Source organism: Lygodium microphyllum, chromosome 21 (assembly GCF_053477565.2).
Source record: "Lygodium microphyllum isolate KBCC chromosome 21, Lygodium_microphyllum_v1.1.10, whole genome shotgun sequence".
In the NCBI taxonomy this organism is placed as follows: domain Eukaryota; kingdom Viridiplantae; phylum Streptophyta; class Polypodiopsida; order Schizaeales; family Lygodiaceae; genus Lygodium; species Lygodium microphyllum.
Window position 1 is genome coordinate 134,984,869 of NC_141155.1, and position 72,089 is coordinate 135,056,957.

The following is a 72,089-nucleotide window of genomic DNA, read 5'->3' on the forward strand; positions in this document are numbered from 1 at the left end:
TGGTGTATGCATTAGTTCTTGGATATGGGTGCTTACTAGAGGTTTGAATGATCATACCGATGTATTTGAAGATTTTCAAATGCTTCTTTTTGGTTCCGAAATGCTTTTGAGCTTGGATTAGGCTTCGACTTGGTCGTCCTTCATTGGCATTTGGCTTCAGTTGGCATGCTTTGGACCGGTCTATGCCTATTGTTACTGCTTGACATTTAGTCTTCTTGCATTTATGCTTTGGTCAGATATGGATGCCACTTGGTTTGCCCATGCTTGATAGTTACTTGGAGCTTCGTCTTCAGATATATTTGAGAATTTTGGACCTACTGGGCATTACATTTGGTTGCCGATTACATGCTCTTTGAATGCTTTCAGGCTTATGCTTTACGGGTTTGAGATAGCTTGGGATTTATGCTCTGGATATATCCTACTGGGATTTGGCATGTCTAATGCTATGTACTCCATGTATTAGAGCATTTCTTGCTCTATTTGCATCTGAATTTACTTTCAGTGGGAGCCTCTTGGTATATTCGAATGTACACAGAGTCTTACTTAGACTTGAGCTTGAGCTTGTGGGCCAGTTACATGCATTTGCTCTCTTGAGAGCCTTATGTCTGTAGTTAAGTCTGTAGTGGGCTAATTTGATACGCCTATTGGAGCAGGCACTGATCTCTATCATAGGTTTGTCAATTTTGTATGCATCTTGGATGGTTATGCATTGAGCTTCTTGCTCTATCAGTTGTGCTTGTGCTTGCTCTCTTCTCTTACCCCAAGACCCATTACATGCATGACTTCTAGACCTATGAGATGTCTCTTGCCTGTCAGGTTATTGGTTTAATAGTTCTTGGTACCTTCTTGCCCCTTGGCACTCATTGTTGGATGTATCTTGCTACTTGGCAGTTACAATGCATATGTATTAGCAATTGCTTCACTTTGGGACAATCTTACATATTGATGTCATTTATTCCAGCAAGCTAAAATCTAGAAATTTTGAGCACTTCTATGAGGGTAATGCTTACTATTTGATGTTATCTTGGTCATATTTGGTGGACAGGTGGTTCTCTTGGTGATATCCACTCTTTTAGCCAATTTTAGCAGTGGTTTTAGTGCATTTTTTGCTAATTACAACAACCTACAATTTTGCCTTTTTGCATTGATTTGGGACAGTATGGCTGGTCATCTGAAAGACAACTCTCTTTAACATTGCCAAGTTGGATGGTACCAACTATGGGTATTGGAAGTCCCAGATATGGTAAGTTTTGGTGTAGAAGTTGCAGATTAAACCCTTGTGTTTCAAGGTTGTTAAACCAAAGGATATGGATGATGATGTTTGGATGGAAGTTGATGAGCTATGCAAGTCTACCATTGTCTTGTCACTCTCAAAAGAGGTCCATCATAATATTGTTGAAGATGAGTATCAAAGTGCATGGGATTTATGGGAGAAGATTCAGGAGCTTTATGCGCAGTAGAGTCCTGCGTCATAGATGTATTTGCTGAAGCAGTTAATGGACCTTCCCATGAAGGAGGGGACATCCCTATCATCTCATTTTAGTTAGTTTCATGCTATCGTGAAGAATCTATTGTCATAGGGTATTTGAGTTCAAAGACAACTTGCACTTGTTGTTTCTGCTTTGCACCTTGCCTGAATCATGGGATCTCTTCCGTACTGCCATATGCACGAACAAGCTTGATGGGCTGAAAATCAAAGATGTTGAGAGTGCTTTATTGACTAGGAAATCAACAAGAGAAATAATGATGCTTCCCACTCTTCACATGCATTGACCGTTAGAGGTGGCAGACATGGCATGCATGATAATGATCATAAGGGCAGGGACTCTTAAAAGTCAAGGTCCAAGTCACGTGGTCACAATAAGTCCCGTGGACTGAAGTCTAATCTTACCTGTCATTATTGTGGGAAAGCATGGCATATTAGGCCGTAGTGCCATAAGATGCGCGATGATAAGCGCAAGGAAAAGGGAAAAGAGAAAGTGCAGGAAAAGTCTTCTGAGCGAAGTATTGTACCTGCAAAGTCCAATGTGAAGATATAAGAGGTTAATGTCATGCATGCCACTAATTCAGATGATGATTACATACTTGCAACTTCTTCATGTGATGCCTTACAGGCTTCTAAGATACATTCTATGTATGCATAGTGCTGGCTTTTGGATTCGGGTGCGTCATTTCAGGTGACACCATGTAGAGATTGGTTTCATACCTATCGTACCATGTCTGGTTCTGTGCGTCTTAGTGATGACAGGTCTCTTGACATTGTGGGCATTGGAGATGTTTGGCTATAATTTCCTTTTGGCAGTTCTTTTGTTTTGCATGATTTACACCATGTACATGCGTTGACTCGCAGCCTTATGTCAACTGGACATCTTGATGATGCAGTGTATTTTGTGTCTTTTGGAGACTCTGCATCATGGAAGATTATTCGTGGCAGGTTTATGCTTGCAAAAAGAGGTGCCAAGTCTAGCAGCCTCTATCCCTTACTTGTATCTGGAGCTACATTGGATCATGTTTTTTCTGTGGGTTCTATTCCCCATGTATCCCTCTGGCATGCTCATTTGGGGCATATGTCCCTTAAAGGAATGAAAATGCTACGTTCTTTGCAGTATCTTCTGCCTTTTGACTCTTTGCATTTTGATTCTTGTAATCATTGTTTGTATGGCAAGCAGACTAGAAATACACATAAAAAGTTTGGTAAGAAACGTATGGGTGAGCCCTTGGCTCTTGTGCACTCAGATGTATGTGGGCCCATGCCCTGTCAATCACTTGGTGGGGCAAAGTAATTTGTTACTTTCACAGATGATTACTCACGTAAGTTTTGGGCTTATCCCATAAAGAGAAAATCCAATGTCTTAGACACATTTCAACGTTGGCTTGCATTAGTAAAGAACCAGTTTGGGAAAAGGCTAAAATGCCTAAGGTCAGATAATGGGGGTGAGTATGTATCACGTGCTTTTGAGCAGTTTTGTGATAAGCAGGGTATTAAGTGTCAGTTGACCGCCCCTTACACCCCACCCCAGAATGGTATGGCACTGAATGCATGAATAGGACCATTCAGGAAAGGGTCCATAGCATGCTTAGCTAGGTTGGCTTATCGCAGCACTTTTGGGCTGAGGCAGTTACTACTGCAGTGCATCTCATTAACAGGTCGCCTAGTAGTGGCATTGGCTTTCGAGGAGGTATGGGCAAGCAAACCCCCCTCTTATGATCATTTGCGTGTCTTTGGATGTGAGGCATTCTGCCATGTGCCCAAGGACAAATGCAATAAGTTGAATCCTAAAAGTGTCAAATGCATTTTCATTAGCTATGGAGATGCAGGAGAGATGGGTTATAGTCTATGGAATCCATAGGGTGAAATGTGATCCGTAGCCATGATGTCATCTTTCATGAGGACAAAATGCATATACAGCCTGAGAAAGTGGTTGAGGTACACAGAGTTATCTTTCAAGAGGAACCACCTGCTCCTGTTCAGCTTGCTCCACGGCTAGCTAGACAACATGTAGCATCACCTGATGCTCTTGGCCTAGATGTTAGACATGCTGATGTTAGATAGAATGTTGTCAAGCAATAGAGCCTGGCTTGAGGCATTCTACTAGAGATAGATGACTTCCTGACCATTTTGCGCCCTCTATGGATTATGCATTGGTTACAGATGCAAGAGAGCCTCTCACTTATGATGAGGCTATGCACATGTGTGATTGTCACTCTTGGGAGAGGGCTTTGCAGTTTGATCTTGACTCACTGCATAAGAATTAGACTTGGGATTTGGTTTCCTTGCCTCAGGGTAAGAAGGCTTTGCCATGCAAGTGGGTGTACAAGTTGAAAAGTACCCCTGGACACACCAAGCCAGCATACAAGACTCAATTGGTTATTAAGAGTTTTAAGCAAGAGCATGGTGTTGACTTTGATGAAGTCTTTTCTCCTGTCATCAAGATGACCACCCTACGCTTAGTCTTGGCCTTGGTTGCATAACTTGACCTGGATTTGTACCAGATGGATGCCAAGACGGCTTTTTTACATGGGGACTTGCATGATGAGATTTACATGGAGTAGCCTAAAGGCTTTGCAAACCTTGTCAGGGAACATCTAGCGTGCAAGCTAAAGAAGAGTCTATATGGCTTGAAGCAGGCACCTAGGGAATGGCACCATAAGTTTGATGCATTTATGCAGTCACAGGGCTACACCCGCAGTGCTATGGATCTGTGCTTGTACATGAAGAAAGCCCGTGACGGTATTTTGGTACTCTATGTGGATGTCATGCTTTTAGTAGCAGGGATAGCTCATGAGAAGCTAGATGCCCTTAAGGCTCAGCTCAAGAAGAGCTTTGAGATGAAAGATCTGGGATAGGCCTCTCATATACTTGGTATGCGCATTATGCGCGATGGATCTCAGGGACTACTCTATCTGTCACAGAGGGAGTACATTCATAAAGTCCTTGAATACTTCCGCATGCAGGATGTTAAGCCTATTGGCTGTCCATTACCTTCTCATGTGAAGGTTTCCCAGGTCAATTGTCCGCAGATAGATTAGCAGAGGGCCGAGATGGTCAATATTCCCTATGCATAAGCCATGGGCAGTCTTATGTATGCCATGATAGCCACCCATTTAGATATTGCTTTTGCAGTTGGGGTTGTGGCACATTATATGGCTACACCTGGCAAGAAACATTGGGATGCCATGAAGGGTATCATGAGGTACCTTAAGGGCACATCAAATGTGTGTCTTTGCTATGGCAACCAAGATACAGGAGTCGTGGGGTACATTAACTCTGATTATGCAGGACATGCAGACAGTCGGAAGTCCACTTCTGGCTATGTGTTCACTTATGCTAGAGGGGCTCTCTCTCAGATGTCCAAGGCACAAAAGTGTACGACCCTTTCTACTATAGAGGCCGAGTATATTGTAGCCACAGAGGCTTGCAAGGAGGCTATTTGGTTAGGTTGTTTGATTGAAGACCTTGGTATGACAGATGCTATGCCTACACTGCATTCAGATTCTATGAGTGCCATTTAGTTGGCCAAGAATCCGGTCTTCCATACAAAGATGAAACATATTGAGGTGAGGTATCACTTCATTCAGGAGGTCGTTGAGGACAGGTCTGTTGACCTTGTCAAGATTTTGACTAAGCAGAATCCTGCAAAGTTTCTCACGAAGAGCCTCACTACCGAGCGCTTTGCCTTCCTCAGGAGATTGATGGGTATTGGATGAGATGACGTCTTTTTCCTCATCCTGTTGTACATGTGTACATGTTGTACTATCTTTTCTTTTTTCTCTCTCACTAGGGCAAATTCGCCTTTAAGTGGGAGGTTGTTGGGGGTAAAGGCACCTCCACCTAGCCACCCGTGTATTACTACACTGACAGTACCCGCCACTGCACACTACAGGTGCACTTTGAGTTTTACTCTCTCTCTTGCTCTTGCTCTCCATCTGCCATAGCTCTCACCGCCAAGCTTCTTCCTCCTCGGTTCCACTTCCCTTTCAAGGACCGAATCCTCCAAAAGATGGTGATGTTGGAGAAAACACCATTGCACCAATGGTGAAGGTGCAAAGCATCCAATTGCTGAGAAGCTTCTTGGAAGGAAGAAGGACTTTCAGGTCAAGAAGAGTAAAAAGACCTCACCTCGAGTGAGATGAACAAGGAGGAAGTCATCTCCCTCAGCAACTAGCTACTCCCTTGATTACTCAAGTTCGTCCTCCTCCTCCTCATCTTCTAGTTCCTACTCTCTTGGTTCTAAGTCTCGTGCAATCCTCAAATGGACAAAGAGGGACCATAAGAGGAGCAAGATTAAGAAGAGTAAGACTTTCAAGTCTGGGGATAAGGACATAAAATTTGACTCTTACTTTAGTAAGAGAGATCCTGCTAAGGCGTTAGCATTTGTCAAGCAATTTGAAGTTGCTTTTTCTTATGGTAATTTCTCAGAAAAGTCCAAGCTCAGGAATGTAGGCATGCACTTGAAAGACACCGCTAGCAATTGGTGGTTGACTCTTATTTTGGAGGAAAGGAAACGTATGACTTGGGAAAAGTTCAAGAAGAATTTTTATGCTTAGTTCTTGCCTCCTGATTTTAAGAATGATGTCAAGAAGGAGTGGGATTGGCTAGGCCAGAAAGAGCATGAGAAGGTCACTAGTTATGTGGACAAGTTTTGGTCTACTCTTCTCAAGGTTACTCCTTTCATGGAGATCAGCGCAATGAAGAGAAGAAAAGAAAGTTTGAAGCTGGCCTACTCCCTCATTTACACAGAACCATGAAGGTGTATCCATATGAAACCTTATCTCACATGATGGAGTCTACCATCATAGCTAAAAGTTTGCATATAATTGGCACATCTCAAAAGTTGGAGACGAGTTCTTATAAAGCTAGACAAGAGAAGCTCTACGATCAATCAAGAGACAAGATTAATCGAAGAAGACCTACCTCTACCCATGACCAATATTCAAAGTCATAGGGTAACAAGAAGAAGCACAAGTATCTCATGACCAATATTCAAAGCCATAGGGTAACAAGAAGAAGTGCAAGTATCTCTCACCCTCTGAGATACAAAAGTACAAAGAGGAAGGAAGATTGCTTTCTTTGTGGTGAGTTAGGGCATATGAAGCCTGATTGTCCTCACAAAAGGAAGAAAGAAAATGTGGTTAAAGATCCTCCTCTACCATCCTCAAATTCTATTCCGAATGTGCAAGCTAACACTCAAATGAGAAGAAGAGACAACTCTTAAAGGGTTGGGGGATACTCAACAATCAATGAGTTTTGATACTCTTTGATCCAGGGTCCACAGATAATTTTGTGTCAGCAGATACGATTGAAAGGCTACAAATTCCACCAGATCGGTTGGGAACACCAATTGGATCAGGTTGGGAGGACTTACAACCAATTCTACTCCTATCCAAGGGAAGTTGAATCTTAGAATTGGGGATTACCGTGACCAAGAATCTTTTCTACTTGCACCCATTGGTAACTATAATGTTCTTTTAGGTATGCCTTGGCATTACAAGATTAGACCTCTTCCCGATTTTGTTAAGAAGACCCTTGCATTTCAATTCAAGGGTCGGAACATAATATGCATTGTTGGTGCTGGAGATTGGCCTGTGCCAATGGTTAGTCATGTGAGCATTTCTAAAGAAATGAAGAAAGATATTTCTACGTACATGATTTTTGTGAGAGAGTCAAAAGAAGCTAATGATTCAAGGGCACTTAATGCCTCCAATGAACACACAATACCAACTAATGCTTCTAAGTCTTAGACTTTAAAAGAACCCCTCTCTTTAATTGATCAAGCTAGACATGATTTTGTTAAACAATATGAAGATTGTTTTGGTGATTCACTCCCATGAGAGTTACCTCCCAAGCGCCTGGAAGATCACACAATTAATCTTATCCTAAGCAGTTCACCACCTAACCAACTGCTTACCGAGTGAGTGCAAGTCAGCAAGAGGAGATGCTAAAACAAGTAAATGAACTGTTGGAAAAAGGGTTAGTTCAACCTAGCTCTTCTCCATATTGCTCTCCAATCTTACTTGTTCAAAAGAAAGACGGTTCTTTCCGTATGTGCATAGACTACAGATCTTTGAACAAGATCACAATCAAGAATCGTTTTCCTATCCCAAGGATAGATGATATCTTGGATAAGTTACAAGGGGCTAGTATCTTTAGTTGCATTGATCTCAAGAGCGGCTATCACCAGATACGGATAGCACCTGAAGATGTTCATAAGACAGCTTTTCGTACAGTGTTTGGACTATAAAAGTTTTTAGTCATGCCATTTGGTTTGACTAATGCACCCGTCACATTCAATCAAATGATGGAGAGAATTTCCAGGCCTCACTCAAAGTTCACAAACGTCTTCTTTGATGACATTCTAATATTTTCACAATCTAAAGAAGAGCATAGAAAACATCTATCTATTGTTTTTCAAGAGCTTTGCAAGCATAGACTACAGGTCAATGCTAAGAAGAGTGAAAATTTCCTTTCAAAAAGTCATTATTTGGGCCATATTGTTTCTCACAATCTGGTGAGAATGGATCCTAAAAAGATTTGAGCCATTGTTGAATGGCCTACACCTACTTCTGTACATGAAGTTGGAAGTTTCTTGGGCCTATGTTCATACTACACGAGGTTCATACGAGGTTTTGCATATGTTGCATCTCCTCTACATGACCTTACTAAGAAGCGAATGCCTTTTTCGCTGGGGATTAAGGCAACTACAAGCCTCTGAAAGAATTAAGTTTCTTGTGACTCAAGAGCCAGTTCTCATAGTTTGGATCTTCAAAAACCTTTTGAAGTTCACTGTGATGCTTCTGGGGATTGCATTGGAGTTGTGCTTAACCAAGAGTATCATGCAGTAGCATTTGAGAGTTGATGCCTCAAGGATCATGAGCTACATGCTCCAGTATATGAGAAAGAGCTTATGGCAGTGGTACATGCTCTTCAAGTATGGAAACACTATTTACTTGGTGCATATTTTGTTATTAAAATAGATCACCAAAGTCTAAGATACTTCCTCACTCAGAAGAAGCTCTCAGAGAAACATATGAATTGGGCAAATTTCTTATCCATGTTTCACTTACAAATCCTTCACGCATCTGGAACTAAGAATGTGGTAGTAGATGCTCTATCACGGCGACCTCGACTGAATGCAATCACAACTGTTTACCATAATGGGTTCATGGATTTACCCAAAATATATGCAACTGATTTCAACTTCTCAACCATATGGGATCAGCTTAACTCAGGTCAGTCGGTTACACCTTACTTAATTTGAGATGGTTATTTATATCATCATCAAGCAATTTGTGTAGCATTACCATTGTGACACAAGGTAATGGATGAAGCACATGCATCTCCATATGCTCGATATAGGGGTATTCTATCCACTACTCAAGCATTGGAAATATATTTCTTTTGGCCTACTCTTAGAGCTGACATTGAAAGATTAGTCCGCGATTGCAAGATATGCCAAAAAATAAAGTATGACAAGCAAAAACCACCTGGTCTACTGAAGTCATTACCTATTTCCAATGAGCCTTGGGAAAGTATAGCCATGGACTTTGACATGGAGCTTCCTTGCACACAAGCAAACAACGATGCAATATGGACTATCATTGATAGATTCAGTTAGCAAGCTCACTTTATACCTGTGTGAAAGACAATCAAAGCCGATCATATGGCTAAGCTATTCATTGCTCATATTTTCATGCATCATGGCATGCCTAAGTCCATTATAAGTGATCGAAATCCCCGCATGACTAGCCTCTTTTGGCAAGCTCTCTTCGAGAACATTGGGACTCAGTTAAAGTTTTCATCCTCTTATCATCCTGAAACGAATGGGTAGAGTGAAAGTGCTAATTCTACTATTCTAGACATTTTGAAATCCTATGTCTTTGATAATCAAAGAGAATGGGAAAAGTATTTGACTTTTTAGTAGAGTTTGCATACAGTAACACGGTGCACTCTAGTATTGGTAAGGCACCCTTTGAGATCATCTATGGTAAGCCTCATTTACCACCCATTCTTCTTATGAAGGATAAGATCTTTGCCAGCAGATGAGTTTGTTAAAGACATTGATACAGCTTTCACTCAAGTAAAACCTGCTATCCAAAGGACATAAGAGAAGCATAAACATGAAGCTGATAAGCATCTTGTCGTAAGTTAGATCTCAAGTTGGGATAGTATGTTTTTCTTAAGTTTGAGAAGGCTTGCTTGAAGAAGCAGAAAGGTCAAAAGGGTAAAGTGGTTAAGCTTTCTAATCACTATTATGGCCCTTTCAAGATCATAGATAAGATAAACAATGTGACTTTTTGTTTGGATCTAACAAGTCATTGGAACATTCATAATGCTTTCCATATAAGTTTGCTACGTCCCTATATTGGATAACTTCTAATGGAACCAATCAAGGAAGGCGAGTTTCTTGTGCCTAAAAGAATTTTACACCATCAGGACAATACTCTAACGTCAGGTAAGGTATTACGAAAGTATCTGGTTAAGTTTAAGAATTATCCCCCATTGGACGCTCAGTTTATGACTAAGAGAGAACTACAAGACTTTCCAGATATTCTTAAGGACTATGCATCCCCTCTACAGTTGAGATCAACTATTTAGAAGCCAGAGGGATGTCACTAAATTGATTGCTTATTACGCATTCTCTATTTAGTAAATTTATGTCAATAAAATAATGGCTCACTTTTCTTTAAGTGTTGAAGATGATTTAGCATGGCCATGAGACCATTTAGAGACTAGTATTCATAGTGCATCACTTAATGGGGTGATCAGAGCACTGTGATGGGGATATCTGGTACATGCAATACAAGTTATGAAGGGGGAAGGAAGTGTGTGCCAAGTGTAAGAGTGTACACAAGAATCAAGGAGTTACACATAAATGAAGATGGATTGAGTTATAAGAAGAGGAAGTGCATTAGCATTGTGTATGCAGAGTAGGTCCTGGAATAGCCACATCTTGCATGAAGATTGACCTTTCCAATCTTGGCACTCAAGTCTCTCTCCAAGAAGAGAAGCTCTTGAACCCTATAAAAGAGGAGGCTCTCCTTGGGTGTGGGAGAGGTGAAGGAAGCATCACTTGGCATGCATCCAAGAGGAGAAGAGAAGGAGCAAGTGCTATGGAAGCTCTATTGAAATCAAGTTCCAAGAGGAGAAGAGAAGGTGCAAGTGCTACGGAAGCTTTGCTGAAATCAAGCTCCAAGAGGAGATCCCTACACGTATTTTGTAGGAGAGAAGGTGTAAGTGTTGCGAAAGCTCTACTGAAATCAAGCTCCAAGAGGAGATCCCTACATATATTGTGTAGGAGAGAAGGAGAGACTCAAGAAGGATCAAAAGGTGCCAACTTCCAAGTTGTGCAAGTGTTAGCTGGTTGTATACTGTGCAAAGAACCGTGATCTTGTTCACAAGATCTACATGTAAGAACTAGGTTATGTGTAACGGAGGAGCTTGGTCCTTGTCAATAATATAACTCCACAAGGGGGGGGGGGGGGGGACTGGCCCATCTTTCAGTCCCTAGTGTGTTGTCAATCTCTCTCTCTCTCTCTCTCTCTCTCTCTCTCTCTCTCTCTCTCTCTCTCTCTCTCTCTCTCTCTCTCCCCTATCTTTCTTTTCTCTCATATGTTCTCTCTCCACGCCAGCATAATATTCACCATATATCTTAGTTGTTGGTAGTGGCATGTAAACTTATCGGTTGCAAGTGGGCCAATGTATTGTTCTATTCTACCACAACAAAACAAGAATAACAACCAACACAAAAATCTACCATGAATACTTATAATCTAGTCCATATATTATTAAACTAGAATATGATAAAAAATAATAAATATTATTCAAAAAAATAGTATAAAAATGCAAGTTATATCGTAGACAATAAAAGGAAAATGCTTTCTTGAAAATACCGTTGTCTACATTCTTCTTAAATGAGAAAATGATAGAAAACAATATTCAATTTTCAAGAAATTGGTACAAGATTTTAGGTCGCATCATAGATAGCCAAGAACAACCACTGTCCTGAATATTACTGATTACATATTTCTTAAATGAAGAAACCATAGTAAACAACATAAGATTTTCAGGAGACAGAGGTAGACATTTAGGTTATGATCTCTACAACCCTCATAAGGTGCCATTCTGAAGGATTTCGACTATACATCAAAGATAGATCCAAAAAGAAGCATACAAGGAATTACACCTAGGACATCCACCCTTCACATGACTTTACATGGCATTCAAGGGTTGTTTCATATACGGTAAATAAGACACCTACATACATACTAAGGTTAAGAGTGTATTGGGAGCCTCAAAAGCCAAGATGGTCATTAGCATGTCAATTGAAGCAACACAAGTTTTCCAATGTGTTCAAGCATGTTATCTAGAAATCCTTTGTTGATAAGCTTGAACATTGCTATTGTTGGGTGAAGCCCACTCACTAGGGAGCTTGCTTTGCATGTCAAGTACTCAATGTGACAATGATGGGCATGTTAATTGGATTTGATGCAAGGTGTCACATCATGTTTAAGATTTCCTTTATTCTTAAAACCTTTTTTTGGCTAAATGAGTTCTCTCCTCAAATACTACTCCCTCAAGGACTTGCTCACCTAGAATGCTTTCTACGTTTTGTGGTCATGTGACTTCTTAAAACAAGCAAAAAAGACACCCATGCCTTGAAGGAACCAAACATGAGGTAAGGAGGAAGATTCATCCAATATGGGAATAGAAAAACTCATGAGAGATAAAGCTTCCAAGTCTAACATGAAAGAAAATAGATCATTGTATCTAATGGATACAAACAAGATCAAAGTCCCTCTAGTTAAAGAGATCTAAAAGAAATGGCTCAAGTTCCCAATCAAGAGCAACAAGGAAACATCCTATAACGAAAGAAGAGTTCAAGGTGAAAAATGGCCAAAGGAAAAGGCAATCTTTCACTCTTGAAACTTATTAGGATATCTCCAATTAATCTCAACATATTTGCAATGTTGGCTCATGAACTTGGTGAGTTTTGGATCCCAATGTTGACATTTTAAAGGGATAACGTCATTTAAAAAATGTTGAACGACTACTTAGAATGTGAGAGGCTTGTGCTTTGAAGGTAGGCAGGTGATGTGCAAATAAGGGCATCTAATGTGCTTGTCAAGTAAGCTACCTCTCTGTTGATATGCAAGTTGGGCCTTTCATCATTGTGCTAGCTTTTTAGCATCTTCTACTAGAGGCAGAGGAAGATCCTTGCTCGTGACATGGAGATCCTCATATTGTGGCTCAAATGGAAGGATGATGATGGGCATATATGGGTTGCTTCAATTATGGTAAGTGGGGTGGATCCGGTCACTATCTTAATATACAACTTAGTCTCCTTTGTGAGTAGGGTTATGTTACAAGATTTCATTCATGAAAATGTATCTCATGAATGTACTCTCCTAATAAAAGACTAGAATACGACTACTAATGGTGGTGACAGATCTCACACATGGACAAAAGATTGAGTTGGGACTCTTCTTATATCTAGATGTTGTTGTGGTTGTAGGGTATGATCTAATAGCTATTGATTCATAAGACTTCACTTGGCACAATTAGCACAAGGATTAATGATGGTGGCAGGCAGCGAGTCGAGATAGAACGAAAGTACTGATCTCACGTGCTTTCAAGTCCCCCATAACGGAAACATGTGGTATAAATTTTTGGAAAACTTTAATAGTCCTATTATAAAAATTGACACTTTTATTTAATGTTTTTTATATGCACTCTTTCTCCCTCATATTGAAGTTAACTCCCCATTTATAGTGTATATATAAACATATCCACTAAGTATTTGGAGGTCATAAAACATTCAACTTATGTCATAGGGTACAGAAAGGAAAGAGGCCATCTCAAAAAGTTAAGAACAAAAGCATGGCTCTTTCAAAAAATATCATAGCTTCATGAATAAGTTGAATAATTATTGGTGAATAAAGAAAATTAGTGCCAAGCTTTGTACATTCATTAGTTTTTGGAAGATTTGTTCAGGATACCCTAAAGATTGTATACACATGTGACAAAAAGAATGTAGTTAGTCTTCTATTAACCAAATATAAAACTCTCCTTAAGGTAGGCCCTTTGGTATTTTGGGGGGCAAGGGGGGGGAGTAGGTGTTGTGAGAGTCTAAAACTTATTCTCGAGTATCGAAATGTTCTTTCATTAGTCTTATCGCCTTGTCTTTTTCATTTTTTTCGAAATTTGTTCATATCATTGCTCACTTCCATGGGCATGGTGTAAGATTATGTCACACCTTTAAGCAAGTAACACATGGAAAAAGCACCTAAGAGTTATACAAGAGTGCCACAATCTTAAAATGAGATTACATGCTACACGATAATGGGGTAGGTCAAAAACATACAAAAAGTTTTTTGTCAATACTAGAAAAGCATGGACTTTTCTTTTTGATGTGCCATAGGCCGTCCTTAGTGTCCTTTTCTTTGACTAGATAAGTTTTGGCCTTCCAAAAAGAGCATGAGCTTTAAGTTTGTGCTTATAATGGTAGACCTTAGTACTTCTAAAACCCATGTTTATTGCTTCACACATGCAATGTATAAAGACCTTGTGATTTGTTAATAAAGCAACAACAATCATTAGTAGCAATGAAACTTTATGAGATTCTAGCAAAGCAAACTATAACCTCAAAAAGTTAATCATTAGTAGCAAGGAATCATTCTAAAAAGAAAGACTAATAGAACATCCTCTTTTTTACCAAAATTTGGCATATGGGTAGGAATAGGCAAGTACTCTCTTTTTTTGGTGGATTATAAGTTTAGGGGAGACTGCCGCCCATTCAACTTTCATTGAGTGGAATGGAGCTCCAATAGTGTCTTCATGTGCATTCATAGGTGTTTGTTCATAAATAAATAAATACACTCAAATTCAACACCTTTTCCCAAGCATGTGGTAAGCTTTACCTTGCTTGTGCATCAACATGGCTTACTTTGTTGAAATTAAAAAAAATAAGTTTGCATGCTCACTTTACTAGTTCCTAGCTTGAAAATGTCAAATATGCTCCAGCAATGTAGGAATGAATGTAGTGTTCTTACTTTGGAATGAAAACTTTGAAGAGAAAAGCCTTCGGTGCATTCCATTCTATCACGTGCATAAGCATGCCCTAATTGTTAATTCACATCAAATGTTTTGGATGTGCAAATATGAGTGAGAGAGAGAGAGAGAGAGAGAGAGAGAGAGAGAGAGAGAGAGAGAGAGAGAGAGAGAGAGAGAGAGAGAGAGAGAGAGAGAGTTATATTAACGTCTTCTAAAGACCAAAACTGGCCTATGAGACAAACTGTGATACAACTGATGAGGTCCAGCTATCCAAAATAAAAGTGCTGAATGAAAAGCTAAAAACTGGAAACTGAAAATACGGTGCTGTGAGTGTGTGTGTGTGTGTGAGAGAGAGAGAGAGAGAGAGAGAGAGAGAGAGAGAGAGAGAGAGAGAGAGAGAGAGAGAGAGAATGTGATTGTGAACCAGTAGATAAGCACCAAACACGATCACTACTTGGGCTAGTTATTGAACTGCCCACCATTCGGGAGGGTACTCCACTCCACTCCATTCACTTCCAAAAGTTCCCATCTTTGACATAGGCAGATGAAAACCAAGTCGAATGTCTTAGTCATGCAAGCTACTGACTTGACTGAATTGACTTGCACAAGTCAATGGACCTAGGCGTGGGCATGTTGTGGCTCTTAAGTAACTCATGGAGTTGTTTGTGCTCGTGAAGGAGAGGAATAGAAGTTGTACATGTATAGTGTGTACGCTAGGCCTATAGGAGGCGTACGTGTACGGTGTGTATGATAGGCCTATAGCAGTCCTGTGTGTATAGTGTGTAATATGTATGATAGGCCTGTAGGAGGCGTGGGACACATGATTCACATGGGGACAACAAGAAGAGGAAAGAATAATGAGCTAGACTAGATATAGCCTACCACTAGAAAATTTCTATGGTTTGGTGGGTGTAGGGGTGTGGGGCCCAGGCTTTTTCAAAGTGGCAATCACTCCGAATCATGAAAGGTGTGTCACTTCTTGTCGACTTCACAATCAAAGTTGCGGGGGCGAGTTCGATTCACGGGAAAGGAGCCAATCAGGGTCGACCCTCTTTATATAATATACATCTCAAATCAGCAGCAAACTAATTACAATAACAAAAGGCGATATTATTCATAGCTGGATGTACCCTTATATATGGGTGTGGAAAATTTCAAGGGCGGATGGCGATGGAAGAGAACCTGGGACCAGAGAGAGAGAGAGCGAGAGATGCACGCAGAGATAGAGAGAGAGACTGATACGCTTCAGACTGCGGCAGCGCACTGTAGAGACAAAGACTCCGCGAGAGAGAGAGAGAGGGGGGAGGTCTGACGAAGAACAAGAAGAAAGACACAGAGTGAGAGAGAGAGAGAGGGGGGAGTTCTGACGAAGAACAAGAAGAAAGACACAGAGAGAGAGAGAGAGAGAGAGGGGGGAGGTCTGACGAAGAACAAGAAGAAAGACACAGAGTGAGAGAGAGAGAGAGAGGGGGCAGTTCTGACGAAGAACAAGAAGAAAGACACAGAGAGAGAGAGAGAGAGAGAGAGAGAGGAGGCACCGGCCTGCTTTATTATATTTTTTCCTTTCCGTTTCCGTTTTTTCCGTTTTTTCCTTGCCCTCTTCCTTTTGCTGGTGGGTTTTTTAACAGCTTGGGGCGCCGGGGAGAGTTTTTTTTTTTCTTTGCCCCCGACGCCCTTCTTCGATTTCTTCTGCTCCGCCTCGTCAAGCCACACTCGTCATACCTCAAGCGCATACCTTCCTTGTAAGTGCCCCTCTCCATCACTCGAATTACATTCTTCTGGCAACTGCCGGATACGTTTTTTTTTTTTTTTTTTTTTTTTGCACACTTGAATTGCATTGTTTACCAGTGAATTAGCACCTGCCGAATGCTTTTCTTCACTTGAATCACATTGTTCACTGGTGAATCAGAACCTGCTTTTTCTTCACTTGAATTACATTGTTTACCAGTCAATCAGCACCTCTCTGACGTTCTTCTCTAGTACTTAGCACCTGAATTGCATTGTTTACCAGCCAATTGGCACCTCGGATGGTTTTTCTGAGTACTTAGCCCTTGAATTACATTGTTTACCAGGTAATGAGCACTTCTTTAATATGTTTTCTCGGTACGTAAGATTCACCACCCTAATTAGCAATGCATCAGTTACGTTCTTTTAGTTAGCAGTTAAATTGGCAATCCTTACGTGCTGTTTCATAAGTACATAGGCTGAAGATCCGGATGCTTTGCCTGACACACAGCCCTGAAGACCCCAATCGTCAGTATGTTGTGCACTACATTCTCTTAGCAGTTAAATTGGCCCCTCTTCAGTCTTTTGCCTAAGTGCATGGGTTGAAGGCCCTCACTTGTCTGGGATCAGATCTTTTAGCAGTTCAATTGGCTCCTCTTGGATGTTTTCAGGCTGAAGCCCTCGATTAGGACTTTATGCATCACTTGAATCACATTCTTCTAGCAGATAAATTGCACACTTCGGATGTATCTTCTAACAACAGAGGCTGAAGATCCACAATTAGCAAACACACCTTGAATCATAAGTACACAGGCTGAAGACTCTGTTATTCCCAATAATCTATGCATCAACTTGATCACATTCTTTTAGCAGTTAAATTGGCACCTCTCAAATGTTTGCCAATAGCCAATACACATTGTTTAATGTATTTCATTGTCGCCATTCTCATTTTGACGACTTTATATCAGGCTCCTTTATCCCTTCTTCCAACACAATCAAGAAAAGTCATCACCCAAAGTGAGCACACATGGCATCAAGCCTTATATGAGAGAGAACTAATCACTATGAAGTTTGGTACCACGTGCACATCAAGATTGGGCCATCCAGCCCCAAATTGAATGAAACATCCTGCTTCACCTGTCCATGAGTTGCTCGTAACAGATGCCATGCCATGCTTCTATTAGAGATTGAGGGATCAGCACTTGTTGCACTTGTTCGGCTCTAGTTTTAATGTATTATCTCAACTCCACTTTCTAGAACTCTATATTAGATTGGTCAATGGATGATAACATTCCTATTGATAAGTAAATGCCTTAGGTAGCACTGTACTTCTTACCCATTAAGAAAACTTAGTTTCAGATGATGTGTATTGGCATTTTACTTCTATTATTTGTATCGGAGATCTTTCTAGCTACCACAAGACAATATCAATTCTCAGTAGAGGTGCCTTTTAGCTTCTTGCCAGATTATCCACATAGAGACCTCTCCTAGGCCCTTGGTAGTTTGTACTTTTGAGTAACATGGTACTTGCCAGGCACCAAAAACTTATGGGATGATGCTTGGAGAAAAAGACACCTAGACAAGCTAGATAGAGTCAACACTATACCTTGCCAACACTAGGCTGGATATTTCCTCCCAAACATTCACATGTGCTGGCTGGCATGAGGGTGCTTCAGTATCTCAGAGGTACCTCTTCTCTTGGCATTCAGTACCATTGAGGCACCACTTTACAGGATCACTGAGATTCAGATTTGGCTGTTACATTGCACCAGGCGATTATTTGGAGGTTTTTGTTCCTCTTGGTTTGGGACTCATTTTTTGCTCCGGTCGAAAGTGGCCTAATGTTGCAAGTTCTTCAGCAAAGGTGGAATATCAAGCTTGCTATGATGCTACCCTTGAGGTCATGTAACTTCAACAGCTGCTCTAAGAGTTAGGGGACTCCCAAGATCACCCTACTAGAGTCTTCTCTGACAGCCAAAATGCCATTGCCCTTGCTTGGAACATGGTGTTCCATTTGAGGACCAAGCACATTAGGGTTCATTATCATCTTTTTCATGAGCAGATAGAGCAGGGTTCTCTTCGATTGGAGTTTATTCATTTGCGGGACAGTGTCTCATGTGGTGCCTTCACCAAGGCTTTATCATCAACAACCTTAGGGATCTTTTATATTGAGTAGGCATAATGCATCGTTTGCCTTGTTGTGTTTAGAGCTCTAGTGCTCTTCCCTTCCTTTTGGTAGTATTGCTAGACTCCAAAGAACCTTTTCTTGCTAAATTGTGATGCGCCTTGTGTGTTTTGGACTAAAATGCTTTTGCCATTGCTATGGAGATTAACAAACAATTGTGGGGACAAGGGGTGGGATGTGGTTTTGTTGGTCTATAAGCAGTCAATCAGAAGTTCTTGCATTTTTCATGTTTAATGAGGTGAGGTTAGGAACTAGCGATCAGGTTTTCTGGCATCTTTTACTTCTAGCCTTTAAGCCAACTGTTGTTTTGGCACATTTTCAGCTACAAGTCTTTGCTTCTATTTTCTTTAACCACAGCAGGAGTTACATCTAAACACTAAATACTTGGGTATTAAAAGTGGTAACATATGCTGTTCAAGCTTGAAAGTTGATCAGCTAAGAGTTTGCACTTATGTGTGTATAGGTTTCCTCTTCTCACAGGCGTTTGAAAAGGAGAGAGAATGGGAAAGTACCCAAGTGGCCCAACTATTTGTTCAAATGATCCGTCCTGCCAAGTGCTTGTTGAGAGCCTCACAAATTGGGTCCCTTTATTGGTTTTTGCATTTTGGGGCTTCTCAGCAGTTACTTGTATTATCTATCAGCTTTTGAGATGGAGATGGGTTGTTAAAGAACCTATCAAACCTTTGTTATATAAGGAAGCTACCATGCAAGATAGTACTAATGGATCTGGAGGAGAGTTGTCCCTTGCTGATAAGAAGGAAAAAAAGCAAGTGAACATCAATATAGAGGGAGACCAGACACTGCAAATCACAGGATACTTGCATACTCCATTTGGAGAGTTCTGTTACATCTTATGTTGCTTGGTTTCTGTCCAGTGGATAGCTTTATTTATACTAATATTATTTGACACATACAACCAATGTGAAGTGGGTGGCATTGACAATATGTGCTTTTACGGGAATCATGTCATATTTGGAACCTATTACTTCAATGCTGTGGTAAGGCGGCTTACCCTCTGTACTTGTTTTTTTAGAGAGTATTTTCCATGTAGTGTCAACAAGATAGCAGGCTAAACATTTTTTAGTTTTGGTTTGTAGATATTTTTTGTTATATGGTGGCTTGCAGCAATATGGTTTACTGGATGGGTTCTCAATCGTGATAGGGTTCACAATTGGTTTCGGATCCCATGTGAAATATCTCAGGCACATGTTCTGTACATATGGGCCAGAGATAAGAAAGAGATTCTTTCTGTAAATGTGTCGTATCTGGTTGAATTGGCTCGAAAGATTAAGGTACTTTTTTCTTTTGGCTGTTGAATTTGAGAAAGGATGCATTCCCCAAAGAACTAATTTGGAGACTTCATGTTGCAGGACAAACTTATACCTCCTGAAACTCATGGTCACTATGAGATAGTTCCCATTGAAAGGACAGGTGGTGCTCAACGTTTCTTTTTATTTCAGGGACAACGCTACCTTATCAAGGGAAATTTAGTTCAAAGAGCTTACATCAATGTAGGATATACATTAGCCGACTTTCACCAGGTGATTGCAGTTGTCCTTTTCCAACTTCAAAGAAATAACAATGCTGATCCATCTTTACCCAGATAATTGACTGAGTTTTCTTTGTTGTGTTCTTACTTATGGTTTATTGATCTTAATTGTAGCTTGGAGGTGGACTGACTGTGGAAGAAACAAGCCGTCGTTTTGAAGTTGTTGGGCTGAATGAGATACCTTTCAAACCGGAAACATTGCTACAATCTGTCTATGCAGAACTATTCTCACTATTCCACGTTTATCAGCTCATTATGTACTTATTGTGGTTCTGGAATAGCTACCTCTTTGTTGCCGCTCTCATGTTTACAATTGTTCTTCTTAGTGCTTCTATCACTATTTATACACGGCATCGTAGTCAGCAAACCATAGCGAAGGTGATTTTGTCGCTTTTTTTTCAAAATTAGCACCTTGATGTGCTTTCAATCTATGCTTCTTAAACTTAATGTCCTGGTTATGGCAGCTTACTGAATATACCACAGAAGTTGAGGTCCTACGTAATAAACGCTGGATCAAAACTGACTCACGCAAGTTGGTTCCTGGGGATGTGTTGAAAGTCACCAACAATTTTCTTCTGCCTTGTGATTTGTTGATTATTAATGGTAAGAGCTTCTCAGATTTTGTTGTGCAGGGTACACCAGTTTTCACCAGCCAATATCTTTAGACACACAAGTTTCTGTGCTTAGTTGAAGCCTATTACCTTACATTTGCAAAGTTCATGATTACCTGACTTCACTGCCAACATTGTTTCAGGATCATGTGTTTGTGATGAGAGTTCTTTGACTGGTGAAGCGACACCAGTTCAGAAATATGCTGCACCAAACACTTCTGTAGTGTACCAAGTCGAAGGGCCGGGTGTACGGCATACACTTTTTTCTGGATCAAGAGTACTTCAAGCTGGCAGCCGACCAGGTGATAATGTGCTGGCTGTTGTTACAGCAACAGGTATATCTTCTGAACACTTACAGTATGTCACATACAGCATTAAACTCTTGAATGGTTGATGAGTTCAGGTCATGTCTTTTGCAGGCATGTCTACCTCCAAAGGGAAATTGTTAGCAGCAATTTTATATCCAGAGAAGATGCTTTTTAAATATGACGAGGAGTTGACAGTGGTAGTCTTCCTCCTATTGACATATGCAATTGTCTGCTTCACGATGTCAATCATTTTTCAGGTAGGATGGCTTGTAAATGTCTTCTACTGGATGCAATGCAGTTAAACTTTACACAACGACTAGACTTATGCTGAAATTTTGATTTAATTGATGCAGAATATCACCGGCTCTCAAAGTATCTGGGTGACAAAGTTTAATTACTGCATGGCCATTATCAACCAGATTATGTCACCGCTGTTGCCAGTAGCTCTTGAAGTGGGCCAGTTGCATGCAGTTGAGCGGCTGAAGGTTGTGTGCTGTTTTTGATTTCGTGTCTTGAACATTTACACTTTTGCATGGGAGCTGTTTGTGTCAAATCTCTGATTGTTGCTTCTCTAAAATGGGGCTGGGGGGCTGGGTGGGTGTGTGGTCACTCTTTGTAAGCTATTTAAAAACAGTGGTCTTAGAAAGGTGTGTTTCTGGGGTTGTGGTGTGTGCAGAATCAAGGAATTTTTTGCCTCAATCCCAAGCGCATAGCCATTGCTGGGAAGATTAGAGTGTTCTGCTTTGATAAGACTGGAACGCTGACAAAAGAGGGCCTAGATTTCATCGGTGTTCAAAGTGCCAGTATAACTGAATCTGGTTCAGTATTTGGTCCTGTGTTATCAGTACAAAAGGGAGATAATATTGGCGATTTAGCCTTGCAGGGTCTTGCTACATGCCATGCTGTTTCAAAGTTCAAAGATCAATACGTTGGAAACCAAGTCGAGGTACAGTTACACTGCTTTCAACAACATCATGTTTCGACGTTTATTTTGGGAAGGGATCCATGACGTGCTTCATCTTTGATTGATGATTTCTTATAAGCAGGTGAAGATGTTTCAAGCAGTAGGATGGGAACTGATAGAAGGCTTTAATCAGCCAGATGTTATCTCGGATGGCATAGCTGAAAATATTAAAATTTTGAAACGCCATGAATTTGATCACACTAGAGCAACGATGAGTGTGATTGTTCAAGACAGTCAGGGTGCTGTACATGTGTATTGCAAGGTATAGTGTGCTGTATGATGGCGTTTGTTTGCCTCACAGTATCAGATGCAATCTTCCTTTTCTGTAGCTCACATGGAACAATTGATGAATTGCAGGGATCTTTTGAGAGAATAAAAGACTTGTGCCTTCAAGATGGCTTGCCAAAGGACTATTTAGAAGTCGCACAATCTCATGCCCTTGATGGCTGCTATGTTCTTTCATTAGGGCACAGGTCTTCAAAGTGGTTTTCTGTTGGTTAGGATGGTCATAGTTTTGAAACAGAGGATTCTTCTGTTTGGAGTGTTAACCAAGGGAATGGTTGTTTCTTCAGGAGCTTAGGATCTGATCTGGAGTTACAGAATATTCTAGAAACCCCTCGAGATGAATTGGAGACTAACCTGCAGTTTGTAGCTCTCCTGATCTTCCGCAATGAGCTGAAGGCTGAGAGCCAAGTGGCTATCAAGGCCTTGAAAGAAGGGGAGGTGAGTGTATTCCCATAGCAAAGCTCAGAACTGCTGTAGTTACTCCTGTCAAGAAAGTAATGCTTGGTCATTTTCTGAAGCTCAGTAGCTAATATTCTACTTTATTACAAATTCTGCAGGTGCGCCCTGTGATGGTCACTGGTGATAATGCACAGTGTGGACACTATATAGCTCGAGAATGTGGTCTGGTGGCACCACATGCACACATGTTTTTGGGTGATTTGAGTGATGAAAATGGGTGTGTATGGGTTTGAGTTTCTGGGGTAGTGCAGGTTTTCCAAAGAGTTCTAGTTGACATAATAAATCCTTCTGTTTGATAACTGATTTCTCTGCTGAAATTTGTGCTAGCAGCCTGTCCTGGGTATCAATGAGTACAGCTCCAGATGTTTGCAAACCTCTGAAGTTAGACGAGCTTTTACAAGAGCATCAAAAAGGCCTTGAAGCAGGACTTGTTGAGCTTGCTGTGACAGGAAAAGCCTTCAATGTACTTAGAAGCATTGGAATGATGGATACCCTTCTCTTTTTTACACGCATTTTCGCACGCTTCACCCCTGAAGACAAGGTGAGTGATTAACTGAAAATGGATGATGTGCTGTAATTATGAATAAAGTCAGTCAAAGCTTAAGGTTCACAGCTCTTTACTAACAGAATTGTGTATTATTGCTAAATGCTTGCACAATTCTGAGATATGACAATGGCACATTGCATCCAAGACTTGATAAGTAATGTGGGGGAAGCCTTTTTGTACTTTTAACTGTTATTTGGAGTTTCTTGTAGGTTTCCTCTATTCCCTCTTGCTTGATCACAAATTGTGCAAATTGAGGAATAGTCTGAGTAGGAACTCAAGCCTGGTTATGACATTTGTGCTCTCTCAACACTCTTCTTTTGTACGAAGTACTCTTTTCATTCTTGTATTTACACGGGAACTGTAGGTAACGGTGGCTAAAATGTTTCGTGATCATGGACTTATTGTGGGCATGTGTGGTGATGGTGGCAATGATTGTGGTGCATTAAGGACAGCTCATGCTGGCATTGCCCTCAGTGACGCAGAAGCCTCTGTGGTGTCTCCTTTCACATCTAGAGAGAAATCGGTAAATATCAAAGTTGTTTCGTGCAAGCTTGTGAACATGAAGTCAAGAATTTCTCAACATCCCAATTTTGAACCCATTTTTTATCATTGATGTAGGTTTTGTCAGTTGTTGACTTGCTACGAGAAGGACGTTGTGCCCTGCATACCTCGTTTGCTTGCTACAAATTTCTTATCATGTATGGCCTGATGATGTCTGTCCTCAAGCTTTGTTGCTACTGGTACGAACCAATCTCTATACTACACTGCTCTGGACTCCCATTTAGTAGTTAATTGTTTAGACTTGGTGTCTGTGAGCTATAACTGATGTTGAAACATAATTACATTAGCAATCTCAAATTGATTTGATAGTTAAGCTCAGTGATTTTTGAATAGTCCACCATCATTGGATACTGAGGTGTACAAAGTTGTGCACATTTTGTAGTCAAATTCCTATTGAGTGTGTCTTACATGTTGCTACTAATCCAAGTCTTGCCCATTAGCACAGTTATGAACTCATTTCTTTGTAAAACTTGGGAAGTCGTCTTTCAAGGTTATCAATATATGATGGCTTGTGAATGAATAATGTAAGAAGTGTTGATATAGGGGCTTCTGTAATGGTGCTATAAATTTTCCTGACAGTTCATATTCAGACAAGTGCAGTGCTAGGTTTCAGCTTAGCCCCAACTTTTGTACTTATTCTATTCCATGTAAATGTAGTACTAACCTTCAACTTGGAGGTTGGTCTGCAGCATCAGGTTGCACTATAAAGGTATGACTTTCAGCCTATCAAGGGCTCCCCTTCCTTTTGTAATGGACGAGTGAAAGAGACTAGCTGCTCAATGCCAATGAAAGACCTGAGACTGACAAAGGTGTTCAGCTAAAATGCATTACAAACTGATTGGCTCTTTAAAACAGCCCCAAAACATGTAATTACTAAAATTTTCTTTAAATGGTGCATGGTCCTAGAGAGTTAATATATTGCAAAAGAAAAACCCTAATTTGGGAGGATCCTTCTACATCTATAAATGGATAGGCTGCCCACCATTCAATCCATCCTTGTCTTGCAGGTTTCGATTATCAACCCTCTTTCACTAGCTATCCAGTCCCCAACGACTGCTACTACCATCATCTTCAATCAATTAAATCGTCGTGTTTACCAGTTCTAGCCCCAGAGACTGCTGCATTTTGGTTTTCAGCCTGCTACCCTCATTTCCAGCATCAGCCTGATTTGCAGCAGGTCGTTTTTGTGTTTTTCCGATTGGTAGTTATTGCAGTCAGGATCGATCTCTGGTGGATGACACACATTAACACCTCCCCTAGCCCACTCCCATGAGAGCCATCAACAATTGGACAGCCTGCCCTTGAGCATTTTGTACATTCTCTCATTCATTTACAACATTCATTTATTTACTTCAGAGTTATCTTTCTTCTCTGTTTGTGTTTGCATTTGTGTTTTGCATTTAGGGCTTGCGCTTATTGTGTTACTATTTGAGTTATTGTGTTTCAGCCATGTTTGTACATTCTATGTTTTCTTTGTACAAACCCTAGCATATCTTCACAGTCGTGGCCGTAGACTTAGTGTTTTCTTTTGCAAAACCTAGAATATCTCCACATGGTATCATAGTCAGCACTCTTCTGAAGAGTTACTTGAGGCTATTGTGGATTGCTTGGTTTCTTCCTAATTACACTATACATCATGTGGTGATTCACAATGGCTCAAACTAGTGCATCTTCAAATCCTCTAAGGCTTTCTTAAGCTACTCCTTCAATGGAGGATGTGTTGAGGCATTATGGTCTTGATTTGGAGGAAAACACTCTATCTACCAAACCAACCTTAGCCCCTTTTGGCAGTGGTAGTGCCACACCAAGGAGGTTGAGAGGGGGTCTTCCTAGGGAGGTAGCATAGTTTCTCCACCTCTTGGTATTCGTGGTCATTAGTGGCTGGCCACCAATACAGTGGATCCTGGATCTCCCCCTCAGTCAGTGCCTTGTAGTATCTCTGACTGGTTTGGTTCTTGCCTTGCCCTAGGCTAGTCTCTTAGGATTCCTAGGTTAGCCTTAGGCACCTTAGGGCAGTTAGGCTACATTTTCTTTACGCTTAGCCATATTTTTGAAGTATTCTGTTGCAATCTACACTCACTTTAACGCTCTTTTAGTATAGCATCCAAAGCATCTCAATATGAAACATCTGGTATGTAGGTTTCTTTCTTGATCTTCTCATGTTGGGTTTTAGAGCCAGGAAAATTAGTCACCTAGCATGTAGGGATGAACAGATCTGGAAATGAAGATGTTGAACAGCAAAATCTAGTTAGTAACAACATTAAATGCAGGCTGTATAACAATCAAACAATGCAGGAATTAAAAACACAGACAGTTGTAGATAAGACACATGCAATAGAGGGCTGTAGACTGAATGATTCACAATAGACAGGTGTCACTTGGGCAGCAGCAAGCAGAAGGCTGATCAGCAGCAGTAGAAGAAGTGGGTAGACTTGTAACAACAGAAAACAGCTCTCCAAGACTTAACATGAAAATTTGGTACCATATCAAAAGTGATGGAAGCATAGAAGACTGTATAATAGATTGCACAACACAAGAGAAAAGAGAAATGGAAGAACATTACAAAGAAAAGCTTGGAGGAATACTCAGGAAATGGAATCCATATACTAAACATAAGATAGTCGCGTACAACAGTGAGTTATGGGCTATGTGAGCATTGGCACTGGCTCCCTCTCCAATGTCCCACTTTGGAAGATTGCAAGTGAAAGGTAACTAAGGAGAAGGGAGGCCACAAATAAATAGGCATAAAATAATGCCTAAAATGCATGTACAGACTCGCTCATGAGCTGACCAATCTACTTACATCCTTTTGCCTTGGGTTTTCGGAACTCTTCAATGATGGCTCTACCGCGTGTGTAAACTGTCCATTTTTCTTGTCTTCAGGCTTCATGCACTTTAGCCAAATCTTGCTTCCTGTTCTTGAGCTCACTGGCCATCCTGTCTTGGTTCCTTGCAAGAATCTAGTTTGCTTCTTTATTGTCAAAGAATAACTAAGAGACCAAAGAGAGTAGGGTTTGCGGGGAGAAATGCAGGGTGTGTATAGCAAACATTGAGAGAGAGGAAAAACTTAACAACACAAAAAGAACATGGTGATGATGCACTAAATCAATGCTGTGAGAAGAAAGTTGATACAACGGAGTTGAAGCCGAGAAGATGACTGCACTGTCCTGTCTGAATTAGGCAGCAATACTTGTGGGAAATTTGCACAATGAAGGGAGCGATGCGTAATCTTCCGGGGAGTGGGTGTCAAAAAATGACTAAGAGACCGGAGAGATAGTAGGGTTTGTGGGGAGAAACATAGAGTGTGTTGAGAAACCCTTCACCCTTCACCTATAGTTTGCGTTTTTGCGTTTTTGTTTTTAGGGTTTGCAACCCCAAAAGGGGCGCCACCCTAGATTGACTGTGCCTATTTATAGGCCACTCTCTCACTCATTCTTTATGGCTGATTCATTCAGTCTGTCACCTCTTCTCTCCAATCTCTCCACTGCCCTCACACCCCCTCAGGAGGACATTGCGGTTCGTGGTTCGTGGCTGTCTTCATCATCTTCCTTGTGCTATGGCACCCTTGTTCCCTTGTATCACATTCACTCCATGATTCAGATCTTCATCATTCCATTCATCAGAGTTTCTTCTCTCTTCTCTTCTCTTCTCAGTGTTTACTGAGTTCACTCCGTGTTCCTTCCCGCAAACCCTACTATCTCGCTGGTACGTCATCTTTTGACATGGTATCAGAACTGGATCTGCTCAAACAACGGCAAAGATCCTCCACTCCATTGATGGCAAAGACCGGTGGCGGGTTCGGCATCCACTTCTCTTCTTCCGCTGCATCAAAATCTCGTTTTTGCGGGATTTTGGTGTTTTCAGCTTGTTGCCCACACCCCTTTCGCGGAGGACATTGTAGTCTCAACTGTCCCTTGTTGTCATCTATAGTCTGGCGCCTGTTTCCAGCCTTTCACCCACAGTTTGCAGCTGTTTACAGCAAAGTGACTGTCGCTAATTACTCTCCTTTCAGAAAACAATCTCGTTTTTGCAGATTTGAGGTATTTCAGCTTGCTGCCCACACCCTAGACGTGGAGGACATTGCAGTCCAAGCTGGCCCATTGCTGTCTACAACAGTTTGGCGCCTGTTTCCAGTCTATCACACATTGTTCGGAGCTGATTTTAGCATGTTGATTGCTGCTGCTGGTTTTTTCTTGCATTTTTAGTCTCTCTCTCTCTCCAGGACACCGAGGCCTTTTGCAGAGGCAGCTCAAAGACTTCTTTGCAAAGGAGACTCAGAAGACTTCAATACAGTTACAGCCACAATCCACACGAGAGCCTCTCCCACCGCCACAGTCCACACATAGAAAAGGAGTATTGATTGATCGAGCCATTCAGCTTAGCCAATCCAGACATCCTAGGCCTCGACACAAACACCGACGACACCTTCATAGGCGGATACAGGGGATTATTGCTCAGGCTAGAGCTAGGCCCTCCATACCCACATGAGATTGTACCATTTTGAGCTCATTGTTACTAGATAGAGCTCTATGTTTACACATAGTCATAGTTAGTTTCCTTTCTTATTTTGCTTTGTGCTACATATTTTGCCCAGACAGTTGTACCATCATACATATGATTGTAATTCATAGTCTCATAGGTCATTTTGGCCTTTTGTAGACGTTAATATATCATTTCATTTCATTTCTCTTGTGGCCTGCGTTTGCTGTTTTCTCTCTCTTGCAGCTTGCGTTTTTATTCTTTCTCTCTCCTCACCTGCCTTTTTCTACTGGTTGCAACCTCTTACTATCGGTAGCATCCTCCTCCCATTGGCAGCTTACTTCCAGCCCTTCACTGCCCTCCCACCCCTTGCAGCGGGGACATTGCTGTTCGCGCTTCACACTGCCCTCACATCCCTTGAGGCAGGTATTGCGGTTCGTGTTTCGTGGCTTACCTCTTTCATCTCTTCCTTCTTCAGCAAGGCACATTGGTACCCATGGCTTCTTTACCAACAGATGACCAGACTACTGGGTGCTCCTACTGTGGCATCACCGGACACACCACCGAAGATTGCCAACTTCGACCTTTGCTCCCTACCTCCTCGGAGTATATACATCTCCCACCTGGCACTTCTTGTGTCACCTCTCCTTTCTGGGCCATAGAGATCGAGCAGGTGGAGGATCTATTGGCGCTACGACCTCTTGGAGATCATCGCAATGCTAGTGGCAGTCTTCTCCCACCTATTTTCGGGTATAGTGGCTACCACGGCCCGCGCTTCTGCAATCGGCTCCATTGAGAGACTGTGATTATTTGATACCGTCTCCTCGTCAATCCACTCCTTCAAGAGACAGTGGCTGCTCGACTCCTTCCTCTTCTTCGGCTTTCCGGTCCGCTCCATTGAGAAGCAGCAACTATTGCCCATTCATTGCTCAGTCTTGAGCCCCACCCATCACCCTCGCCTACTCAGGTTCGAGAGGCCACCTCTGGGAGTTCTTTACTACCCTTGACACATTCGGTACGATCGATGGCACTTCCTTCATCCTTAGACATTTCAAAGTCCGTGATCCATGAGTTTTTGGATTCCCTATCTACCTCCGAGGGGGACTGATCTTTCTTTGCCCTCCGAGGGGGCATCTACATCTACTGCGACTTCAGAGGGGGCTCCTATTCCTCTAGTTTCAAAGGGGGTCCCCACCCACCACACTCAATCCTTCGCACACACTAGCAGAGGCCTTTTATCTTCTTTTTCTACCCTTGGATGGGATAGCTTCCTTCCAGCGGTCATCTCATTTATTGATACCCAAGATCTTGAGAATCTATCTAGATCGGGGCCTAGGAGGTTCAGCTGCGACTTGGTGATGAGGCCTTCGTATTCCTTTTTGCATGGATGCACGAAGCTAGTGGCTTCTCTCCTGAGGTTGAGTTTTGGATTCTCCAGTTCACTCTGTCTACTGTTCTTTATTGTTGGTTACCTTTTAGGTGGAAATCTTGGATCTTAGGGATCTTCTACATCTTCTTCCTCCTCTCCTTCTTGCCTTGGTCACTTGGTCAGCATGGAGCCAACTCCTGAGATCGAGTACGGGCATATCCTTATGGTTCTCAGCACCACACAAAGTCCGACATTCCTCCTCTGCATTGCATGTTTTCATCATCTTTGTACTAGGGTGCTTAGGCAAGCGAACAATTTCTCCACGAGGGACACTGTCCTAGTGGCACCTGCTGCATGAGCATTCTTCAGCATGTAGCATTCCATCTCCACCTCACTCTTCTCTTCTTTCCCTTTTTGGGTCTAAGAGGGGGTGTTGAGAAACCCTTCACCTTTCACTTGCAGTTTGGTGCAATCATCCCTCGTGACTCTCTAGTGCCAGAGGAAATGTGAGAGATTGGTGAGATGGGGTCGGTGAGCCTCAACTATACAGGTATACAAGTTTACAAGTTCTAGAGAGGGACTTCCCTAATGTATTGATTGAAGTTTGGTTGGTTTGAAATCTTGGAGTTGGGACTGACATCGAGGTTTATGATGGGTTGTTTCTTGATAGAGAGCGGGCTTGGCTCCTCGTTTGAGCTCACATGAGGGGACAATTTGGTAGTCTAGTCGAACGTAAGGAATCCATGGTTACATATGTTCAAGGCATTTTTGATAGGATGGTCATGTAGGCTACTACAAGACATTGTTGAGAGACACATAGAGCTATTATGATTCTTCTCTATTTTCAGGTTTTAGTATGAGTGACATTGATTTGATCACATTTATAGCATTATTTTGTGCTGTTTGTTTGGGCTCCTCCTCCACAATTCATTCGTTTACCGCTTGTAGCTTCTAGTGCAAGGTTCTGAGAGAGGGTGTTGGTGCCAGTGCCCACACATCCAGTGATTCATTGTTGTATGCGACTGTCTTGTGTCTGGTATATGGATTCAATTTCTTGAGCATATCTTTGAGTTCTCCTTTTGTATTGTTCTTGTGTTTTCTCTTCTCTCTCTTTTGTCTCGTGTTTAGTAGTTTATTTCAGAATCCTTCTATACTTCCATGGTTGCATCCACATCTTGACAGGGGGTAGGACAAGATAGGAGGGTGATGTAGATGCAGTTAGGGTGGAGGCAGAACAAGGCAGGGCGGATGTGTTATAGTGCAGCGAATGCAAAAGTGTATAGACAAGAGTGAAAGACAATGAACATGAGAGAAAGGGAGAGAGAAAAGAGTCAAAAGAATGCCGAAATCTACAGTCAATGAAATGCCGAAATGAAGAGGGAAGATTTACAAGAGCTATGGATATATCTCCTTGAGCCGTATCTCTGCCACCAGCACTTGAAAAGCAAGTGAGGAGGGTAGGCTTCCACCTGGGGCTAAATAGGAGGAAACAATGCCATAAAATAATGCATGTGGCCAACAAAATTGGTCAATTTGATTAGAAAACTGTCCAATGCACCACAAATGAATAAAATAATCAGCGAATAATTTTCCAATTGCCCCGTGGCATCATTGCCTGCCTAATAAACTACTAGTACACTGTGCTTGCTAAAAATGCCCACTGACTGACAGGAATAATGAACTAATCTCTAACACCCCCTCACAGATCTTGGGCACGGCATAAGGCTTAGGGAGTTGGAGTGCTATTAGAGAAGAAGTTGAGGAAGGGCCTTTGTAAACAAATTTGCAAGATTATCCTTTGTCTTGCAATAAACTGCATCAATGGTCTCATCCAAGATCTTCTCTCGAATGAAATGGTATTGAATCTCAATGTGCTTTGACCTAGCATGAAACACTAGGTTTCATGCCAAAGCAATGCAACTCTTGTTGTCACAATGAAGTGTATCGTAGGACTAGTTTGGGAGTAGCCAAACTCTCCTAATAACCTCTGAAGCCATATCGACTCACATGTGATAGAAGGTGCCGCTCTATACTCCGCCTTTGTGGAAGAAAGGGCAACAGTGGGCTGCTTCTTGCTACTCCACGAGGTAACACTCGCACCTAAAGTAAAACAATATCCTGTCATTGACCTCCGTTGGTCAACATCTCCGGTCCAATTTGAATCCGTCTAGCTTGTAAGAATCAAAGGCGAATCTCCAGGACCAACTAGATAATGAATACCAAGATCGGGGGTCCCCCCCAGGAATTGTAAAATCCTCATAGCAGCCTTCCAATGTACAATCTTGGATTCACTCATGAACCCGGCCAATAATCCTTTAAGAAAGCACTAATCAATCCAAGTGTTAAGAAGACAAATCAAGGATCCAATCAATTGCTTGTAGTGGGTAGCATCTGTCCCGTCAGAGAATATGCATAGGCCATAGCCTTCTAGTTCGGATCCATAGGAGTAGAAATGGCCTTACATCCCTCCATTGCAAACGTGGCCAAAAGCTCTTGCACATATCGCTGTTGGGATATAAAAATCGCCCTCGGAATCAAGTAAATCTCATGGCCCAGAAAGAAATGAAGAACGTCCATATCCGTCATCTTGAATACCTCATCTAGTATTGCCTTAGTTTCCTTGACCTTCTGGGCATGGTCACCTGTCAAAATAAGATCATCCACACAAAGCACAAACAATGTGTGCCCTCCAACTGAGGTGTGGACATGTAACTAGGGATTGGAAGAGGAACTTTGATACCCTAGCTTACTTTGGAGGAACTACCTTCTCATTCCATGCATGTGGAGCTTGTTTGAGGCCGTAAAGGGCCTTCTTCAACTTGTACACTTGTTCGTTTGATAAGGAAAAGCTAGGAGGCTGCTCAACATAGATCTCCTCCTTCAAATCACGATTTAGGAAGGCAAACTTCACATCAAGCTGATAAACTAGTTATCTCCTATGGTTGGCTAAGGCAAGAATGGCTCTAATGGTAGCCATCCAAGTAGTAGATGCAAAGCATAGTAGCCAGAAATGTCAGAAATATTCAGAAACGAAACCTTAGAAATGTGTTTCGTAAGTTTCTTTCAAGAGGGGGTAAAATAAGAAATGCGGGTTTTTTTATATTGGGATTTTTAATAGTTTTGACTAGGGAAAGAGATTCTAAACCTCTATGGAACTCTCTCTTAAAAGTGGTGATCCCCTGATTCCTAGCAACTACAGGACTATCATGATCGGTCATTCTTTGGCCAAGACATATGGATCTAGATTGGAGCATGAACTCAGTGAGTGGGCTGAAATGCAAGGCAAGAGAGCACAAGGATAGGTAGGTTTCAGACGAGGATATACCACGCTAGACCATATTCTCACACTTAGAGCCATTATTGAGGAGAGTCGAGCCCGAGACAAGAGGATCTATTGTTGCTTTGTAGACTTTCGCAAAGCTTTTGATATAGTGCCTCGTACACGCATCATGCAGAGATTGCAGGACATTGGAGTACCAGAGGGTATACGATGGGGTGTCTATGCATTATATGAGGCAGTGATAGGTCATGTACGAGTACCTGGGGGGCTATCAGAGAGGGTTGACAGTACTATAGGAGTGAAACAAGGATGTCCACTTTCACCCACATTGTTTGGTCTATACATAGATGAAGTGTATGATTACATAGACTGAGGATGAGGAGCTGGAGCCAACTTGACAGGGGTACTGATACCGATATTACTGTATGCAGATGATATTGTTCTCATTTCAGATTTACCGGAGGGTTTGCGGTGCCATCTAGATGCTTTGCACATCTTTTGTAGAGATAAAGACCTCATAGTGAACCTTGGGAAGACCAAAACCATGGTTTTCAATACTTCAGCAGCATGGGTGACTAGATCTATGTACCAATTCACATTTGGGGGAGACATACTGGAGCATGTGAGAGAATATGTCTATTTGGGAGTCACTTTCTCTGGCCCACGTTTTTCGTTGAGAGGGGCATTAGAGGCACGTTTGGCACGTGGATACGTAGCACTAGGGGCACTTGAGAGTCAATGTGCTCACATACAGTTCCAGGAGCCCCGCACCAAACTTTGGTTGTGTCACAACTCTATAGAAACAGAATTTGTATCATTTTTCATTAATTTGTCTATATAATGATTTATTAAATTTATTTCCTTTGCACTAATTAGATATAAAGAAAAGTGCATTGGAGCTGGCCACTGATGAGTGGTCATAGGTTATGGTGGACCCACGCGGTGGGTTAGAGAAAAGATAGTTCACACTTCCATCTATATGGCCCGATTGGGCGCCTGTGACTAGAACTCACGCATATCAGGGTTAGACTCACACACAGAAAGGATTGATGCCTTGAAGTGTGGGCTAGATCCACCAGAACAGACAGTTAAAATCAACAAGATGGCATGATCATGAAATGCTTGTATAATGTGTATGTGTGGGTTGAAAGCTCCTTTTGTACTAGCTCTTCCCTCTCCTATAAATAAGAGCTCGTTTTTCTTCATTCAGCATCATTTTTCTTTGCTGTAAACTCATGTACAGCACCCGCAGATAGCCAGAAACTAGCCCCATCCATCCCCATCATCATCCCCCACTTCTCTATTATCAAATTCCTCCATATTCCCTCTTCTATCACTACTGTTTTACAGGACAACAAGCTTGTAAATTCATTACAGCATCTCCTTCTCAAGCTCTTTCTTTCATTTTAGCAACAAGAAGCAAGCCCTATCCATGTACTACTGTTCAACGATGGAGAAAGGCTGATTTTTCCCTCTTTCTTCTGTCATACTGTAAAGAAATCAGTTCTTATCATTGCGTAATAGATAATGCATATGTGTTTGTACATCTTTGCATGATCTTGTGAGAGTGAGAATTACTTCTCCTCACTCTCAGGTTGATTGTAACTGAGCTCTTCCCTAAGGGACTTGGGTTGAGCAGAAATACATTCCTTCGGGGGGGGGGGTTGCCCATCTTCAACCCTCAATCTTGTCTCCATTACTTTTACATTTTCATGGCTGTAATTTTGTGAGTAATTTTCATTTTCAGCTTTAAGTGTTTATTCTCTTTTATTTTAAATCTCGAAAACAAGCGAATATCATAATTGTTAAGCATACTATGTTGTTCGGGGCGTTTACAGGTTGTTTGAGACTGTAGTCACACCTACATTACTATATGGAGCAGAGGTATGGGGTTGCAGCTTGTACCATAGGCGCCTTAGCCCACTTACTAATCAGCTTGGAGCAGAGAGGGATTATTATGATGGCTGGGATAGTATGGAAAGGCCATTGATCATGATGATAGTACGCATGATTAGGAGTAAGCCCTCCACCCCACACCTCATTGTCAGAGTAGAGCTAGGGGCAATACCCATAGTCATGGAGGCACTCTTCAGGGTAGTGACCTTTTGGCACAGACTATGGGAACTTCCATGCCATAGATACTCTAGATTGGCACTAACCTCATCTAAACAACTAGCAACAGGAGGCGAGAAGAACTGTTGGTTTTCACAGATGGCTATTTGGATGAGCCTACATGGTTTGGATATTGACCGTCTTCCACCTTTGGATTATAGCCTTGACTGCCCTACACTTTCTCTTAGCCGATCAGAGTTGAACCAGGTGATGAGAGTTGATATCTTGAGGATTGAGATGGCAAGGACATGGATCCACCCACCACTCCCTCTAGGATTGAGGATGGAGTTCTACAGGAGTCATTTCTTGTGCCTCTCTGACGATGGTTTCACTATTTGGCCAGCATATATGGGCACCCATCTCTCCCATAGCATACGGGTTGTTATCAGACAGATTTGCACCTCCTCACATAGGCTCTAGATGGAGACATACAGATGGAAAAATACCCTAGCAGAGGATAGGACTTGCCAGCTTTGTGGTCAAGAGCTTGAGATGGAGGAGCACTACATATGCAGATGCACATTATACTATGACATACGAGGACGGTACCACTGCCTCTTCCAGGATGGATTTGGATCCCTTCGTTGCGTCATGGAGTACGAGGACCAGAGATGCCTAGGTCTCTTCCTCCTGAAGCTCGAGAGGTGCCGAATTGCACTATTGCGAAACAGGAGGCTAGCTCACCTAGAGGGACACACACAAAGAGCAGTGACAGACTTCTTCTACAGAGCCGACCCTACTGACACTACCAGCCTAGCAGAGACAGAACCACCCTGCTAGACACCTTACAGGCCACACCGTGGAGTCACATTGGATAGAGCCATTTTCCTTCGTCGAGCACGACGACCCCGTCCACTAGGACCACGTCCGAGGAGGCCACACCATAGTCGGATTAGAGCCATTATCACGAGACACCGCAGACTCACCACCAGGCATATCAATGAAGCAGCTAGGGACCGCATCATAGCTGAGATCATGTGCAGATCTTGAGACGAGCTACAACCCATAGTCTCCACCACACTTGTGTACATGGCTAAATCAGATCTGATTCTCCTTTTCTTTTCTATCGATGGAACAACACTACACATGGTTCAACCTTAGTATAGCCCTATAGTATAGTTATTTTCAGTATTGTTTCATATGCCACCCACTTACTTGTAATGTTATCTTTACCTTACTGATGAGATGACATTAGACATGGATATAATCTGGATTTTGTCTCATAGGCCACATTGGCCTTATGTAGACATTAATATATCTTTCTTTCTTTCTTTCTTTCTTAAACAAAGAATGGCCAATTGAGCTTCAGTGATAATAGAGTCAACTGAGAATAATACGTTATATATCTATGATCCATTATTGACTTGTCACTTATGTCAAAGTTAGTTTTTGGACAAGCTATACTACGGTTTAGAACTCAAACATTATGACTCATATATATCATACAAAGAAAATTGAAATAAACATGTAAATAGCCTATCTACAATATGGACTGAGTCAAGTTGCAACATCATGATTCTCATTTTAAAACAAATTGACAAAATGTTAAAATCGAGAATGAATTGGAATATGTCATAAATAACTCATAAATGAGACTAAAGTCGTATAATAATCAACTCTCAAGACAAGAATAGATACTAGATTGACAAAGTTCAATCACTAAAGAAAATCACAAAAAAATCAGTCTCTCACCCAAAATCTTAAGCCTTCATGAGTCATTACACATCATCATCATCATGTTTAACATTGGCCAACAGTTTTTGTCAAAAAAACCATGATTTGGGTTCCAACTTAAAAAAAAAAACCCACGTTTTTTACTCTCAGAAACGTTTCATACTTTAAGAAATGTTTCGTAAGTTTCAAACAAAAAGAAACGCGTTTCTTAGTTGCTTTGGTGTAAAGGTGTCATGGAAATCCACCCATGGCCGTTGTGTGAAGCCCTTTGCAACGAGCCGTGCCTTGTGCTTATCCAGAGTACCATCATTGGGATATTTGGTCTTGAAGATCCATTTTACACCGATCACCTTCCTATGAACAGGCCGACGCACAAGATTCCAAGTGCCATTCTACCCAATTGTATTCAACTCTTGCTCCATAGCCTTCTTTTAATTTTGTGATTGCAAAGCCTCCTTCATTGAGGTGGGCTCTCTATCCTATATGGCATGGGTCATCAAACAATAGTTAGTACAAACTCGGTAGTATGTGCTTTGTTCCTCTGAGTTTGCCTTGGACCATTCTATGGCTGCCACTCCATAGGGACTCCCTCAATCCTTGAATCCCGGAGTGTGTCTCGAGCCCAATGAGGAGAAGGCCGGTCGTCGCATTCCATTTGCTGAAGTCTCCCGAACATCCATTGGTAGTGGCTTAGTCAGGGAGATTGTTGGTGAAGTAATATCCCCATCCGAAGATGAAGCATCTCCAAGATAAGCGGGCTCCAAAGGTATAGTTGTTGGTGCCCAATTATCTCCTCAATCTCCAAGCACGGTGGTGCACTCCTCACCCCTCTTTGAGGCTCGAACCTCCATGAACCGAACATCTTGATTCGTGTAGACATCTCGTGTAGCTATAGCCCACAAACACTTGTCTTTGGGAAGTTGCTTCAAATTTATCACGCTGTGTCTTCGAAGTGCGGACATAGGCGTTACACCCAAAAACCTTGAAATAAGAAACATCAGGCTTAGGCCCAAAATACGCCTCATAGGGTATCTTACCAAGAATAGCTGAAGTGGAGGATTAGGCCCAAAATATGCCTCATAGGGTATCATATCAAGAATAGCTGAAGTGGGGGATTGATTAAGGATGTGGACTGCATAGCAGCCATAGCCTCGACCCAAAGACATTGAGAGGTGTTTGCCTATGCTCTATCATGTTGCAAGCCATCTCAATCACACTTTGGTTCTTTCGCTCCAATATGCTATTTTCTTGAGGTGTGTTTGTGTTTGTAAACTCTTGGTGGATACTGCGATTTGCACAAAATCTAGCAAGCTCATTAGAAACAAATTCTCCTCCCTTATCCGATCGTAATATCTTCAGTTTTTGGCTTGATCAATTCTCCTCAAAGAGTAACCAATCCTTGAAGTGGGAGAAAGCCTTCGACTTCAGTTGCAAAAAATGAGCCCATTCCATCATGCTAAAACCGTTCACAATCAGTATAAAATACAAGCTCCCCTTAAGGGACTTTGTCCTCATAGATCCACACAAATCTATAGAAACAAGCTCCAAGGGTGTTGAAGATTGCCTTGAAAGCCTTGCTATAAATGGCATCATGATGTTGTTTCCCACAAATATAAGATACACAGGGCTGCTAGGTCACCACAATGTTCGGTGACAAGCCGTCCCCTAGAAGTCTTTCGAAGGTAATCATAATTTAGGTGGCCAAATTGAGCATGCCAAAGCTCAGATTTAGACTGTGTTTTACAATTTAGAAGAAGAGAGGTCAAGGTAGAAGGAGACCTTAGCTTGTAGACTTCATTTTTCCATAACCGGAAGTAAGCACCTGTCTCGATCCACGATCAAGAATCCGAAAAGAATTCTCATAAATCTCAACCAAGATGTCGAAGGTACAAATCTTGTGTAGTTACCAAAAGCAAATAGTAACCCAAGCTTGGCACATAAAGCACCTCCAAAGTATGGGCACCATCCTACCCATCTGAAATAAGTTACATATTACCCCTTCCCTAAATAGGAACAAAACAGCTATTGTTGATGAGAATCTGTTTATGCGAAGGCCACAAATGGGTAACACCTGTGGCTGAAGGAGTCATATGCCGAGAGGCACTAGTGTCAACAATCCACTCATGAGGGTGCGGGGCTGTCAACGTAGCATTAGAACCCTAGGGGTTGATGCCTCAATCACCTCCAGGTAGAGGAAGGCAGTCGATGTGAGGGAATAGCCATCGCTCTTGAAACCTTTGAAGATTTCTCCTTGTTTTTTGTCATTCTTCTCCTTGTCAGGGCAATCGTTCTTCCAGTGACTCGTCTTGCCACAGACGTGACACGTGGAATCCATTTCTTTGTCCTTTTTCGATTTGTCCTCCTCCTTTTGGTTCTTCCTCTTCTTTTGAGAGGATTGACCAATCAATGCTTCTGATTTGGAAACATTTTGTCCTTTCAATTGCTCCTCTCAGTCCAAAACCATAGGAATCAACTCTTCCCAAATGAAGTCTCTCTAACCACCTTGAAGCAATCAAGGCGGAATAAAATGCATTGAATCAAGGTGGAGGTAATTGTCTTCCTTGCATTCTGGACCTGTATTTGCAATTGTAAAGCTTATTGGTATGCTCCTGTATAAAACAAGACTTATTAGGACTCAAAGTCCTTATCTAAACATGCAGAGATATCTGCTTTATCACAATCATTCAATTGTATATCTAAGCAAGCTCTAGCCGTATGTCCTAAGCTATTGTCAAGTGCTTGGTATAAGCAATGATGGCTGGAGTGCAAAAGAGAAAGAGGAAAGAATGGATACAGGCATTCAATTTGTACCAACGTGCCTATGCTTTCATCAACTTGTCTTTCTCATTTGAAGAAAGCTTGGAAGCATCACGAGTTGTAGGACGGCGTCTATAGCCTTGGTCACGAGTTTTGCCAAATTATAAGACTCCAAGATGGCAAGCTTCATTACATGCTAGATGCAGTAAATCTCCCCTACCCTATCAAGCTTTTGATTTGAAGGAAGAGCCGGCAACATGGGGACCTTACGGTCCATAATAGCCTGGAACTCCATGCCAATTTTGGTCGACATTTTACATAGAATGATTGCACAAAAACAAGGGCAGCCCCCTTTGACCTTGTGCCATGGTTGTCAAGTATGAAAGGTATGATATGGTACAATACAATAAAGTGCGGTATTAAACGGTACCTTATGAATGTATAAGGTACGGTATGATATTAGTATGAAAAAGAAATTTAACATGATTTAAAAAAAACATAAATCATTAAATGATAGAACATAATGCACATGTTTCAAATGGAAATAGCCATTTCATTATAAAATAAGATGAATACATGAGAGTGGCCATTGTGGTCTCATGGACTGCGCGCAACATGCGATATAACTAGAGTCTAGTATATATATGGTCCATGGATAATGCATCATAGTGGCATGTGGATACAATGATAGTAGATACAAAAAAGGGAGAGACCTATGAATCTATGACGAGGCATCATTATCATCATCATCATCATCAGAACCATATGAGTGCTCATCAAGAGAATTTGAAGATGACTCCTCGGTATTGGATAATGAGATACTCTCATACTCATCTTCATTGACGAGGTTACCATCATCATCAAATGATGGATCCCTAGGTGCTGGTTGTATAGGCAAGGAGGAAATGTCATCATGAGGCATGGGATGTGAGCTACTAGGGCAGGGCGCCAAATGACCATGCCCCTGCTACCACCTACTCGAACTCCTTGTCCACAAGCACAGTGATTGCGAGTGTCACAAGTATTTGTTGCTATAAGCTCTCTATAGAGCTCTACAAAAATCATCTCCTGATCTTTCACCTCCTGATGTACACTCGGAAGAGTGTCGCCCGTAAACTTGAATGTATCAACATTTTACCTACACAATACATATAAGATTGTAAATGCTAATGTATAAATTGTGAAGTATACACTTTAAAGTCTAAAACAACAAATTTTAAATTTTATAGTGAAGTGTTTACCTGCTTTGGACTACCCATGCTCATCATAGCTCTCATCGTGCGTAAGTTAGTGTGGCAATAGACTAGTTGCTTTAACTATCGTGTGCTAAGCCAATTACGAATCTTCGTGTGAATAAGAAAATAGACACTCTAGTTTTTCTCATATGCATCCAAAGAGCAATCCTGAGCAAGGACTCTCATGGCTAAGGGTTGAAGGGTCTCCAATGTATATCCAAAGTTTTGCCACCAAAATAAAGGCTTCATAAGTGACTCTCTCCAACAAGTGGGAGAAGCAAAAGCCGCATGCTCTCTCTGATTTGCATAGCATCCTAGCTCCTCCAACACTGCATTGTGGTCATCCATAAGGACTACACGAGTCAAATAAGCAAGTTGGTCTGAATAGACCTCTCTATCATCCATGTACGGTGGTGACTTGTAGATTGGATGTACCAATGCGGCAAAACCATGGATGGGCTTATGCATCCATGTCCATCTCCTCTCTGCTATCTAGAACATGTATACACAATGTCTCTGTGATCATTGTGCAAGCACGTGCCTCCACCAATGCCGCTCTAAAAAAGTGAACAAGAAGGCCCATGGTGGACCCCTCGCAATCACTCATACGTAATACCCTATAAAAGGGAGTCACGACAATGACAACAATATGAACTTTTTACCAAAATTTCTCATTAAGACACAAGCATTGCATGGTTTTGACCTCCTCTATCTTATGCTCATTCCACTCATTCCATAGAGTGGACACCATTGTCAGCAAATTGAGTTGAAGAAGGATTTTTCAAGTCGAGTGTGCTATGCTCACGATACATTGCAAGCACTTTCACCTTTACGATGAAGAAGATGACAATTGATGTAGCTTTATGGACCACCCTCTTCATCCACTTGAGCTTCCCAATATCCTCCATGAGCACGACGAAACAATGACTTGCACGTAGAGTCTAGACAATCATGGGAAACTCGGCCTTAAGTAAACGGCCCATGCGCCAACAATTTGATGCATTGTCGGTAACAACTTACACCACATTCAGGGGCCCACCTACAACCACAAATTACAAGTAAGTAACAATACTTAGAGGTTAGAGAGAGAGAGAGAGAGAGAGAGAGAGAGAGAGAGAGAGAGAGAGTTGAGCTTTTCAAGTTTCAACTTTCAAGATTCAAAAATCAAGAAAGATAGGGGTTTGGGGGAAAGAAAAAATCGAGATAGATTTAAGAGAGAATAGGGAGATAGATAGTTATGCATAAATTATAATAAAAGAAAGTAAAGCAAATTTAAAAGGCAATGTGTACCTCAATGATAGCTTGCCAAATGTGGTGGTAGATGAATGGGCCCGTCGTTTTTCTCCCCCTCTTGCTAGTATCTATAGTTCGCAAAAAGTAAGTGCCGAATGAACATGAGACGAGTGTGTTGATGATGCCTCGTTTCTTACGATCACTCCATGTGTCGGTGAGAATGGAGCAACCGTATTTTATCCATGCGGCCCGAATAGGATCAAGGGCTCTATTAATCCTCTCCTTCTCTTTATCAATCTTTTTCGTCCTCAAGTCATTGTATGTGACATTGGTCCCATTCTTCACATGGATCCACATTGGCAATGGCTTTTACCATCTCCTTCCATCGCTGTTGCTTTAGGATATTGAATGCAAGATTGCACTCAAGGAACATGCATGCAATTTCAATGTCCGCAAGTCATTGCCTTTCTCTGGAGCTTGAGAGAGAGAGGATTGTCTCCTTGGTGCTGCATGAGCTTCCACTCTTTTTCATTTGCTGGAGCCGGATACGGATGTGAAGCCCCCACCACCAATGGTAGAGGCCCCTCTTGCATTGGTTGAAGATATGCTCACATTTGATGTTTCCTCATTAGTAGGCATAGGAGTTGGTGCCGATATGCTACTTCCTCCTCCTCTTGTGGGTCTCCCTCTCATCTTGGCGAGAATCTCATCTGCAATGTTTTGAGGGATTTCCTTGCATGGAGCAACTTGCCCCTCCCCGTCTTGGAAAGATGTTGAATAAGCCAGGTTGCACCACTTGTATAGCGCATCCTGCAATTCTTGCATGTCCAATGGTGGGAGTTGGACTTCTTTGTGTCCCTCTCCACATGGATCGCATGCAAATTGAAGGCCTTGTGCTTCTCATGAGTCAGGATGCCGATGACAGATGGAGAGGCCTGGGGGAGAGTGAGAAAGGGAGGGATAGTGAGATGCTTGAGTCTTGAGTCTTGAAACTTGAAAGAGAGGGAGAGGGTTGGGGTAAAGTTGAAAGAGCAAGAGTGAGAGGGGATGGGAGAGCCTTGAGCCTTGAGCCTTGATAGGGTGCAGGAGAGAGGAGAGAGTGAGAAACTAGAGCTTCACGAATCACAAATCAATTCAAGATCCAAGAGAGGTAGATGAGAATGGAAAATGCTTGCTGAATTGGTATGGAAGCATGGAGGAGAGGAGCACCTTTTGTAGATGAGAGAAGGGTCAAATAGTCAAAGAGGGGCCAATAGTCAAATAGGGCTGCCAATTGGATGGAATCCAAGGGGGCTTGGGGGAGGAGTACATAGCTGGAAAAGGGGTGGGCTGAAGTATCCAAGACTTCCCACCCCCCCAAAAGTGCCATGTAGGAAGACACGCGTAGGAATGCAAGTAGATGTGGTAGACATGGTGGCTAGGAAAGGCTTGTTTTTCCATATGAAATCGTATGGGTATGTACCATACTATACGGTACAAATCATACGGTACGGATAGAACCATACAACATACGAGCGCAACTATGCGAGTTTGCGAACATTGTTGGTGCCTGCTAGGGCTTCGTTTGCTTGTCCTCAAAGAGTTTCATACGCCGAAGGTGATGAAAACTCAAAATCTGCAACAAATGGCTGAAAACACAGCCTTTTCTCCTTCATGAACAGCAAAGGACCTACAAGAAACAGCAACTTCACTCCTCCCTGCACAACCTTTTCATTGCAGCCTCCAAAAGCTGGAAACTCAAACTTTTGTTGTGAAGAATCCTCTTGATCGGGTCTGCCCACGATCAATCAGCCCTTCTACATTGCTCTAGTACCATGTTAGAGTGCACCGAATGCGGAAGCATATGGACAAGACTGAAAGACAATGAACATGAGACAAATGGAGAGAGAAAAGAGACAAAAGAAAGTAGAAATCTGCAGTTAGTGAATGCTGAAATGAAGAGGGCAGATATACAAGGGCTGTCAATGTATCTACTTGAGCCGTATCTCTCCCACCAGCACGTGAAAAGAAAGTGAGGAGGGCAGATTGCCACCTAGGGCTAAATAGGAGGAAATAATACCATAAAATAATGCAGGTGGTCAGCAAAACTGGCCAACCCGATCAGAAAACTGTGAACTACACCACAATTGAATAAAATAATCAGCGAATAATCCTCCAGGTGCCATGTGGCATCATTACTTCCTGATAAACTGCCCATACACTGTGCCTGCTGAAAATGCCCAGACTGACAGGAATAATGCATACCAATGATACCTGAGAAATGCTAGTCTAGGGGATGACTAATTTCTAACAGGATGCAAGTCAAGGTAGGACAAGGCAAGGTGGAAGAGAGAGGAGTTTGAGTGGATGGAGGAGGTGGAGGCTAGGGAGAGGGAGAGTGGGAGGCTTGATGCTTGGGAGTTGGAACTTGAAAGGTTCAAACTTCAAGGTCTTGTAGGTGAACAAGCTGTTCTTCTTCATAAAGAAGTGGAGTCTTCATGGTGTCCACCAACTATTTGGGTCACATTGTATTTGTGGGGTTAATTACAGCACGGACTATGGCCATCATTGATTGGCAGGTATTCAAGGCAGGTCAACGATGTGGAGCTTCTTTGGAGTAGTGATGTTTTGTTGGATATACATGTAGAACTATATGCAAGAGACCCTTTTATTTATGGATGCCAGCCATCCAACATTTCTCGTGGGGACAAGTAAGGAGGGGATGAAATGGGCCTTCAAGAAAGAAGGTGATCTCGTTGTCACTCCTTGTGTTGAGGTTAACCAACCTCGATGAGCTTTTATGGTGATGTATGATGCCAACTATGGTGTTGCAGCAGGGCTTATGGGTGCTGGATGCTGAGTCATGGTAATAGACCTATGGCAAGTAGTTATCAGTGTAAGGTAGATGCTCAATGAATTGGAGGTGTTATCTCATGTGCAAGAACTTACCTAGAGATTAGAACACCCAGCCACCATGTACCAGAGGCTAGAGCAAAGGGGCTAACCAATCATCACCCCAAAAAACACAAGCTATATATCGATTGATTGCAGATTCAGACAACTTGAGTAGATTTTGCAAGACCTTTGGCACAGACAAGGATATCAAAATTTGTATCTGTTCCATAAGTAGATAGCTGGTCTATTGATTGTCTAGATTGAGTATATGATAACACATCAACTGTTTGTCTTCAACACTCTTAGTTATAGTTCTCTTTGTCTGGCAGCATGATCTTGTTTCTGTTCAGATTCCTAATTTCGGATGTATTAGCACAGGTATGGAGTTATTCTTTGCCAAATGGACTATCTTTTTATTGATGGTGTTGCTGTTCTGAGTCTTGGCTATGCTATGACTCTTAGCTATCCAGAAGATTCTCTTGGAAAGGTCAGTGGTTACCTTGATAAAGTATTTTCTTCCCAATTTCAGTATCGGTAGTTTAAAGACATGGCATGAACCTGAGATCTTGAATTTCAGGAGAGACCTACCTCAAGCCTGCTGGGTCCAATAAACATAGCTTCTGTATTGGGAGTATGGATCATAAATCTTTTGTTTCTTAGTGGAGCAGTTGCATACATGGGAGAGGAGCCAGGATATGTGAGATGGCCAGCAAGGTAAGAATGCTGCTTTAGGTCTTGTACTGAATATAAAGTGTACCAGTGTTTATTTCTCTGCTTTAGTCCTTGTTCATGTTTGAATTATACCAGTGTATCTGTACACTCATTCACACCTTATGACTGTGTGCAAGCACTTTTTGTGTCCTATAGGTACTCTCATGGTGCAGATTGGTGGACACTTGGAGATAACTGGGAATCCACTGTATTATTCTTCACGATGTATTTTCAATTTATTACTTCTGCCTTTGTGTTCACCTTTGGATCCAGTTTTAGAAAAGGGGTCTTCTACAACTGGTTGATTGTGGTAAGTGACTCTGTCCACATTTTTTCCAAGCAACAGACCATCCCCTGTAAACTCTGTGTAAACTTTCATATGTAAATCTTTATAGTCTGACATGATGTCAGTTTGTCCCTTATCGGTGCAAAATAAAGGTTTGATTCAAGCCTTTATGAGACACTCACAATTCACAACTGCTGGGAAAGATAAACATATGAAGCCAATTATCATCTTGCAGCTATCTGCTCAATGCATTGTGATCCTGAAGGTGCTAATAAGTATATCATGTGTGTTCTGGAAGTGGTTTTGTGAGCCTTAGAAAAATATCTGAAGTTGACCTTTTTGTGTAACCATAAAGGCTAGCACACATATTTAGAGGCATTTTATCATTATACACTGTCTTACTGGTGATTATCACTGAGGTGTCATTTAATAGAATTTTCTCTTCTTTGGAGGCAAAAAGTCATGCATTGTTGTTTGACTGTGTAAATGAACAGTTGAGACTCCAGAAAAAAAGCCAGTTTGTTTCTTTGTTGCTAACATGATTGTATTGCAGGTTTTCTATGGAGCTCTCATGATCTTGATGTCATTCATCTTGCTGCTTCCTCGTAGTAGATTCACTAGTCTTTGGCATGTTGCGAGCGAACAATTCAATACTGTCAACACTTCTTCGCCCGTGTGGACTGCATACCAGGTCTGTTAGCTCTCTCTTTGTGTGTGTGTGTGTTTCTCCGTGTGTGCATTTACATTAAGATCTGACATGAATGTCATGCAGTAGCTATCATTATTCTGCACCGACATCTCTTAGATGTGTGTGAAGGTCATTCCACTCATCAACTTTGCAGATCACTGTTTTTTCATCAGGTCCGTTCTGGAAGAAGGGTGTGTGCTCCCATGTTCAGGCATCATGTCTTCTTGTTTGCTCTGTCTAGTGTTAAATGAATAGATCTAAAGAGCTGATGGAAATGTTAGAGACAATCAGTTTTATACATTCACAACCATTACTTAGGATTATTGAGACTTTGAGTTCTTACAGGACATCTGCAGGCACCCAATTTCTTGGCCAGGTTGCATGGTTGTGGACTTTTTAGGATCATAGGTCATTCCTTGATCCTGCATGGTTCTTGTCCTGGGCGTGCATGGAAGATGGAGCTTGGGCTGTAGGCTGTTGCCTAGGAAGAAAAAAGAGATTTCTCATTTTGGTCTGATACCAGCACTTTGTGCCATGAAGTGATTTGCTTTATTAAATTAGCTTGTCTTTGTCTCTGTAACTTTGTGGTGCAGGAAGCTGGAGGTATGCCTTCACCAGCAATGCCATTTCACTTTCGATTTCGGCTGTGGCTGCTGATCATGGGTGGTCTAGTCACTGTGATAATGTGGCAGAAGGTATACATCTTCCACTCTAGATCTAAAAGATGATGTTGCAAGGCAGTGGTAGCTGCATAGACATGTGCACATGCTTTTGTTTTGAACTGCGACTCTTTTGCAGTTTGTACCGGAAGGTCCCGTTGCAAGATTTCTAGCCCGGAAGTTTCCTTCAAACCGTCCTCGATTTGTAACATGAGGTTCTTTACAAAGACAGTTATATTTCCCATTCAGGAATGCCTCCATTGAGGCCTATTGAATATCCAGGTTCTGCCTTACGGCTGAAGAGCTTGGATGGCCCTGCAGAGTCTTGAGCCTGGCAGTCCTGTCTGCTTCTGTGGTAATGGGTTGATTATACTCTGTGCTTAGATTGGAGATTAAGGAAACAAATTCAAAACTGAAAGCCCTTTATCCTGAAAGTGAAAGAGTGCTACAAACAGAATGTCCTTCAGATGAAATATTGTGATCCTTTAAGTGAAACATCGTGAGAAGCAGCATTCAGTTACTCGTTGCTCCGGATGTTAGACAGTTTCATTTGCCAATTCTTCTGGCAATGAGGTATCAATATTAATGTAAAATACCAATCGTCATGTAAAATTAAGTTCATTACATTTGTACATGATTGATGAATTTTTTTGTTCCATTCTTGAAGTGAATTGTGTCATGATGAAGTAACAAGGACCAAAGAGAAACTTCTGATGGAGAGAAGCAACAAACTTTTGGATTGGATTTATGGGGGAGGGAGGGATTTTGATAGGGTTCTGGAAAGCTTTATCTAGCTACACAATTGATGAAATCTTTGTTCCATTCTTTAAGTGCATTGTGTCATGGTGAAGTAACAAGGGCCAAGGAGAAAGTTTCGACCTTTAAAAGCAATGAACTTTTTGGATTGGATCTATGGGAGGGAGGGATTTTGATAGGGTTCTCCAAAGCTCTATCTAAACAACTACAAAACATGTCTACATCTATGCTTGCAACTGAATGATCACTGACAGCTGCAAACATGGCTATATCTAGAAAGAACCTTCTTTCAGCCTCAATGGAAAAGCAACACATATGAAGAGTGGTGATGGTTGATAGTGCAGGAGCACGACATGATCAACTTTGAGCAAGAGTATGTTGCGTGTTCTCAACATGCTTTTGCTTCCCGCTTGTACGACTGGTGTTTATAGTGGGATCTTGTATTAGGCCTTGTACAATCAATATTCTTGCATTATGTTAGTCCATTTTTAGATTAGTAGGGGGCCATATAGTTTAAGTAACCACTAATGCAAGGAACACTAGGTCGTTTCATGCCATTGCTGTGCAGCAACATTGTGGGAGAAGCAAAGTTATCATTCTTCCCTTGCATCTCTCCCCCATGTATTCAAGTTTGGGATGTTAGGCTCTCTCTCTCTCTCTCTCTCTCTCTCTCTCTCTCTCTCTCTCTCTCTCTCTCTCTCTCTCTCTATGTCTTCCCCCCTTTTATCTCTTTGGTACAGTTGCCCAATTGGCTTGCAACACCTTGCCTTGTGCCCTTGCTCAGCCCCACCCTTTGCATTGCCTCTTTGAAAATGTGCCTTGCCATCCACTTCGACCTTACCCTTGCTGTTTTGTATCAACTTGCACTCCAACTTGTGCATTCATTGGCATGCTCTGTCCTACTAATACTTTTCTTGTGCATCCTCTTGCTGCTCTTAGCCGGTGCTTCTGTGTTGTTGCCAATTGGGTCAATGGTGCTAGCCCTCCCTTCCACTTTAGAGAGAGAGAGAGAGAGAGAGAGAGAGAGAGAGAGAACAAAATGATATATTAGCATTTGCAAGAGGCAAATATGACCTACAAGACCATGAGTTACAATCAAATATATGATGATACAATTGTGTGAAAAGAACGGTAAATGCAAATGTAAATGAACAACAGAAGAAACCTAAAAGCTATAAGTAAAAAAGAGAACTCTAGTTGATAAAGAGAGCTGTATCTGATACAATCTCATGGGTTATAGAGGGCCTATCTATAGCTTGAGCAGATAATCTCTTGTATTCTCCTATGGAGGTATTGTCAATGTCCGTGTTAGGGTCTAGGACATCTAGTACGGCCAAGCTGGATGGCTCGATCAATCAATATCCCTTGTGTATGTGTGGACTATGGTGGTGTTAGAGCACCCTTTATGGTCCTTGGACCAAGACTATGACTGTGAAGCCTTGAGTCTCTCTTGCAAATAAATTTGTAAGCTATTGTTGGATAGGGCATTTCTCTAAGTGACTCAAAGTAAGAGATGGTGCATCGAGGGACTATTAGAAGGGGGGCAGTCTATCTATGCTAAAGCCATGTCCTCCATAAAGTAATGTGGATGTGATTAGTGTAGCAAAGAGCCATGCCTTAGTGCAGGGCTCCTAGAATTGTGTAATGTGGATGTGATCAATGTAGCAAAGAGCCACAGCTTAGTACGAGGTTCATGATACTGTATGTGTGAGTACATCCTCTCCAAATGACATACACATACATCCTCTCCAAACGACATAGTGTTGTGTATCCTTGTGGTAGAGTGTTAACTACCTCTCTCGTAGAGAAAGTGGAGCCTGCAAATAAGACTCCCAAGTATATATAAGAATCCACATACTCCAACTCCTCTTATCCATATGTGAACTTAGGTGTTGATCTCTTGACCAATTGTGGTGTAGTATAAAACACCATTATCTTGGTTTTACCAACGTTCACTAAAAGCCACTATCCAATGCATAAGATTATAAAGCATCCAAATGTCTTTATAGTCCCTGTAAAGTGTTAGCTATCAATACAATGTCATCTACATACAATAGGAGAGGTATTTAGGTTTCATCTAGTGAAGCTCCTTTATCTCCCCTTCTTTGCAGAAGTCCACAAAGCAATAGTAGATCCATTGGCTATGAGCTTAGCCCTCCTCCATAACCCTCTAAGTGTGAGGATGTGATCCAATGTAGAGAAGCCTCTCTTAAAGCTAGCTTGTCCTTGCGCTTTGAGACCTCGTCTCTCTTTCCAATTGCTCAACTCTTGCTCAAGAATGGAGGCATATAACTTGGCTAGTATGTGCACCATAATAGTCTGATAGTTATTGGGTAGAGTAGGATCACTTAACTTGAGGATATGCATAATAATATAGTGCGCCAACTCTCTAGAAAGACTTTGCACATGGCTTTGCTAAACATGTGAGCTAGTAAGTAGTCTTGCCACTAAGTTCTTAGCATGAATTAAGTGCTTAGGTACTAATCCATTGTGATCATTTGCCTTGCCTCCACTAAGTCCATCAATAGCATCTCAAACCTGCTCTGTAAAAAAGGTGGTGGTCTTTGGGAAAGGCTCTAGTGGATCGAGGAGAGGAGCCTAACTTGCTACTATGTAGAGATTGGTTACATATTGCTTCCATGTAATAAGGGATGTAATGGGTGTGGCTAGCTGGTGCTCTTTGAAAAACCTCTAGGTCTCTCTAGAATCATGACTCCAAAACAATTGGTACATGTCTCTTTCCAATGGGGCTAAGAATGCTCTCTTCTTCCATCATATGAGGCATCTAACAAGTAGCTATGTTTGTCCTGGGTAGTGGATCGTATGAGTAGTTGGCACGATGACAAGTGCCGTGAGACCAGAGCTACTTGTAGGATGGCATTCTTAGCTAGCATGATGACAAGTGCCGTGAGAGCTACTCGTAGGATGACATTCTTAGCTACTTGTAGGACACGGTGTGAGAGGCTATCCTAGCATTAAGTCCCCCAGTAGGATGACATCTCCCTTCCTTGAGAACTTTTGAATATCCTCTTCTAAAGCTATATATGGTGATTGCCCCGAAGGTGGGAAGTATTTGGACTTCATAAGGGGAAATAGCATATGGTGATGTGAAGAGTGCACTCCTCATCCCTACTCTCACCCACATATACTTGGGCTACTCATCCCTACAAACTACTTGGATCGTCTCCTATAGCTCCTCTCTGAATAGCATTGCCAGTCCTGTTAAACCCCAGTTACTGTGGTTCGTGCATGTCTCCTTCATGTATCTTGACTCCCATTTATAGCTTATCACTGGTAGACACACACACACACACACACACACACACACACACACACACAGAGTTGTGTAGGTTGTTAGGCCTAGAGATAGAGGCACACGACCCATTGTCAAAAATTGGTAGAGGATTTTTAAATCTGAAATTTGGTAGGCTTGGGTAAAGATGTAGCCTTGAAAAGCCATATGGAGGCTCAAAAACTCCCTTAGCCACAACCAAATTTATATATACTATAGATATCTAAGTTAAGGAGCAATAGTTAATTTTATTCTTTATTTGATCAACTTGTTGGGGGTAAAGGTAGTTGTGCCTATGTTGCATTGTATTTACTTCACACACCATGATCACACACTTGTACTATGTAGATGGCGGCCGCCCATCATTGTTACTTTATTCTTTATTCTTTCAGTGACTATTGAATAAGGGAAGACCGGTCACACATTGTGACTATCGTAGTTTCCATATATGGTCTCTCTCTCTCTCTCTCTCTCTCTCTCTCTCTCTCTCTCTCTCTCTATCCGCCCTAGCTCTTGCTTTACTCTTGCTTCCACTCAAGCTCTACCTTTTAATTGATATCAAAATCCACTATTTGAGGGAGCTTCGACATCCTTTGCTTTAGCCCGGATTCAAAGCTTTAGCTCAAGGTGTCTAGTAGCCATTGTTTCTTCCTCCCGAGGTACGCATCGAGCCTTCCCTTCTCCCAACTTATTTCAACTTGCTCCAAGCTTGTCGATGAGCTTGCCAGAGTTTAACTGAGCCTTATTTAGTGCTTATTGTGTTGGGGGTAAAGGCACCTCCGCCTAGCTGCCCGTGTATTACTACACTGACAGTACCCGCCATTGCACATTGCAGGTGGCGGGCGCCCGTCACCGTCACTTTATTCTTTATTCTTTTAGTGACAGTTTGAATAAAGGAAGCTGGGCACACATTGGGACTGTTGGAGTTTCCATTTGGTCTCTCTCTCTTTCTTGCTCTTGCTCTCCTACCATAGCTCTTCCAAGAAAGCTTCGATCATTCTCTCCTTTCAACTGGTATCAGAGCATGGATTCATAATTACTCGAGCTTGGTTTGTGGAGTCTTCAGCTTCTTGTTGAATCCCTACATTCATTGGCGTTTCCTTCCCGGGCAGCCATGGCTTCTTCCACCTAGGTATGTTTATATGCTTCCATTTCTTCTCAGCTTGCACCAGCCTCGAATAGGCTTGGTCTGCCACTTGAGTGGGCTTCTTTGAGCATCATTGGTGCTCCCCATATGCCCCATAACCCTCAGCATGGGCAGTAGTAAACCCAACAGCAGCTGGTGTGTTTGTGCCTGTTTGGGATGCTGTCTCTCCTGTCAGATTTCCTCACTTCCAGGCTCCCCTACAGCTTGGCAATGGTCTTTGGCACCTTGGCAATGATTGCTATCCACCCCGGCATTCATCCTTTGGATTTGAGCTCAGTTTTGACATGTTGAGCTTCAGCCCTTGACTATGGAAACAGGGAAGATTCCTGTTATACTTCCAGGACATCATGTTTTGTTATGCCTATGGCTTGTGTTATGCTACGGGGATGCTATCATTGTGCCTGAACTTATATTGATGCTTTGGAGCACTTGTGGGCTACTTTGAGCCATTGATAGCTCATTTTTCATAGGATTTATGGTTGTATACAGTTCTGAACAGCAAGCATTTACAGGGGAGTTTATGCCTAATGGCTACGGGTATGGTTTGGGAGCTTTATGATGCACCCATGTATGTGGAGTATGCCACATGTTGCCTTTGCCTTGGATATTGATTTAAGCTTGGATTGAGCACTGTTTAGCTCAGTTTTGGATAGTGATTTCAAGCTGTTTACAGCAGGGCTGATCATACTTCTCAGTGGATATTTAATGCCTATTGGTTTCGGGCTATGTCTTGGATGTATGCAATGATATATTGGCATTCGGGGACGACTTTGAACTTGGCTTTCATACCGGATCATTGATTGAGCTTAAGATCAGCTTTGGAAAGCATTTGGATGCTCCGTCTTTGATGTACTTATGGCATGTACTTTGCTTATGTCTGGCTGGTCTTGACATGCTTGGCCTATGCCACTACTACATGCTAGTTACATTGTTTGGAGCCGATTGCCTCTAGAGCCTTGTCTTGGCTTGAATTTGGATTTCCGGAACTTGGGATATTTCTTGGCTTGCTAGAGTTGCATTTGGGATACAGTTGATGTCTATGGATGCTATAATTGAAGGCTATAAAGCCTATATGCTCATGATATCTTATTGATGCTTGGTCTTGGACCTTCCGTCACTGGTGCTATCATGTGCCTTTGTTGAGCTTCTTGGCTTGATCCATATGGCTTTTGTGCCATGGGAGCATCTTTGGATGCTTGACAGACATTGAGCAAACGGTTTATGCTATTGAGCTTTGAGTTTTCTGAGACTGGGATCTTCTTCACTTAGATGTTGCATAGTTGATATGCCGTGGTCTGCATACATGTACTTGGGCTGATTTGGGCTTTGCACACTTTGAGCATACACCTATTTGTATCAGGTTTTGCCAGTGTTTTGTTGCCCTATTACACAAGGAGTGTGCCGGTTTACTGACGGATTCTTTTGACATGCTTGGGTGTTTACTCGATGTCCGTATGACTGTCACATACTGATTTATCCCCTCTTGATGTTGGTTATGCTTTGACAGTCAGTGGTTGACTTGATGCGTTCATTTTGCCTACAATTTGCTCTCATTGTACCTGGCTGTAATTTATTATAGCAAGTAGTTATGCATGGACTGACATGGAATTTTCATGTTGAATCATCCTGATTTTATGTAGTTTTGATGGTAGTTGGTGGGCAGCATCATTAGCTATCAGTTCGTGGTCATTTTGCCTTGGTTTTGGTGGTATTTTGGCTGTTTAGAGTAGAAAACAGCAAGAAGTTTTGAACTATCTGCACCGTTTTGGACTGCAGTATGGCATCTTCTTCTACTGATAGTGCTATCTTTAACATCACTAAGCTTGATGGTACGAATTATGCCTAGTGAAAGAGCCAAGTTTGGCAAGTATTGATACAGAAATCGCAGATAAAGCCACTAAGGATGCATGGCAAGCGGCCTAAAACTATGACTGATGATGAAGGGGATGAGCTTGATGAGTTATGTAAGTCCACCCTCGTCTTGTCTCTCACTGAACATGTGCATTACAATGTGGTTGAGGAAGCACAGAGTGCTTGGCAGCTTTGGGATAAAATTAAGAATCTCTATGACAAGAAAAGTCTAGCAAGTCAGATGTATTGGCTGAAGCAGCTTATGGACCTGCGCATGAAGGAGAATATGACAATGTTTGCTCATTTGAGCTAGTTCCATGCTATTCTCAAGAACTTGACTTCACAAGGCATTACCTTTAATGATGAGGTTACTCCTTTGTTTTGGCTTGGGACTTTTGAGTGAGTCATGGGATATATTCTGCACTGCCTTATGTGCTCCTGCTACTATTTTGAACTTTCCTGATGTAGAGAGTGCTCTTCTGCAGGAAGAGATCAACTGTAAGAACTTGGATGTCTTTCATGTGTCGCATGCTTCGATTGTTAGACGCAGAGATGGTAATGGAAAGAATGACTGTGGGTTTGGATGTGGCAAAGACTCACAGAAGTCTAGGTCTAAGTCGCGTGGTAAGTTGTGCAGCAAGTTTTGTGGGAGAAATGCTAATGTGACATGTCATCATTGCAGCAAGAAGGGTCATATACTTCCCCAGTGTCATGAGTTGCGCAATGAAGTGCAAAGAGAAGGGGAAAGACAAAGCATAGGAAAAGTTATTTGATTGTAGTATTATGCTTGCGAAATCCAGTGTGAAAATCAAGGAGATAAATGTCATGCGGACTAATGACTCCAATGGGGAGTACATACTTGTAGCTAGTTCTTGTGATGCTACGTTGTTGACCGAGGTTCACTCTATATATGCGCAGTGCTGGCTTTTGGATTCTAGTGCTTCATTTCATATTACACCATGCCGTGAGTGGTTCTATTCCTACCGCGCTGTCTCTGGTTCAGTTCGCTTGGGTGATGACAAGTCACTTGCTATTGTTGGCATTGGGGATATACGGGTGCAGTTCTCTACTGGCAGTACTTTTCTGTTACAACATGTACGTCATGTACCTATGCTTACACATAGTCTTATGTACGTAGGGTAGCTTGATGATGCTGGATTTCATGTTTCATTTGGGGATTCTGCCTGGAAGATCACCCATGGCAGACTTGTGCTTGCTAGAGGTGCCAAGACTGGTAGCCTCTATCCTCTTGTAGTTGATGGGTTCTCTGTTGACCATGTTTTGTTAGTCAGTTCCATCCCACATGTATCTCTTTGGCATGCCTGTTTGTGCTATATGTCCTTGAAGGGAATGAAAATGCTTTTTGGTTTGCAGTACTTACCGCCCCGTGACTATGCATGTTTTGATACGTGTGAGCATTGTCTTTATGGCAGATAGACTAGGAATACACATAAGAAGTCTGGTCGGACATGCACGAGTGAGCTCCTAGTATTGGTACATTTGGATATTTGTGGGCCCATGCCCTATTAGTCTATGGGTGGTGCAAAGTATTTTCTGACATTCATTGATGCTTTTTTGCGTAAAGTCTGGGCTTACCCCATTAAGCTTAAGTTAGATGTCTTGGCTGTGTTTCAAAGATGGCTTGCATTGGTTGAGAACTAGATTGGGCATAGGTTGAAATGCCTTTAAGATTGACAATGGGGGAGAATATGTATCACATGCCTTTGAGCAACTATGCGACGAGAGGGGTATTAAGCGTCGATTGACCGCCCCCTATATCCCATTCCAGAATGGTTTGGCTGAGCGGATGAATAGAACCATCCAGGAGCATGTACGCAGTATGCTTAGCCATGCAGACCTACCACAGAGCTTTTGGGTTGAGGCAGTCAGTATAGTTGTGCATGTCATCAATAGATCACCTTCTAGTGGTTTGGATTTTTAGGTTGCAGAGGAGGTATGGACTGGGAAACCTCCATCTTATGTGCATCTACGTGTCTTTGGATGTGCGGCATTCTGCCATATGCCCAAGGATAAGTGGACTAAGTTAGATCCTAAAAGTGTCAAATGTATTTTCCTTGGCTACGGAGATGCAGGCGAGATGGGTTATTACCTTTGGGATTCACAAGCGCGAGAAGTCATCTGCAGCCATGTAGTCTTCCATGAAGAGAAGATGCATAGGTAGCCTGAGAAGGTGGTAGAGATATACAGGGTTATATTCCAGGAGGAGCCATGTGCTCCTGCACATCCAGTTGGACAGCCAGCAACAACAGTTGGTACACATGGCCAGGGTGTTGGACAGGATGCTTGACATGCAGCAGAGCCTGCGGTGAGACAGTCTACTAGAGCTAGATGTCCATCTGATCAGTTTGAGCCCTCGATGCATTATGTCTTGGTTACAGATGCAGGAGAACCTCTCACCTATGATGAGGCTATGCGCAGGGGTGATAGTTACTCATGGGAGAGGGCTATGTAGTTTGAGATGGACTCCCTACATAAGAATATGACTTGGGATTTGGTTGCATTGCCTAACGGCAAGAAGGCTTTGCCATGCAAATGGGTGTACAAGCTGAAAAGTACCCTTGGGCACCCCAAGCCGGCTTATAAGGCAAGACTTTTTGTTAAGGGTTTTAAACAGGAGCATGAAGTTGACTTTGATGAAGTCTTTTCTCTTGTGGTCAAGATGACTACGCTACCCTTGGTTTTGGCCTTAGTCGTGCAGCTTGACTTGGATATGTATCAGATGGATATCAAGATTGCATTCTTGCATGGGGATTTGCATGATGAGATTTACATGGAGCAGCCTAAGGGCTTTGCAGAACCTGGCAGGGAGCACCTAGTGTGCAAGTTGAAAAAAAGTCTTTATGGCTTGAAGTAAGCACCTAGAGAATGGTATCATAAGTTTGATGCCTTTATGTAGTCCCAGGGCTACAGTAGGAGTGCTATGGATCCATGTCTTTACACGAAGATAGCCCGTGATGACTCATTGCTTATTTTGATACTTTATGTGGATGATATGTTGATAGCAGGGAGAACTCATGAGGAGCTAGATGCTCTTAAATCTCAGCTGAAGAAGAGCTTTGAGATGAAGGATTTGGGACAGGCCTCTCACATTCTTGGTATGTGCATTAAGCGCGACAGGTATTAGGGACTACTCTATCTATCACAGAGGGAGTACATTCATAAAGTCCTTGAGCATTTCCGCATGCAGGATGTGAAGCCTATTGGCTGTCCATTACCTTCTTATGTGAAGGTCTCACAGGCCGATTGTCCGCAGACAGATGATTAGAGGGCCAAGATGGCGAGGATCCCTTATGCATCAGCCGTGGGTAGTTTGATGTATGCCATGATAGCCACTCTACCAGATATTGCCTTTGTAGTTGGTGTTGTGGCACGCTATATGGCTACACTTGGCAAGAAACATTGTGATGCTGTGAAGGGTATCATGAGATACCTAAAACGCACAACAGATATGTGTATTTGCTATGGTAGCCATAATACAGGAGTTGTAGGGTACATAGACTCCGATTATGCAGGACATACAGATAGTAAAAAGTCCACTTCTGGCTATGTATTCACCTATGCTGGAGGTGCTGTCTCTTGGATGTCCAGGGTTCAAAAGTGTACGGCTCTCTCTACCACCGAGGCTGAGTATGCTGCAGCTACTAAGGCTTGCAAGGAGGCCATATGGTTGGGCCATTTGGTTCATGACCTTGGGATTGATGCTATATCTACACTGCATTCGGATTCTATGAGTGCTATTCAATTAGCCAAGAATTTAGTCTTCCATGCGAAGACAAAACACATTGATGTGAGGTATCACTTCATATGTGGGGTTGTGGGAGGATAAGTCTATTGACCTTGTCAAGATCTCCACTGACGAAAATCCTGTAGATCTACTCACGAAAAGCCTCACTGTTGAGTGCTTTGCCTTCCTTAGTGGGCATTGGATGAGATGTCGTTTTTCCTTATCCTGTTATATGTATACATTGTACTGTCTTTTCTTTTTCTTTTTACTTCTCACTGGGGCATATTTATCTTTTAAGTGGGAGGTTGTTGGGGGTAAAGGCGCCTCCACCTAGCCGCTCATGTATTACTACACTGACAGTATCCGCCACTGCACACTGTAGGTGACGAGCACCCGTCATCATCACTTTATTCTTTATTCTTTTAGTGACAGTTTGAATAAATGAAAGCCCGGTCACACATTGTGACTGTTGGAGTTTCCATTTGGTCTCTCTCTCTTTCTTGCTCTTGCTTTCTCGCCATAGCTCTTCCAACCAAGCTTCGATCCTTCTCTCCTTTCATATTGAGCTAAGAAGCAACCATTCTATCCATTTTGAGTGGATATAGAGCATGTTGCAGAAGTTGTAGACAACTATGGTAGCTTGACAACACTTTCGTATTTTGGCCATAACTTTTACATACAACATTGGACTTAGATGTTCTATAGCTAGAAATGAAGAGCTTGAAAAGAGCTATAGATTTGAGTACTCATAGAGTTATTTCTATGTAGTTTTTAGTTCTCTATTTCATACAAAACAGAACAACTTTTGTTTGGATAGCAAACAATGAATTCCATAATGCATGTTTGATGCTTTGGAGATGCTATTTTGGTGCCCATTTGGATTGCTTAGAGCTTGATTAGCTCATTTTTATAGAGATTTATTGCTATCATAAGAGTTTGGATAGCAACCATACATCATTGAACTTCATGACTTGAATGCCTATTGTGCCTACATGGTATTTTGAGTATGCTACATGTCTACAGTGATGTCTAGCATTGATGTATGGGTTTGGATATGGTTATGATATGCTTTCACACTTGGATTTGAGCTATATTTGACGTACTTGGAATTTAGTCAATTGCTTTGAGCTTTTATGTTTACTCATGGGTATTGAAGCTTCATTGGACACTTATCTTCCGGATGTATTTGTGATGTGCTTGGGCTTCTCGGATGCTTTGATGTATATGTCTTGAGCTTTGCTTACTCACTTTGTATTTTGGATTTGCTTCTAATGGGAGACACTTGTACTTACTTCGCAGATCTTGGCTCTTTGAGACATTGTGACTCTTGATTCATGTATATGCTCTCTTATATACTATTGGATGGAGTTATCTCTACTTGTGGGCTGATTTGATTCCATATGCTTTGGATATAGACACTTACCTTTGTTAGTAGTTTCTTAGTGATGTATATACTTATGGGATGTATGGCTTACTAACAATTTGAGTTCATGACAATCTTTGTTAGTACCGGTGGTCTATGCCTAGTCACTGTTGTTGCTAGTTATATTCTCTATATCCCGATTGCTACTCGGATATCCCTACAAGTGAAAGCTTGCTTTCTTGGCTATTTGCATGTAGTTGGATTGACATGTATTGTTGCCTTTATTTTAGCATTGCTGTAATCACAGTTTTTAGCATTCTTTGGAGAGCAGACATTGTACTTTGGTAGTCTATTGCTTGCAGTTGGTGGTTAGCTCTATACTTTAGTATTCTCTCGTGTTTTAACTTTATCTTGGTTGAGTTTTGTGGGATAATTTGTAGTCATTTACAGTAGCCCATTCTCTTAGATTCACATTGGTATATTGTCATTATGGCTGGTTCTTTGAATGATAGTGCTATTTTTAATATTGAAAATCTTGATGGGACAAAATTCACCTATTGGAAGACAGATATGGTACATATTAGTTCAAAAGAAGCAAGTTAGGCCTTTGAAAACCAAGAGTGTAGAGATCGAATGTACTGATTAGAATCTTTAGGATGAGTTGGATGAGCTATGTAAATCCACTCTTATATTATCAATTTCAAATCATGTTTATTTCAATGTTGTGGTACTTGAGGATAATGCTTGGTAGTTATGGGAAAAGATATGTAATCTTTATAACAAGCAAAGTCCTTCACAAATGTATTGTTTGAATTCGCATGAAGGAAGGGACTAGTGTGTCCACGCATTTGAATGAATTTTATTCTATTTTCAGCCAGTTGACTTCACAGGGCATTGAGTTTAATGATAATCTCTCTCCCTTATTCTTGTTTGTGATACTTTTTGAGTCATGGGACACTTTCTGTACCTCCATGTGTGCTAATATACCTAAGGATGGTTTGAAACTCTAGGATGTTGAGGGTGCCTTACTTATAGAAGAGAGAAACAAAAAGAATGCAGATGTAGCTTGTATTTATCATGTATCAATTGTTAGGGGTAGACATGATGGTAAGAGTGGTAATAACCATAGTGGTACAGATTCACAAAGGTCTTAGTCTCATGAGTAGTCTTACAATAAGTCTTGTAGTCGTAAGGCCTCTCTTACATGTCATTACTGTGGAAAGCATGGTCATATTAGGCCATAGTGTCATAAGTTGTATAGTGATAAGTGCAAGGAGAAAGGCAAGGGCAAATTGTGGAAAAAATTTGATGATTGCAACATTATTTCTAGTAAGTCCACCGTGAAAATTGAGAAGATAGATGCCTTGGAGCCCGAGTTTGATAATGACTGTATTTTGGTAACTTTTTCTCTTGATGTTAGTCAATTGATTACAGCCTTATTCACTTTTTCTCAATGTTGGTTGCTTGATTCAAGGGTTTCTTTCCATGTTACCCCACATAGGGATTGGTTTCATTCCTATAGCAACATGATAGGTTTTGAGAGATTAATAGGAGATGACTTGGCATTGGGTATTATTAGCATTGGTGATATTAGATTGCAATTTTCTTCAGGCAACACTTTTGTTTTGTATGATGTACACCATATTCCAGCTTTGACCAAAAGCCTACTATTTATTGGACAATTGGATGATGTAGAATATGTTGTATCTTTTAGTGATTTTGCATGGAAGATTACATGTGAAAAGCTTGTCTTTGCTTGAGGTGCCAAGGTTTGGCAGCCTATATCCCTTGCTTATATTTGGGTCTATTGACCATGCTTTGACTGCGATTGATATACTGCATATATCTTTATGGCATTGTTACCTTGGGCACATGTCCTTAAAAGGAATGAAAGTGCTTTCTTCTTGGTACTAGTATCTTCCGCTCCTTTGATTCATGTGATCATTGTCTTTATGGGAGGCAGACATGCAATTCTCATAAGAAGTTTAGCATTATGTACATGGGTGAGCCTCGGGCTCTTATTCATTCTGATGTATGTGGTTCCACGCCCTATCGATAATCAAGTGGTATAAAGTATTTTGTGATTTTCATTGATGATTATTCATATACGGTCTAGTCATATCCCATAATGTGAAAATTGGATGTATTGGCTACCTTTCAAAATTGGCTTGCTCTTGTTGAAAACCAGTTTGGGTATAGACTAAAACACCTATTTTAGATAATGGGGGTGAATATATCTCTAAAGCATTTTAGTAGTTTTGATGAGTGGAATTTTGATACCAGGAGGCATATTTCACGGTGGATTCCGTGCCACGGTGGATTCCGTGAGGTTTTACGGTGGATTCCATAAACTTTGTTGACCGGGGCTCATATACAAAGTGGATTCTTTGTGTGAGAAGTTGATGGGGATGCCTATCCTTTTCGGGCGTTTCATTAATTTAGTGTGTATATGGGTGATTCCATAGCGGGTGATTCCGTAAAATACATATTAAATTAATAAATGTTGATGAGTTTAGAGTGCGCACTTGTGATAAATTAAGGTTAGGATTGATTTCTAACCAGTTGATTTATTTATGTAGCTGAAGACTGCCATGTATTCACTTTTGTTGGTTTAATTGTATTATTTTACTAACGATTGTGAATGTTTCAGTTGATGTGTAGAGACAGCAGCAATGGCAGAGGAAAGCATTGGAAGATAACGTGTATTCGAGTTATCACTTATATTTTGATGGGCGCATACCTTAGGCATGGCGTCTATATTTTGTCGCGCCTATTTATTAAGGCATTGGATATTTATTTATTATTTTATATATGCATGGGCGCACGATTATGATATTTATATTTGGACATTGTATTGGGTATGCCTGACTATTTGGGCGCTCGTCCATTAACTTTATTTCTATTTTGTGCTAAAGCAAACTCAAAAGCCAAAAGCGTGCTATTTTGTAATTTGGACTATTATTTGAGTTTGAAGATGATTAATACATAAAATACATGCTTTGTGGAGCGCTCACACAAGGCATGGGGGGAGATTGCACCCAATTGGTCTCTTGTTCATGTCGTGCATGCTTGCAAAAAGTAGAGTTCTTTTGTTCTTAGGGACAGTGGTGCACAGATCGGATGCTGTATGCTCGCATAGTGAACGCCGGAAGGTTCCCAAGAACAAAAGTAGTGGTGCACAGAACGGATGTTGTATGCTCGCGTAGTGAACGCCGGAAGGTCCCCAAGAACAAACGAACTCTACTTTTTACATAAAACTCAAGGTAGAAAGCATGCACGACATGAACAAGAGACCAATTGGGTGCAATCTCCCTCCATGCCTTGTGTGAGCGCTCCACAAAGTATGTATTTTATGTATTAATCATCTTCAAACTCAAATAATAGCACAAATTACAAAATAGCACGCTTTTGGCTTTTGAGTTTGCTTTAGCACAAAATAGAAATAAAGCTAATGGACGAGCGTCCAAATAGTCAGGCATACCCAATACAATGTCAAAATACAAATATCATAATCGTGTGTCCATGCGCATACAAAATAATAAATAAATATCCAACGTCTTAATAAATAGACGCGACAAAATATAGGCGCTATGCCTAAGGTATGCGTCCATCAAAATATAAGTGATAACTCGAATACACGCTATCCTCCAATGCTTTCGTCCGCCATTGCTGCTGTCTCTACACATCAACTGAAGCATTCACAATCATTAGTAAAATAATACAATTAAATCGACAAAAGTGAATACCTGGCAGTCTTCAGCTACATAAATAAATCAACTAGTTAGAAATCAATCCTAATCTTAATTTATTACGAGTGCGGACTCTAAACTCATAAATATTTATTAATTTAATATGTATTTTGCGGAATCACCCGCTATGGAATCACCCATGTACACACTAAATTAATGAAACGCTCGAAAAGGATAGGCGTCCCCATGAACTTCTCGCACAAAGACTCCACTTTGTGTATGAGCCCCGGTTAACAAAGTTTACGGAATCCACCGTAAAACCTCACGGAATCCATCGTGGCATGGAATCCACCGTGAAATATGCCTCCTAGCATAATATCCCCGGGGTGGGATAGCAATTGTCCTCAATTGCTATTAGCTCAATGTGGAGCTAACAGAGTGGAGAAAGCATTTAAGTCTCTAGCGTGCATCCATTGGGCCTCTTCAACATGATGGTTTTTAAACTTGACCAAATATCTAGAATATCTACGGCCAGTTCTAGTAGTCATAAAGTCAGTATCTATGATAGCTTCAGGCTCAAGTATTTCAGTCTCTTCATCTAACAAAGGTGGGTTTTCATAAACAGGGTGTACAGGTAATTGACCTCTAAAGGGTCGTAATAAACTAATGTGAAAGGTGTTGTGAATTTTCGAGTGAGGTCGTAGTTCTAACTTGAATGCATTGTCATTGATTTTGTGAATGATCTTAAATGGTCCATAGAATCTAGGTGCGAATTTTACAACTGGGTGTTTATCTACACTTTGTAATCTACGTTTTTCTATTCTCAACAAAAAATAGTCAACTTTGAAATTCATGGCCTGTATTTTCTTATCGGCTTGTTTTGTATATGATTGCCGGGCTTTGGCAATCATGTCTTTAACCTCATAAAAAATAGTAGCATGCATGTTAGCAATATCATCAGCACTCTGAATTCTATTTGATAAAGATGCAACAAGTGTAGATAATCTATAACCATAAATCACTTCAAACGGTGTTTTCTTTGTAGTTGTGTGTTGTATATTGTTATATGCAAACTGTAGTAAATGTAAATGTGTATCCCATGTTTGTGATTTAGAAATAGTGTAAGCACGTAAAAGATCTAAAATAGTACTGTTAGTAGCTTTTGTTTGTCCATTAGTTTCAGGATGAAATGCAGATGAAAAATCAATCTTTGTTTTTAGGTTAGCAAACAAAGTAATCCAAAAATTATTACAAAATCTAAAATCACGGTAAAAAATAATAACTTTTGGTAATCCATGATTAGTAAAAATAATTTTAAAAAATAATTGTGTTGCCTGAGATATTGTTAAAGTTTTTTTGCATGAAATAAAATATGCTTGTTTACTAAACCTGTCTACAATAGTCCAAATCATATCGTGGTTAGCTTTAGTATTAGGTAAACCAGTAATAAAATCCATAGAAATCTGTTCCCATGGTCTTGATGGAATAGATAAAGGCATAAGTAAACCATACTGTTTATCATGATGTCTCTTAACTCTTTGACAAATCAAACATTCAGAAACAAAGTTAGATACATCAATGTCCATATGTGACCAATAAAAATCTTCAGTCAATGTACGTAAAGTAGATATGATACCTCTATGGCCTTGATATGGAGGACAATCAATCTCATTCAAAACAAAAGATCTAAATGGTACTGTAACACATAATCTCTTTTCATAAAATATAAATTCATAATTATAAGACAGTGAATCAATAGGAATCCAATTATTTCCAACTAATTTATTCCAATAAGCTTGAAACGTAATGTCTTGATGATAAGTATCTTTCATAGGAGTTAGAGAATCAAATGATATAATAGAGATATTATGAATGGTCGGTTTTCTACTTAATGCATCGACCACTACATTTTCTTTACCTGGTTGATATTGAATAAGGGAATGAAAACTCTGAATAAAAGCTGTCCATTTGATATGTCGGTCAGATATTTGGGGTTGACTAAGTAAATGTCTAATACTTTGTTGATCAGTCTTAATCATAAACTCAGAACCCATTAAGTAATGTTTCCATTGTCTTAAAGCTTGTACAACAGCTAACAATTCTTTATCATATGTCAAATATTTAAGTTCGGAGGGTTTCAATTTACAGCTAGAATAGGCTATAGGATGATTATCTTGCACTCCTATTCTAGATCCGCTAGCATCAGTAACTACTAAAAAGAATGGTCTATTGAAATCAAGTAGTTGTAATACAGGAGCATGGATTAATGCATGTTTTAATAAATCAAAAGATTTCTGTTAATTATCAGATCAATGATAAACAATACATTTCTTTAAAAGTTTAGTCAAAGGCAAAGCAAGTAATGAAAAGTTTCGCACAAATTTCTTGTAAAAACTAGCAAGACCTAGAAAAGAACGTAACTCATATACATTTTTGGGTATAGGCCAATTCAATATTGCTTCTATCTTCTTAGGGTCAACCTTAATACCTTCTGATGACACAATATGACCTAGATATTTAATTTTTGGTTGAAAGAACTCACTCTTTTTCGGATTAGCATACAATTGATTATCTTTTAACAACTTGAAAACCAAAGACAGATGTTCATAATGCTCTTTCTCATTTTTACTGAATACTAAGATATCATTAAAGAATACTATAACACAATGCTGATATTTTAAAAATATGCGATTCATCATTCTACTAAATGTAGCAGGTGTGTTAGTCAATCCAAAAGGCATTACTAGAAATTCATAATGACTAAATTGTGTTCTAAATGCAGTCTTGAATATGTTACATTTATCTAATCTCACCTGATGATAATCAGATTTAAGATCTATTTTACTAAATATGGCAGAACCTTGTGGTTTATCCATAAGATCATCTACTCTAGGAATTGGATATCTATTATTTATAGTAATCTTATTTAGGACACGATAATCAATGCACATACGATAAGTATTATTATTCTTTTTTACCAACAAAACAGGTGCGCCAAATGGAGAACTACTAAGTCTAATTAATCCTCTGTTTAATAATTTCTCAACTTGATTTTGAATTTTTTTTTTGCTCTATCTGGTTATGCCTATATGGTGCTTTACAAGGTGGTTGTGTACCAGGAATTAAATCTATTTTGTGGTCTTCAGGACGTGAAGGAGGTAGTCCAGGTGGTAGATCTTCAGCAAAACAATCTTTAACTTGTGCAAGGAAGTCTTTATGCCTAGGGTGCATATGTTTTCTTTAACTTGAAGTTTATTCACCCAAATTAGATAAGATTTATTACTTTTACGTAATGCACGTTTAGCTTGAGTATGAGTAAGCAGTGAAAAAACATTAGATGTGTGCATACCATACAATATAATGTGTTTTTCTTGAAAATAAATTTTAATTGAATGCGTGGAATAATCTATGTCAGGATTATGCTGATGGCGCCAAGGCATACCTAGGATAATATCACTAGACTGTAATGGTACAACTAGAAAATTCCTTCTTTCAGTGTATTCACCAATTTGAATTTCTAAATCATGCATCTCTTGTGTTCCATTATACCTTGTACCTAAGAATGCAGCTTTAATGCGATAATGCGTAGGAACAGTTTGTAATTTCAATTCTTTCACTAACTTTACAGAAATAAAATCATGTGTACTACCATCATCATGCAAAATAATCGTTTCTTTTCCATGCACTAAACATTTCATTGTCAATAAAGAATGTGGAGTTGGCATACCTGGTAAAGTATCCGAAGGAGTAGTAATGTCGTCCTCATCTTCCGTAAAGTCAGGCATTTCCTCATATTCTTCATCTTCCATTGCTCCAAGATAGTTGATATGGACATGTGGCTTCTTCGATTGGCAATTGGCTGCTATATATCCAGGTTGATGGCATTTGTAACACACTATAGGTTTGGCTTTAGATACATTGTTTGCAATGGCAGGAAGTCTAGGAATATTAGGATTTGGCTGTGAAGATGGCTTAGGGTTTTGATTGGTATTTAATGGCAAAGCAAGTGGTTTTGTCCAAGACTTACGGAAAGATGATGAAGGAAATCGACTTTGATTGAATCTTCTAAAATTTGAATTGAATTGCTTAGAACCATAGTTACCATTTGCTTGAAATTGTTGTGGACGCTTGTCTCTTCCTCGAATCTTGTCTTCAGTGTCATGAGCTAAAGAAATTGCATCTTCAAGAGTTACAGGTTTGAACATATTGACTTGAGTGTAGTAATGCCCAAGTAATCCAGATATATACTTGCGCTTGTGAGTCGCTTCAGGTACATCTTCAAGCATGCATAGTTGGAGTAAGGCATTCCAAAAGCGTTCGGTGTACTGAGAAATAGGCTCACGATCTCTTTGCTGAAGAAGGTCCCATTGCTTTATGGCTTTTTCATGGAATTGTGGAGAAAGGAAATTTTGCATAAACTTCTTCTTGAAACTCTCCCAGGTAGTGGGACAATCTATGCTCTTACGAACCAAGGTCCACCAAAGCGATGCTCTATCCACTAAATGATTAGTGACACACTTGATTTTATCTTTTTCAGCGTATGTCTCTTCATGAAAGTAATCATTAAACTGACTGATGAATGCAAGAACAGTTTTTTCATCTCGAGTGCCATTGAAAGTACGGAATTTGAATTTTTTTTAAACTTATCTTTGTTTCTTTGTGGATGGATTGAGCTTCGAGAGTCGCATCGATGGTTCGTCAGATAAGATCTTTAGGTTGTGGTCCATCTTTGTCGGTAGTCGATCTTTGTAAATTGGCCAATTGAACTTGCAAGGCTTGCCGGGCTCTTCGTTCTTCGTCCAACTGCATCATAATTAAATCCAACTTTTGTTTCATTGTAGGTTCAGGAAGATCGCCTTCAGCCATTAAATCATCCATATTTTGTTCTGTCATCCTGTAAAAATTCAAAAGACCTCACACTCTCAAAATCCAATTAGCAGGATGAGCGTAGCTCAAAATTGGGTGTACAAGGCTTATAGATTTTTATTTGGCTTTCATAGTCTTCGATTTTTGCGGTTGCGGGATTTGAAATCTTTGTAAAATCTGCATATGTCCTTCTGCGTGTGCTGAAACTGGTTCAACAAGTCTGCGGATGCGAACAGAGTCTTCCAAGGAACAACTTTGCAGTTCAGTGCTTCTGCGCAGTAACAATCCTTATGGGAGTTTTTGGCACAAGTCAGTTCTGACTTCTGGTGACTTGCTGGACTTGCAGAGTAACAAAACTTATGAAACTTGATAGACTTTGGAGCTTTGTGTGATTTGAGACTTGAGTAACTTAGCTTATAGCTAATTTGAATGAAAACGGTGAATTTTAGGGGGAAGAGGGGAGGGGGGCGTTTTTTCAGCCGCCGGCGGAATCCGTTGAGAAGATACCGAATTAGCAGACGACGAGTTTTGTAGGCTTTAAGCTTTATTATTAAGATTAATAATAATTAAAGCTTTTAAGCTTTTTGAAAGATATGAGCTTATCTCTGTTCACTGTGAAAAAAAAAAACGACTTGTTGGAGAAGATGTAGGAGTGGTCCTCCACCGTTTCACGGCGGTCCTTCGCGATCAGAGGCTATAAACAGAGGTTCTTGAGCGCCAGGAATCCACCCATATCGACCGTTCGCGATGAGACTGACCGTAGAGCTCGATCGTTCCAGGAGCTTCGCCTTCGCACAAGATAGGTAGCGATTGGAAGCTCTCAAACTCAGCTTTGCTCTGATACCACTGGTACACAGATCAGATGCTGTATGCTTGTGTAGTGAACGCCAGAAGGTCCCCAAGAACAAAAGAACTCTACTTTTTGCACAAAACTCAAGGTTAAAAGCATGCACGACATGAACAAGAGACCAATTGGGTGCAATCTCCCCCCATGCCTTGTGTGAGCGCTCCACAAAGCATGTATTTATGTATTAATCATCTTCAAGCTCAAATAATTGCCCAAATTACAAAATAGCACGCTTTTGGCTTTTGAGTTTGCTTTAGCACAAAATAGAAATAAAGCTAATGGGCGAGCGCCCAAATAGTCAGGCATACCCAATACAATGTCCAAATACAAATATCATAATCGTGCACCAATGCGCATACAAAATAATAAATAAATATCCAATGCCTTAATAAATAGGCGTGACAAAATATAGGCGCCATGCCTAAGGTATGCGCCCATCAAAATATAAGTGATAACTCGAATACACGCTATCCTCCAATGCTTTCCTCCGCCACTGCTGCTGTCTCTACACATCAACTGAAGCATTCACAATCGCTAGTAAAATAATACAATTAAACCGACAAAAGTGAATACCTGGCAGTCTTCAGCTACATAAATAAATCAACTGGTTAGAAATCAATCCTAACCTTAATTTATCACGAGTGTGCACTCTAAACTCATAAACGTTTATTAATTTAATATATATTTTGCAGAATCACCCGCTATGGAATCAACCATATACACACTAAATTAATGAAACGCCCGAAAAGGATAGGCGTCCCCATGAACTTCTCGCATAAAGAATCCACTGTGTATGAGCCCCGGTTAACAAAGTTTACAGAATCCACCGTAAAACCTCACGGAATCCATCGTGGCACGGAATCCACCGTGAAATATGCCTCCTAGCATCAATATTAAGCGTTAGTTGATCGCCCCTTACACCCCACCCTAGAATGCTGTAGAGTATATGAATATGATGCTTTAGGAGAGAGTCCATAGTATACTTAGCTAGGCCGAATTACTGTAATATTTTTGGATTGAGGTGATTACTCTACTACTGTACACTTGATAAATAGATCCTTATGTACTGCAATTGGTTGTTGAGTTGCAGAGGATGCATGGTCTAGAAAACCTCTATTGTATGCTCATTTGCGTGTCTTTGGATGTGAGGCTTTTTGCCATCTTTCCAAGGACAAACACAATAAGTTGGATCCTAAATCAGTGAAATGCATATTTCTTGGTTATGGGGATGCAGGTGAGATGGGCTATCACCTATGGGATCCATAGGCTAGGAAGGTCATTCATTAGCCATGATATTGTTTTTCATGAGAAGATGCATAAGCAGCATGAGTAGGTAGTTAAGATATGCACGGTGATATTTCAAGAGTTTATGTCACCGTACAACTAACTAGATAGCCTTAGTTGATGTTTTAGTGATCCATGATCATGATGTTGGACAGGATGATGTACAGGTTTCATAGCCTATTTTGAGACAGGTCTACTAGAGATAGATATCAACTTGATCGATTTAATCCCTCCATGGACTATGTTATGGTGACAGATATTGGTGACCCCCTTATGAGGATGCCATATACAGAGGTGATAGTCACTCTTGGGAGGGTGCCATACATTTAGAGTATGACTCATTGTAGAAAAACTATACATGGGATTTGGTTTCTTTTCCCAATGAGAAAGATGCACTGCTGTGCAAGTGGATACACAAGTTGAAGAGTATCATTGGACACCCCAAGCTAGCATTTAAGGAGAGATTGTTGCTAGTAGGATCATGGTGTTGACTTTGATGAGGTCTTTCTCCCGTAGTCAAAATGACTACCCTACGCTTAGTATTGGCATTAGTTGCTTAGTTAGATTTGGATCTCTATCAGATGGATGCTAAGATGACTTTCTTACATGGGGAATTGCATGATGAGATCTATATGCATTAGCTTAAAGGCTTTCAGGAAAAGGATACGGAACACTTAGTGTGCAAGTTGAGAAAGAGCCTATGGTCTTAAGTAGACAGCTAGGGAATGGTATCATAAGTTTAATGCATTTATGCAATCGCAATATTACTTTCATAGTAGTATGGATCTATGTCTCTATATGAAGAAGGCTTGTGATGGAAGCCTTATTATCTTGGTACTCTATGTGGATGATATGTTGATTGCTGGGAGAGCTCATGATGAGCTAGATGCTTTGAAAACTCAGCTCAAAAAGAGCTTTGAGGTGAAGGAAATGGGGCATGTCTCACATATTCTTGGGATGTGCATCACACACAATCACTCTCAAGGGCTCCTTTACTTATCACAGGAGTACATACAGAATGTCATTGAGTAGTTCCATATGCAAGATGTTAATCCTATTGGCTATCCTTTACCTTTTCATGTGAAGGTCAATAGTTGTCCCTAGTTAGATGTGTAGAAGGCCAAGATGATCAAGATCCCATATACATTCATAGTGGGTAGTTTGATGTATGGCATGATAGCCACTCTCCCTAATATAGCATTTGTAGTGGGAGCTATAGTACTATATATGGCTACACTTAGCCAGTGAAATTGGGATACCATGAAGGATATATCATGAGGTTCCTAAAAGGCACTATAGATATGAGCATTTGGTAGGGTGGTTAGGATGCTACAATCTTGGCTTACACTAACTCCGATTATGTAGAATATGCAAATAGTAGGAAGTTCACCTTCGGGTATGTCTTTACTTTTTCTAGAGGTGCTATTTCTTAGATGTCCAAAGTGTAAAGATTTATGGCCTTATCTACTACAGAGGCAAAGTATGCCATTGAGGCTTGTAAGGAGACCCTATGATTAGGATGTCTGGTGTCGATAGACCTTGGTTTTACTATTACTCCTACACTACATTCAAATTCTATGAGTGCTATTTAGTTGGTCAAGAATCTGGTCTTCCATATGAAGAAAAAGCACATTTGGATATTATTTCATCAGGGAGATGGTAGATGAAAAGTCTATTGAGATCGTCAGGTCTTGAGTGACAAGAATCCTATAGATATTCTCACTATAATTCTCTTAGTGGAACATTTTGATGATGAGACAATATCTATTCCTCATCTTGTTGTACTTTTTGTACATTGAGTTTTTTTTTTTGTTCTCTCCTCACTAGAGGCACATTCACCTTTAAGTGGGAGTTTGTTGGGGGTAAAGGCATCTGTACCTATGCCACTCTGTATTTACTTCACACACCATGACTGCACACTTGTACACTGCAAGTGACATGTGCCTATCATTATCACTTTATCCTTTATTCTTTCATTGACTATTGAATGAGGGAATGCCAATCACACACTATGACTATTGGAGTTCCCACATATATATATAGAGAGAGAGAGTGTGTGTGTGTGTATGTATATATATATATATATATATATATATATATATCCATCTGCCATAGCTCTTGCTTTCACTTGTGTGCTTTGACTCGAG

General features: G+C 41.0%; 2 protein-coding genes across 8 annotated transcripts; both read left to right on the forward strand.

The window, feature by feature from the left end:
* The first annotated feature begins 15,678 nt into the window (after window positions 1-15,678).
* LOC148018602 (uncharacterized) lies at window positions 15,679-59,342 on the forward strand. Of its 7 annotated transcripts, XR_015687629.1 has the most exons (24): window positions 15,680-16,293; window positions 18,925-19,459; window positions 19,559-19,753; window positions 19,832-20,002; window positions 20,125-20,388; window positions 20,475-20,613; window positions 20,765-20,956; window positions 21,041-21,186; window positions 21,283-21,414; window positions 21,606-21,875; window positions 21,976-22,155; window positions 22,251-22,366; window positions 22,466-22,616; window positions 22,736-22,854; window positions 22,965-23,178; window positions 23,549-23,707; window positions 23,803-23,924; window positions 45,137-45,245; window positions 45,336-45,472; window positions 45,626-45,779; window positions 46,309-46,446; window positions 47,037-47,138; window positions 47,242-47,675; window positions 59,193-59,342. XR_015687629.1 is itself a non-coding variant. In XM_087661205.1 (23 exons), the coding sequence occupies exons 2-23, from the start codon at window positions 18,962-18,964 to the stop codon at window positions 47,314-47,316; spliced, it is 3,783 nt and encodes a 1,260-aa protein (XP_087517331.1). In that variant the 5' UTR covers window positions 15,680-16,293; window positions 18,925-18,961; the 3' UTR covers window positions 47,317-47,734. The 7 variants fall into 7 exon arrangements, 4 of the variants coding, with proteins under 4 accessions (XP_087517331.1, XP_087517333.1, XP_087517334.1 ...); XR_015687630.1 differs by lacking the exons at window positions 47,242-47,675; window positions 59,193-59,342 and adding an exon at window positions 46,528-46,616 and having other exon boundaries at window positions 15,679-16,293; window positions 47,037-47,117; XR_015687631.1 differs by lacking the exons at window positions 47,037-47,138; window positions 47,242-47,675; window positions 59,193-59,342 and adding exons at window positions 46,528-46,616; window positions 46,789-46,996 and having other exon boundaries at window positions 15,679-16,293.
* Window positions 32,841-35,790, forward strand: LOC148018603 (uncharacterized). The gene is made up of 3 exons (XM_087662032.1): window positions 32,841-33,653; window positions 34,712-34,774; window positions 34,823-35,790. The coding sequence occupies exons 1-3, from the start codon at window positions 33,418-33,420 to the stop codon at window positions 35,403-35,405; spliced, it is 882 nt and encodes a 293-aa protein (XP_087518158.1). The 5' UTR covers window positions 32,841-33,417; the 3' UTR covers window positions 35,406-35,790.
* Window positions 59,343-72,089: the final 12,747 nt, after the last annotated feature.

What these genes read in the sequence shown, in the direction of transcription:
- LOC148018602 (XM_087661205.1), top strand. Translation starts at nt 18,962, where the DNA reads ATGGGAAAGTACCCAAGTGGCCCAACTATTTGTTCAAATGATCCGTCC. An exon ending in TGATTTGTTGATTATTAATG is followed by an intron (nt 20,614 to 20,764) that starts GTAAGAGCTTCT and finishes ACATTGTTTCAG; the next exon opens with GATCATGTGTTTGTGATGAG. An exon ending in CTGTACATGTGTATTGCAAG is followed by an intron (nt 22,156 to 22,250) that starts GTATAGTGTGCT and finishes GATGAATTGCAG; the next exon opens with GGATCTTTTGAGAGAATAAA.
- LOC148018603 (XM_087662032.1), top strand. Translation starts at nt 33,418, where the DNA reads ATGGTTTTCAATACTTCAGCAGCATGGGTGACTAGATCTATGTACCAA. An exon ending in GAGCCCCGCACCAAACTTTG is followed by an intron (nt 33,654 to 34,711) that starts GTTGTGTCACAA and finishes GGGCGTTTACAG; the next exon opens with GTTGTTTGAGACTGTAGTCA. An exon ending in GAGGTATGGGGTTGCAGCTT is followed by an intron (nt 34,775 to 34,822) that starts GTACCATAGGCG and finishes TGGAGCAGAGAG; the next exon opens with GGATTATTATGATGGCTGGG.